Source organism: Talpa occidentalis, unplaced genomic scaffold (genome assembly GCF_014898055.3).
Source record: "Talpa occidentalis isolate TD23 unplaced genomic scaffold, MPIMG_talOcc4v2.1 talOcc4.18, whole genome shotgun sequence".
Classification (NCBI taxonomy): Eukaryota; Metazoa; Chordata; class Mammalia; order Eulipotyphla; family Talpidae; genus Talpa; species Talpa occidentalis.
The window spans coordinates 4,096,476-4,168,564 of record NW_023601851.1 but is presented as its reverse complement, the minus strand read 5'-3'; positions in this window follow the sequence as shown (position 1 = coordinate 4,168,564).

The window sequence follows — 72,089 nt, the reverse complement described above, 5'->3', positions numbered from 1 at the left end:
CATGAAGCTGCTGCCATCTGTAAATAGCTCCCACTCTGGATGGCAGAGGCTGGTCAGTTAGATCTGGTCGGCTGGCATACACTGTGTCTATGGTTTCTAAACATTGTGGATTAAAGTGTCATCCTCAGGTCCATCTGCATTGCTTGGAAGCAGTGTGGCGGGATTCAGGGAGTTAGAAACCTGCAGATTCACATTAGGATTGTCCAGCAGAGCTGCTTGATACTTTCCCATTCGCCCGGCAGTCAACCAAAGTCCACCCTTCTGCTCCAGCAATGTCAAGACCTGATGTGGCACACACACGGTGATGGGCTGACCCAATGTAAACTTCTCGCCTCTTGTAGGAGGTCACAAGTGGCAGCTACAGCACACAAACATGAGGCCATCCCTTAGTGGTGGTCCAATTGTTTTGACAGATATGCAACGGGCGCATTTTGTTTGTCCCAACAATTGGGTAGTACTCCAAGGCCAACACCCTGTCTCTCATGTACATAAAGTCTGAATGGCTTCCTAAGATCTGGAAGCTCTAATGCTGGTGCTGAGATCAAACTTTAATTTTATTTCATCAAAGGCCTTTTGACATTCTGAGGTCCAAGACAAAGGTTCAGAGTCCAGGCCTTTGAGAGCATCATACAAGGGTTTTGCTATTAATCCAAAGTTAGGAATCCAAAACCTGCAAAACCCAGCCATACCCAAAAATCCATGCAACTGTCCCGCGGTTGCTGGGGACTTTAAGGGCTGAAATTACTTGTTTCCTTTCTGTCATCAAGCTCCGTCTGCCTTTCCTAATTTCCTCAAACCCCAAATATGTCACCGTTTGTTTACAGATCTGTGCCTTTTGGAGGTGATACCTTATAGCCACATTCTGCCAGGTGGTTCCAGTACCACTATGGTATTTTCCAGACAAGATTTGTAGTCTGGACTTGCAATCAATAAATCATCTATGTATTGCAACAAGACACCCTGGTTTAATTGAACCTTCCTGAGATCCCTGGCCAGAATTTCCCCAAAAATAGTTGGGGAGTTCTTAAACCCCTGTGGAAGCACAGTCCAGCAATACTGGAGAGTGCTCTTGGACTTAGGGTCTTGCCACTCGAAGGCAAAAAGCGGTTGATCCTGGACATCTATTGGGATACAGAAAAAGGCATCCTTCAGGTCTAATACTGAAAACCACCCAAAGTCACCAGGTATGCAGTTAATAAGGTGTAGGTATTAGGCACGGTGGGATGTAAATCCCGAACAATGTCATTAATGGCCCTTAAATCTTGGACAAAATGGTACTCGCCTGTATGGGGTTTCTTCACTGGCAGAATTGGAGTGTTATACGGTGAGCGACAGGGCCGAATGAGTCCAGATGGAAGGAACCTTTTCAATACTGGCTCCATTCCCCTCAAGGCCTCCTCCTTTAAGGGGTATTGCTTCCTCCTCGGGGTTCTGCTCCCTCTATCACTTCTGTTTTTACAGGCTCTGCATTTTTTCACACGTCCTGGGGTCCATCAGCCCATACCCATTTACTTACTCTTTCAAGAATTTCTGGAGGTAAAATTTCACCTTTCGGTGGAAATCTTGAGTAAGTAACATCTGGAACCGCAGAGCGTGCTCTGGAGGCACCTGTAGGTGAAGCCTCTGATGTTTTGGTGAGAATATAATTTGTGTGTTGAGCTTACTTAAAAGGTCACGACCAAGTAGAGGGATTGGACACTCGTCCATGTATAGGAAGCTATGCTGGAGCTGTGTGGTGCCTAGCCGGCACTCCAAAGGTTGCAGGAAGGTTTTGTTGTGGCCTTCCTGTAATCCCGGCGACTGCTGCAGTCTCTTTGCTCATTTTAGTTAATTTTGAATTCAAAACTGAGTATGTCGCTCCAGTGTCCACCAAGAAATCAATGAGACAATCCCCAACAGCGAGTGTTACCCGGGGCTCTGAGGGGTTATTCTAATGGGCTTCTCTAGATCTAGTGGAGCCCCCGGGCACCCCTATTCTGCATCTGAACTTTCTCCATGAACTATCATTTGTCTCCTCTCCTCTGCACTTGGCTCTAGATTTCTTCTACTCTGTCTGTATTCCCTCCTATCTTCACCTGAGGCTCTACCCTGTGCTGTCATTTGTCTCCTTTCCTCTGTGCTGGGCTCTCGATTCCTCTCTGTCTGTATTCCCTGTCATCATCTGAGCCTCTTCTCTGTGCTAACATTGTCTTCTTTCCTCTCTCCTTGGTTCCTGGTTCTGTTACTCCTTCTATATTCCCTCCTGTAACCCCTATGTGAATCATCATAACTTGGTTCTCTGTCTTCTATCCTGCCTTCTATAATTATTGTGTCTGCCACTTCCCTGTAACCTGGGACAACTGTACTTCCAATGTCCCTCTTCCCTACAGAAAGCACACTGATTTCTTCCTAGGGGTTTGCATCTCTGTCCATTATTGTTTCCCTGAAACCCTGTTCTGTGTTCTCTTTGTAAGAAAACAGTCGCAGGTTTCGGTCTCCTGTCCTCTCTATTATTATAAACCCTAAATGCCAGGTCCACTACCTGGACGGACTCATCTCTGTGACGCCGTCCACCTTAGCTAACTTTTCTTTATGTCTGGGGCACTATGGGTAATGAAAACCATAGTGATCAGACAAGCATTTTCTGGGGCATCTGGTGGTATATCTGTGTGGTTAGTGTAAGTTTGAATAATCCTCTCAAGGAACTCTGATGGATCCTCATTAGCTCCTTGCTCGAGTTGCAATATTTTGTTAAAAGTTTTTTTTGTTTGGGGATCCCCTGTTCAGTCCTACCAATAAACATTTTTGTACAGCTCCAACAATTGCTGTTCCTCCATTGTTAGGGTCCCACCAGGATCTCTCTCTGGGACAACCACCTCTGGCTCTGGGGACTGCCTATCCTGTTGGTGGAGACGGTCAGCCTCCTCCCTGGCTTCCTGAATACCATCCTCTGCTTATCCAGTGTTAATATAAGTATGCAGCATGGACTGTATATCTGCCCAGTTAGGGCGGTGGGAGAAAAAGATAGAGGCAAACAAGTTCACCATCCTCTTGGGAGCCTGCCGGTACGAGAGAACAGAGCTCCTCCAATTTAGGAGGTCCGAGTACTGAATGGTGAGTGTGACCAAAAGTACCCAGCAGGTCTCCCATGTTCATTTAAGCCACCCATTGGCATCTGGTGAAGGGGAAACTGCCCTGCCTCAGGTTGATCCTTCCTGCCAAAATGGGTGCCGAGTCTAGTGTGGGAGGAGACACCATTTTAGTGTCTCCTAGAGGGCAGTGGAGGCTGTGCAGCCTCAGGGGTCTGCACGGGAGGGGCTTTGTCATGATGTGGAAGAGGATTTTGTCCTGATGTATTTTAAGTATTTAAAATATGATTGCTCCTCCTCTTCTAACTCTGCTCGCTGGCTGTCCTCATGGAAAGGGGAAGGTCTATCCTTTTCTGCACCATTAGCCTAGCCTTCGCCTCCACCATATCTAATTTATGGAGGGTGGCCTGTATCTGGTCCTGCATACCTTTAAAAGCTGACTCAAAAGTCCAATTTTTTGTTGCACTTGATACAGCATGCTTTGATAAGCTGACTCAAAAACGTTACGATTTTCATCCCTTATACTCTTTAATAGTTAAATCAAAAGCCTGAATTTGTTGTGGATGGCTATGTTAAGAGCCTGAATGTGTTGTTGCACATTCTCAGTATGTGAAGTAGAACTTCTACCTCTCACAGAAACAAGAATGTAGCAAATGGCGCTTACACATATTACCAAAATAACCACCCAGAAGCACAGTCTGTAAAGGGATGCTTGTAACCCACCCATGTATGTATACAATAGTAAAATCATGTGCCATACACCAGGCTTCATCAAATTATTTATATTCATGAAACTGGTGGTGATATTTAATGGAAGAAGGTTACTCAAATTCAAGACCAGAAGGAAACTGAAAGAACTCAGGCTAGGGATGAAAGTGTATAGGCTCATGGTTGAGCCATATTTGAGTCAAAACGCACCCACAAGGGCTGTACGCACAGGGAAAAACAGACTTTTCAGGACTAGAGACAAAATATTATACTGCTAGTCCTGCAGAACTAGTGCACTTATGGTGACCAACGCAAGGAATGTTACTTTGACTGGTCAACCGCGGGTGTAACTTGGAAACCACGCTGGGCGCCAAACTGTTGTAGAGCAACCCCGATACAAAACGAGGTGCCTGACTGTGGGTCCTCCCCGTATGCTTAAAAGGACTTATCAATGCTCTACTGCAGGCACACGTGAAAGGTTAATAAAAGGTTTATTTACAAGGGGAAGGGAAATGAGGAATGTACAGCTCAGGGAGAAAAGTGGGAGACAAAATTTTTAAATGAGTCCTACCCGATCCACCGATCAGGAATCCCAAATGGCGCTCTCAGAGTTCGCTGCCAGCCAGGAGGGGTGAAGCCAGGAGGCGAGCGATCGCGAGCCAGAGAGAGACCAAGGCCCACGTGTTTGGTTTTTATATCCAACCTGGCTGCCCAACTCCACCCTCAGGTCCCAACCACCCTCCCTTGTTGGTGATGGGATTTGTCTTTCCCAATGTCCTGATGGCTTTAGTCTGGAGTGGGGTGGGGTCCACAAAGCCTGTATGGGATTAGCTCAGGACATCACTTCCCCCTAACAGTTTCAGCAGTCACAACCCTCACTCCACTTGGTGACGAAAAAGCAGACCACCCCAGCCGCCAGTGAGGGCAGTCCTGTCCATAAATGGACAGCATCTCTAACCGTCCAATCAGTTTGAAACTAACCACACGCGCCAAAATGCCTTTGTAATACCCAGTGAGTAATTGCCAGCTTCTTTTCAAAATTTGCGCCACTCGCACCCTATAAGATGCCCCAGCTTCCTCTGTTGGCTCTCGACCTCTGCCGTTGCATCGGTGCATGTCAGGGCCTGGTCTCGAGCCCGTGATAAACTCCCTTTTGCATTTGCATCAACTGTCTTTGGATTCTTGGAGGCTATGCTCGCCAAGTCTGCTGATCTTGGGCACAAAATTTGGGGCTCATCCGGGATCGTCTAACACAGACCCCAACCACCAAACAGCTTAAGGAAGCCATTAACGTGCACAGGTGAGTGGTGAGGTTTAGTCTGCAGACCTGTAGTATTGAGTACCTGTATTTGTATTTTTTTGTGCTCAGTACCTATGGAATTGTTTGCAAACCTGTAGAAGTACTGAGTACCTGTATTTGTATTTTTTGTACTCAGTACCTGTGGAATTGTTTGCAAACCTGTAATTTTGGTAGCCAGACGCTTAAGTGGACGCGCTGGTAGGCGTCTTTGGCGTGGACCAGGGAGACGTCCCCGGACCACCTGAATAGCTATCCCCTGCGGGGCAGCACTGGATAGCATTTGTATGGGCCCATTTGAAAAATTTGTTTTTTTGATTCGTTTAGTGTGTTTGTTATTCTTAAAACTTTGGTGTTTGTCTTTACCCAGGGACCTCTAATTGGTTATCCGTACCCCTTTTGGGAAAAGTTCAAAAAAAAAAAAAAAGCTAATTTTTTTGTTCCTGCTGTTTGTTTCTTTGTTGCATTTGTGTGTTCGTAACCATGGGTCAGGCAATGCCTACTCCACTGTCTTTGGACACAGTCAAGGAAAAAAGTAAAATACTGGGACTAAAAAGTCACCACAGCTGGCTGGTAAGAAACGCTGCCTCTGATCTCAACAAGCAGCTGCCTGGACATTTTCTCCAGTGTTGAGATCACTGGTATATCTCTGCTGCCTTCCAGCTATGGGAAAATTAGTCTGTCCCTTTGTCCACCTTAAAAAAAAAAAAAAAAAAAAAAAACAGGGCCTCCCCGGTGGCACAGCGGTTGAGCGCTGGGTTGCGAAGCTACCCGCGGCCTCTGCGGCACCAGTTCAATGCCTGGCTGCTCCCCGGCCTCCGGGGGAGGGTCCCACATGGCGCACAGACCTCTCCTGCCGCCCGCTGCTCCCCTCAGCAGTTGTATTTTCGGTCCTTCTGCCTGCTCTGCTCCCCGCTCTGGCTCTGGTGAATTCTCTCACCCTCCCGTGCTTTCTGACTGTACCCAGTGCATGCATAAACAAAACAAACAAAACAAATAAATAAAAAAACATGCCTCTATAAAAAAAAAAGATTTAAAAAAAAAACAAAAAAAACTGGAGTTTACTAAATTGTAGTTTCTCAGTGTTTTTGAAAATATTGGTAAAAATAACTATTTCTTAAAATTAGTGCATGTGGCCAAAAATTTCAAATGAAAATTAAAAAATCTCTTTGTTCTTGCTTTTTGCCTCCGGAGAATTAATTATAAATGGTGCCTATAAAAAAAATCCTAAATTTTAAAATTGCAATCTAAATTGTAGTAAACAAAAACTAAATTCAAAATTAATGGTTTAGAGCATATATGCCTTAGGTTTAAGTGTTAAAAAAAAATTGGTGCTTTGCTTTGTTTAAATATGTTTACTTGTGCTGTACAAAAAAAAAATATAATTAACCTGGCCTATGCTAACAAACAAACTTACTTCTAGGCTTTTATCTAAACTTCTCTTGATAAAATCTTGTTCCAGAAAGACTGATCTACTTGTCTTTCCCCTTGGAAAAAAAATATTATCTCCCAGTAAAGGACTAGATAGACTTCTTTGCAAAATTCAAGATAACGTCTAAAGCCATATGGACAAGTTACTAAACAAAATGTATATAGTATTAGGTGTCTATTTTTTTCCTTTTCTTTCTTGCTTTTGTCAATCTATCTGTAACAGGGTGGTCCCCAGGAAAGGTGGAAATTCCAGGTTCCCTGCCCCACCCAAAGGAGGAGGAAAAAGCAAAAAAAAAAAAAAATCCAGAAGGAGACCTGGAAGGAGCGACATGGAGCCTAGAGACACGTGAAGAAACTGCACTTGCCTTTTGGTCATGGACTGGGTAACACAGATGTGGGTGACACCCGTGGGGAGGAGACAATGGCAACTTTTATCTTGATTTTAATTTTGCTCTTTTCTTTCTGGGCTTGTCTGGTTGTTTCTAACCCTTTCCTGTGGGTCCTCACTGGAAGAGGCCTTAAACTTGTGGCGGCAGGCTTGGGGCCTGGCGTGGCCAATCCCATTTGGACAGAGTTTTACCCACGAGGGGACGGAGTTTTACCCACTTTGGGTGCTTAATTTAAAAACTAAGTTCTTTGTCTTTCCTTGTATTGTCTCCTAAATGTATTAAAGTTCCTTCCCATTGAAGTCTTGTATGTTTTGTGTTAATGCAGCTGATGGCAAAACTATTTTAGAACAGGCAGGTTTGGGGGTCTGGGCTGCTCCTCTCCCTGCCCTGTAACATATCTAGTGCTTGCCTAAGGAAAAAAAAACTTGGTATATGAATTGTTACAGTGGCAACTCTAAAGTTGACTTAAAATTCCAGTTCTAAAAAAAAAACTAAAACTAAACTAAGCTTTTGCTAAGTTTAGTAATAAAAATTTACTAACCATTTACTAAACTTTCAGGTTTACATTTTGTTCCTTATTGTAAGGAGACTAAAGTTTAATGTCATCTCAACTAAAAATTTTAATTAAAAATGTGTCTAAAATTGTGCATTCTAAAAAATAATAAACAGCTATTATGGTGTCTTACAATGTAGAGATTAGAAACTAAGATGTAATAATTCTGAATACAAGTAAAGTGAAGGTAGTGCCTTATACTGCTGTATGTGTTTTAACTTCTTTTCCCAGGAGTCCTGTATCTCTGTATTTTGGCCTTGACTCTATAAACTGTATAATGTTATAATTGTTTTTAATAGTCTGGACTCTGGTTAACATTAGTATAAAAATTTTAGCTTCTTAAGTAAATCTAAAAATTTCAGTTTGTATTTTATAAAATCCCTTGCCTTTTTGGTAATGCATTGCTGGATTTTGGCAATTGTCTATTTTATCCCATGTGCCCCTGGCAAAGAGGTTGTTATATGCAAAGTGTGTATGTGGGAAATAGTAGCATTTTAGACACAGGACAGGTAAACAAGGTAAAGTAAAATAATTTATATCAAACACCTGTTTTATAGTTAATGACAGGAATGGTAAAAAACTAGTTAGCTTCTTCACAAGAGAGGCGGCTGATAACTTTTGTGTTTCCTGTATTTTTCTCTCCAGTATTATATGTAGACACTATATAAAAAAAAATTATAATGTTTAATTATTCAGAATTGGGAGAATATTATTCACTGTTTTGGTGTCACTTAATAATCCAAGTGGTCTCTAGTCTCTATTTTATAGAGATTGTATAAAACCTATAAAAATGTGTAATTAAAATATGTATCTTTTAACCATCCTTGTTTGACATCAGGTGCAGGCTCCAGAGACTAAATCAAGGGCCTAAAATCCTTTAAACATGTTTATTAGACATAGCCTTCAAGGCCTACAGTAATATGGAGGGGACTTGCTAAAAAAAAAAAAAAAAAGAAAGGGAGAGAGGCAAGAAAAGGGCCAGTAGATGGCAGTTGCCATCACAGTATTCTGCCACCTCAGACTCACCCAAGGCCCCATGCGCCCTAGGGCATTCGGGACCTCAACCTCTCAATGGGCTGCCAGCTTGCATCCACTGCCAGCAACCAGGATACCTCAGCTGCAAGAAGCTGTCCCGGGGCCATGCCTTCAGTGCCATCATACAAGGCTCTGAAAAAGGGGACTGTCCCACTCTCCAGAGAGGGAGGGGGCCAGCCCAAACCCCGGGCCAGGATGGGGGGACAGGTTTGACGGTCAGCTGCCTCTGATGAAGAACCCGGTGCAGGAGAAGACCTTCTCTGAAGAAGCCCAGAGGTGAGACAAGCTCCCCTGTTTACTGTTTATATGGATAAGCCTCAGATGACCCTAGAAGTGGCAGACAAAAGATCATCTTTTGGTAAATAAGGGCCACTTGCTCTGCCTTACTCCAATTCTTTGGATTGACCTACTGGTCGATTGTCCCCCTCACTAGTAAAGGTGGCCAGACTGAGCCAAGACACTTTACAGTACTGCTACCTTGCTCGCTACGAGGCTACTTGTTCGTACATTCTCAGTGGTTAAATAAAATAAAAAAAATAGCTTTGTGTTTCTTTGCATTGACAAAGTTTGGCACCAGAAATGTTTATGAAAGTATTTCTTTAAGACCGTTTATAAAAACATAAAAATATAATTGTAAAGAATTTTTGTTTGCATGATCATGGTTGGCCAGGTCTCGTTGTGCATTGATGTTGAGCATCGGTTCAAAGGAACTGTTCATTGCAGATTTTGATTGGTACCGGTGAGTCTATGATTTTGCAACTTGTCTGTTCACATTTAAAAAAATATCATGTAAATTTCCATTTTTCTGTAAAAATAGGTGCAATAATAATCAAAGCTTTGATGTCCTGAGTCTTCGTCTGGGAGAATTACCTTATTATGTTTAAACTTAACATTTTATGTACTAACATTTCGAGAGGCCACATTTTAATAACTGCAGTAAAATTAAAAGTAGTAAGACATCTTACAGACACATCACCCAAAGCAGTGATAGTGAAGACAGAAGATAAACAGCTGGGACTACATCAAATTAAAGAGCTTCTGCACAGCAAAAGAGACAATAACAAAAACAAAGAGAAACCCCACCAACTGGGAGAACATTTTTGCACCCAACACTAATGATAAAGGACTGATCACAAAAATCTGCAAAGAGCTGATGAGACTCAACAACAACAAAAAAATAATCCAGTCAAAAAATGGGCAGAAAGCTAAAAAGAAACTTCTCTGAAGAGGAAATGCAAATGGCCAACAGGCATATGAAAAAAATGTTCAACATCACTTGTAATCAGGGAAATGCAAATCAAAACTACCATGAGATACCATCTCACACCAGTGAGAATGGCACATATTAAAAAAACTAGCAACATCAAATGTGGCGAGCGAGGGTGTGGGAGAAAAAGGAACTCTTCTGCACTGTTGGTGGGAGTGCAAACTGGTCCAACCACTATGGAGAGCTGTGTGGAGATTTCTGGACCTACTAAACATAGAGCTTCCATATGATCCAGCAATTCCACTCCTAGTATTACCCAAAGGACACAGAAACATCAATTCCAAAGAGCACCTGCACCCCTATGTTTTATAGCAGCACTGTTTACAATAGCCTAAGCTTTGAAACAACCCAAATGCCCAAAAATAGATGACTGGATCAAGAAGATGTGGTACATATATACCATGGAATATTACTCAGCATTCAAAAAGATAAACACATGCCATTTGCAGCAACATGGATGGCGCTGGAAGGGATCATGCTCAGCGAAATAAGCCAAAAGAAAAAGAAAAATACCGGAATGGTCTCACTCATAGCAGGAATCTAGAAAACTTAAATAAAGGACCAGGAAAATGAATATAAGAAAAGTGAAAATCAAAATCAACAAAAAACTATGAACCAGAGACACTTTTTGGGGGCGGGGGGCGGGAGTGGAAGGATTGGGGCAGAATGGGGCATTTGCAATTGTTAAATGGGGGAATATAAAAATAAAATAATATTTAAAAAAGATTATTAATCACATCTAAAAAAATTCATTCACAGAACTAGCTAGATTGGTATTCAAACAAAGAACTGAGCATTGTAGCCTAGCAGGCTGACTCAAAATTACACAGCACAAGGGACATATATATTTCATATTAAAGAAAAAAAATCATAAGCAAGGTGTTGACTCAAGTGAGTTATAATTTTAAAATAAACTATTGCAGGAATGGCAGTTCCCATCCTAAGTACCTATTTTTAAACTTTAAGCATGTCTGACTATAAACTAAGATTAATTTATTTTAACTATTTACACCCCCAAAAAAAAATATGTGAATGTAAAGTTCCTGGCTTTGTCTGGTGAAACCCATAGGCCAAGAGAAGGCATGATCTGCAACATTTGTAAAACTAACAGAAAAACACTGTAGGGGAAGGTCTCAAAGCCACAGAGTAAGGTAATACTAGGTTGTAATCTAATTAGCAAATGATAATAGAAACCAATGGAAAACAGGCCACATGCCCAAGAACTACAATTCCCTTGGGAAATAAATGATTGATTGCCTGGAGACAGGAAACAGATAGGGGAAAGTGTTGTTCTTGCTTTTGACCTGAAACATAGATCACTGCTTCCAACCCAAGTAAAAGCATTTGTGAAAAAGCAAATACTTTACATTCCAGCAGTCCATCATTTTCAGGGAAGACTTTCAAAGCCCTCAGCAGAATGCCAGTGACTCCTGTCATAAAATTCCTAACTTACCTAAGAACATTGCTAGCTGCAGAATTACATGAGTAAAGTGATGTTTTTACTCAATTTGACAATAAAATGAGTCATTTCTTAGGCGCCATATTATTGTCATTCTGCGCTTCTGAAGAGGTACAAGGCCCCAAAATGAAAGAGTAGCTATGGTTACCCATCCTCCTATTAATTATGCAAGGCGCCATTGTAATATTGGCGTACTTCATGACTTCTGACCCAGAGGTGATCTGCTCCCAGGTCAGACTCAGCTCTGTTACACAAGAAGTAAAAAGACAGCTTGCATCAGATGGTGAACAATGTGAACATTTTTTCATAGTTCAAAGGATTTCACTGTAAGACTATGGAATGGTGACATTGGACAGTCCTCTAGTGTATAATTTTCAAGCCACAGTTTGGATTAAGTGAACCAGCAATCATTCCTGAAGTGTTTGTGAGAGAATGAGCTGGGAGCATCTAGTCAGCCCAAAGCAAGACCTGGGGGCACACAGTGTTTAGAAAAGGGAAGGATCACTTTCTTGGTGGTACAGATGAAAGTGAGTCAAACAGCAAGAAAGAAACAAAAGAATGCTTCTTCTTTGTCCACAACACGTAGGTGTTTGCATGTGAGCAATGGACAAGAGCATCTAACTCACTTAAGAAGGACCCTAGACTCTATAGCAAAACTGAAAGAAGTAGAATATTCCCTCTACTCATAAAAGCAGAATTAAAATTTATGCATGATTTACTCAAGGATAAAATAGCTCCTCAAAGTAGATGTTTCTAAAAAATTGCTCCCTCCTCTTAAATTTCCCTCCAATTACTTTCCATTACATCTAGGTAACAATTCTCATAAATAAATATTGACTACATTTGGAGCTGGGTAAAAAATCTAAGATCAGGTTTGAATATGGGTGAGAGCCAAGTATCCAGAGCCATAAAAATACTCACTCTCTCTGATCCTCTGATTCCACATCAGCAATTCTGTCCTAGGAAAACAAATCAATTAAATGCACACACCAAATAGTTCCTTTACGTCCATTTCTCATATATGCAATGCATACTCTTGGAAATAGTCTAAATGTCCCCAATTAAGAAAATGTTCAAATAAATTATGTTAGTATCATTTAGTAGAGTATCAGGCAGTCATTAAAATGATATTTGTCAAGAGTTTTTAATTAAATGGGAAATAACATATAATGAAATGCTGAGGCAAATAAAGCAAGATAGGAAAAAAAATATACATTATGATTTCAACTTTGGAAAGTCAGACAAGGGCTAGATAGAAGTATTAAGTATGTTTACAGTGGATGCTTCTGAGATGTTATTATGAGTAGTATGACATTATGAGTGTTATATTCATTAGGAATTTTCTTATTTTTTGAAAAAATATCCATAGGAAGAGCAGCATCAACAAACTAATGACATGATGGAGAAAAAGAGGCAAAGATATTCAGGAGGATGCAGTTTTTTTCAAGTGGGAGAAAGAGGTCAAGCCTCCTCCTGATAACAGAGATTCTCAAAACTCAGAGACAACAGAGTACAAAACTCCTATGACGTAAATGCTGGATCACACATCGGAAATGTCAGAATGGCAGCCCCACCAGCCATTTAATACCTCTATGACTTCATACATGAAATTTCTGATGTCTCCTAGATGATATCACTGATGAACCTCTCAAAGATAAGTGGCTTGTAAGGGAAAGTTAAAGAAAGGAATCAAAGAACCAAGTGCTAAAATGAGAGCTAGTAGGCATAGTTACTATTTCAAACTTTACATGTTCTTTCTTCGCACTTACGGGACTGATGAGAAAGCTAGGGAGATCTGAGCAAGTTAGCCTTTTGAAGGAATTAGCCTTTTACACACATTTGGTGGCAGAATTTCCATTCCTCATGCACAGGGGAGGAGCCATGGCCTGACCACCAGGGAGAACTACCACTGCCAAATGCCAAGGAGGGACATGATTGAGGGACAGGGGAGGAACCACTGGACAAGCACACCCTTTGCCCCTCAAGTCTCACTGGGGAAAGTTATGTGAGTTATCAACAAAGCACATATTAATGAGAAACTTGTTGTTGATCAATTTTTCCCTTTCATTTTGTTTTCTACTCTCCACATAGTAGTTATACAGAAATCCCACTCATTTTGTGTGCCATATTATGCTGTGAATAACCAAGCTATATGTTCGTGTAATAATTAAACAAGTCTTTATAAGTGTTGTAATGATCTCCTCCTCCTTAAGTTTTTTTTAAAAATATTTATTTATTTATGCATACAAGAACTGGGGTACAGCCAGAGGTGTGGGGCGGTGATAGGATTCACCAGAGACAGGGCGGGGAGCAGAACAGGCAGATTGATGGAAATACACTGCTGAGGGGAACAGCGGGAGAGTCAGGAGAGGTCTGCCTTGCCATGTGGGTTGCTCCCTGGCTGGGGATCGAACTGATGCTGCAGAGGCTGAGAACAGCTTCATAGGTTGCATCTTAACCCCTTGTGCCACCAGGAAGGCCCATCTCCCATAAGTTTCTAAGAGAGCAATAGTATATTTATTACTAAATACATGCTATGAGTAAATGAAATAATTCAATTTTAAGAGACAGTAGCACCAAGTTGGTGAGAAGGAATGGGGATGGGGTCCAGTAGATCATGATGGAGGATTGTTGGGGTGCAGGTGGTGCACAGAGTGTGAAATTATACATTTATGGAGGTTTGAACCTATAACTCCTAGAGCAGATACAAGAGATGAAATCAACTTTACCTCAATAAACATAATTTGGGGGGAAAAGACAGAAATTGAAAATAATATGTGTTTGAAATGTAATAGCAAAGATAAAAAGTAAAGATGTAGATAAGGCAGAAGTATAAGGATTGTAGGACTATGAATGAAGTAGAAGTACCAGCATCTCAGCAGTTCTTTAATATGCCCTGTGCTGTGCTGCATTTATTTGAGGAAACTCATCTGAAAAGCTATAATCATAGTTCTACCAACTAGAGAAAACTGTTAACGAGGATAATCTCATTGAAATGACATACCAGGGATAAGGACGGTAAGAAGCTGATAAATAATCTTCAACATCTTGAAGATAGCTGAACTCAATTCAGGATCTTGTTAAATTTGGAGACGAGAGGGTGTCAAGGAATTTTGTAGATCATGATAAATGGACCAGGTTGCAGAGACTTTGAAAGGACACATTTCATTCCTTACATTTACCCTCTTCCGTGTAGTGTTATTTAGTTCTGTGGTTTTATGCCTCACACCTGGGAGGATTTCCATATCAAAAAGACCAGTAACAATAAGTGCTGCGAGGAGGTGGAGAAAAAGGAATCTTCTTAAACTGTTGGTGGGTCTGTGAACTGGTCCAGCCACTATCAAAAAGAGTAGGAATTTTCTCTAAGACTAAAAATTGATTTGTCATACAAATTCCCAGCATTCCCACATGTAGGTATCTTCCCAAAGGAACAAAAAACACTAACTCAAAAGGACACCTGTACCCCTGTGTGTATTGTAACACTATTTACAATAGCAATAGCTAAGATATGGAAACTACCTAAGTACCTAGCAACAGATGAGTAAATCACAAGGATGTGGTATATATACACAATGAATACTCAGCAATTAATAAAAATAAAGTCATGTAATTTGTGGCAAATTGGATGGAGCTGGACAGGATTATGCTAAACAAAATAAGCCATAAGGAGAAAGATAAACACTGGGCGTGTCACTAATATGTGGAGTGTGGAGAATCCAAACAAACCAACCTTTGAAAGTTGACCACAGCACTGATGAATCCAGAACAGGGGGTGGGGGTTGGGGTTAGAACAAGGTGAGTTCACTTTAAAATTCTTTTATTTTCCATTTTTAGTGATATTGACATAAACTGACTTTGTATAAATGGAAGGTACATGACAGAATATTTTGTTTATATATATATATTGTTTAATATATTATTATATATATGTATAAAATGATCACCATAATATATTTAATTAGCATCCATCACCTCATATAGTTACAACTGTTGTTTCTTGTCATGGGAACTTTTAAGATGTACTCTCATGCAATGTAGTTATCATGTTGTATTTTATCCTCAGAATTTATCTTAGGAGTGAAAGTTTATCTCTTTACCACAATCACTTTCATACAGGAGAAATTTGGCATGATTAAAACCAAGGAAAAAAGACCTAGATAGGGAAATTCAAATACGGAAGATGCAAGAAAATAAAATGAAAGACAAAAGCCCCTTTGTGAGTGAAATAAAGTGGCATGAGGGGAATGGTACAAGGAGTTGAGTCCTAGAAAGAGAGATGGCCTGCACTTTCTCTGAGATAGAAAGGAAGAAAGAATAGTAGGAACACAGGAGAAGTAAAAAAAGAGGGAAGATACTGTAGTTCTTCCAAATAGATGCCTGTTAACAAACCACAGCCTTAGAGACATTACTGAAAGTGTAAGCCATTTTTTTTTCATTTGGTATGATTTCAGTCTTCATGGATTTCTTTTTTTTTAATATTTTTTTAAATTTTCCCCATACAATTGTGACCCCCTTATTTTGACCCCAATCCCTCCCCTCCCCACCCCTCAACCCCCACAGAGTGTCTCTGGTTCATAGTTGTTTGTTGATTTTGATTTTCACTTTCTTATAGTTATTCATTTTCCTGGTCCCTTATTTAAGTTTTCTAGATTTCTGCTATGAGTGAGACCATTTTTCTTTTATTCTGGCTTATTTCGCTGAGCATGATCCCTTCCAGCGCCATCCATGTTGCTGCAAATTGCATGTGTTTATCTTTTTTGAATGCTGAGTAATCTTCCATGGTGTATATGGACCACATCTTCTTGATCCAGTCATCTAGTTTTTGGCATTTGGGCTGTTTCCAAAGCTTAGCTATTGTAAACAGTGCTGCTATAAACATAGGGGTGCAGGTGCTCTTTGGAATTGATGTTTCTGTGTCCTTTGAGTAAATACCTAGAGTGGAATTGCTGGATCATATGGAAGCTCTATGTTTAGTAGGTAAAGAAATCTCACACAACTCTCCATAGGTTGGACCAGTTTGCACTCAAGAGCTATAAAAAAGATCTCATAGATACATGTTATAAACAAAGCCTGTAGTTGAATAACTCAATTATTATTTATAAATAACAAGTTAGAATTTGATTGATTGATTATTTTACTTTTGTTCATTACAAAATAGTATTTACTTGGCCTCCCTGGTGGTGCCACAGTTGAGCGCTGGACTGTGAAGCTGCCCGCAGCCTCTGCAACGCCAGTTTGATCCGGCCACCGGGCGAGGGTCCCACATGGTGTGCAGACCCTCTGCCGCCGCTGCTCCCCTTAGCAGTGTACTTCATCAGTCTGCCTGTTCTGCTGTGCTCTCAGCTCTGGCTCTGGTGAATTCTGTCACCCTCCTGTGCTTCGACTGTACCCAGTGCTTGTATTAAAAAAAAAAAAATCTTAACTAACAAAACAAATCACAAAAACCAACAAAATTGTATTTACTTAACTAATTACTGCCATTCTTTACTGGTAGGTAGCATTTACATCAAAATGGGATTTGATGAAGCCCTCATAGTGCCCATCATTCTTTGATTCTTCAGGTTAGCTTAAAAGACTTAAGGAAACGTTCATGGGGCAAAATTCAGATGTAACATCTAGGATGTTTTGTTTGGGACCAATATGGATTGCCTCTGTCATCCAGGGCAAGGACTGTGGAGATGTTGAAGCTGTACTTGGAGGTGGTGCTTTGTGGCCCTTGGAAGGGAGGTTCATTATCCAGGGAGACACCCAGCAGAGATAACCCTAAGACAGTACGAGTCTAGAAAATTAGAACTCAATGTGTTCCTGTTTTCATGCCATCCAACATACTATGCCTGGTCAATCCAATCTGGTTTTTGAAGTCTCCAAAGTAATTGGTGTGTCCAAGAAACAATATGTTCAAGGCTACCTTGGTTCATGACAAGAAACATGATAATGCTCTTAAAAAGCCGTTCTATCCCTCAGAAAAACAGCATCCATTTCAGTAGCTACAGCTGGCCTCTGTCTTTGTAACTCTCCTTGGAATTCAGCAAGACGCCATATTGTAGCTGCAAACTATTACAACAACACACTGACTTCCAGATTTACAACTGTGTGCTTGTCATTTCCAGATGTAGTTTTACTAAGACAGTCGTGCAGGAAACATTGTGAGAAGCAGCAGATTTCCAGTAAAACATGCCTATAAACACTACAGTTTCTGGCTAAAAGGGGAAGGGGAGAGGTTTACACCCACATGCTTTAGAAAAATAGAGTCTATTCTTTGTTCATATTTACCCTGAGGGTTTACATGTGATCTACAGGTTTTGTTTTTGTCCCTTCCTGACACTGAAACAAACTCTCCAGACCCCTGTGTTCAGTAAATATTCTTAGCGCTAAGTGGTTATTTTCTGCCTATTGATCTGCTAACAATTTAGATTTTTCTAATAGTAATTCAGCATCTTAACTACAGAAGCAATTATTGTGACTATTTTGGATTGCTCTCCATAATCTGAAAGCCTCTGAGCAGCACCTGGACAGGTTAATTTGAAAGCACAAACCAAGGCTTCCTGTGGAAGTCACAGATCCATGAGCTCATGAATATTTCTCTCCATCCCATTGAACATGCTGCCCGACTTTCCCCTGAGCACAAGTCTACATGATCCAAAAGGCATGTTTTGGCAGGAAACAAATTAACACAGATGGGTGTGGGTGGCAGTTTCTTAATGCCCAAAATGGGTCCACCCTATTTTCAGAATGGCTGTGTCTATATAATACCAAGTCAAGGAAGAAATTGGTTGTGTCAGACATATCTCTCAGCAAAGGTGCGAGGTGGATGAAACATTCCTCACTCCGTGTCTGATACTCATATCTTTCCCTTACACCAATCTTTTCCGACAGGGACCCACCATAGTGCTGCTGGCAAATGTTTCCCCCTTAATTGTATCATTACCATTGATTCTACTCAGTGCCCTAGAATGATCTATACCCATTCTTTCCTTGTCAATACATGCCTGCCTTGAGCCATCTAGCCATCCTCCTACCCACCCATTTCTGTATATTCCTATTGATGAGATGAATAACTGCTTCAGCACTGATGTCATAGGAGTATATCACACAGAATGACTGAGCCTGAAGAGATGACGTATACATTCACTAATTCACTGTCTTACTTTTGTAATTTTCAAAGCTTTTTTCCCCCTGCAACAACATACTTTCATAGAATAACCTTCAAACTCATGTCACATACAAGAAATTGGGAATTGGAAAGCGGAATGGGAAAAAACAGCAGTTCTGATTTTTTCTACCAGAGGATCTTCACTGATTTGCAAAATATGTTTTAGGATTCAGGGATTTAGAGTGATAAAGGATATGTTATAAATGAAAAAAAGGAAAGAAAACCATTACCTTAACCTAAAGAAATAATCAGTTAAAGACTGTGCCATAGGAGTGATCAAGGTAGGTCGCAATACTTTCTAAAAGTTTCTTAATATCATATGTATGATGCATGTAGCTCCCGGTAGGTGATGAGCACATTCTTGTGCGGTAAACCTGGGCTCCTGAAGCACCATCCAGGTGCCATGCCTCTTGGCAATCCTGAAATGATTGGGCCTGTGAAGCCAGAGACTGTGGGAAGAGCATAGAAAATTGGTGAGCAGGAGGGTTCTTTCCACAGGGCATAACAGATTCTAGGTTCCAAGCAACAAGTTGGGCAGCTTTCTCCCTAACTTTGCTGAGGGTAAAGGAATATTCTCATGAGCCAGACTGGCATCCTCTAGCTGTTCCTGTGCATAAACAGAATAACTGCGGAATGCCGGACAGCAGTGTTTCCCCACGTGAGGCTACTCCAGGTCCACATGCCTAGTAATGGAGCAAGACATTCCTTGAAGACGTTTCTGACCCCTGATGGAAACACAGTATCCATTTCCCAAAGATGTTTTTTTTTAATTAGTTAAAACCATGATATGCGTGTGATACTTTTCTCTGGATTTAAAATAATATGGTGAATGAGAGATTTCTGGAAAGTTCACCTTTCTTATTTTTCAAGAATGAGCCTCATTTCTCATGTCATGACTCCTGACTTCTTGGTCAGTGACTTCAAAGCAATGGGCCAGCAATGCGAACAAAGGATGGGCAAATGGCCACATCAGGCTGAGAACTGGGATTCTTATCTTTAAGGCTTTGCTGAAGAAAGAGAATATCCATCAGGCAGAACTAGTTAAATAAGAAGCATCATTATTAGAATTTTCATTTCATTTCATAAGCCTCTAAAGTAAAATGATGCAAATATATTGACTAGATTTGGCAGATATTATGGAGAATTACTGCCCTGTGGATTGCAAAGTGATTGACAGTGACATATAATATCCAACATAATAGACTCAGAGCATTATCATTTGTTAAGGGTACAATTTCTTTTCCCCAAAATTAAGGGAAAGAGGCATTGATTTAGCAGCCTGTATGCAAACAGCTTCTTTTCTCTTTCTCTTTTCCCTTGAACCAGATTTTCATTCTGGGGTTCTATTTTCATTAATTGAGATGATTACTTCATACTTTATTACTTACAAAATAATGCATGTTTCCAGAAAGGTCAGCATAAATCAGTTGAGGTGAGTAATACTATGTCAAAGCAACAAGGAGAAGATAAACCTAACAAACTAGTATAATATTGCAGGGGCTTTAACCAAAATTGCCTGCAAAATGTAAAAGTGAATGTCTCATTAAGGGAGTCGTTCATGGGCAGAACAAAGAGGAGGAAGAAAAGGAAATCGAGGCATAAGGAGAGGGGGAACGAGAGGGTGGGGAAGGCAGAAACAAAGGGTGCTGTGTTTTAAATATGGAGAGAGAGAAAACAATATGATCTGTAACCTTTATTTTCATGTGTGTGCTATTACATCACACAGGAGAGGTATAATAAAGTGTACAAGAGAGTGGTTAGGTCACCCTAATGAATACAAATAAAATATTTCTTTCTCCTAAAGAGGTGGGGTATTTTGTTAACTAGCATTTGGAGAGTGTTATTATTTTTATGTCTAAGATTTTATGGATCCTATTTTCCTGGGAGTCTGTAGGAGAGTGACAAATGTTGCAGAAACTCGCCTCCTCTTTGGTATTTGTAAAACAAAGCAATTCACAGAAGAGAAAACCCAATCAGTTCAACTTCATCTTTATCTGTGATGCTTACATGTCAGCGTATTTTGCAAATCCTGCCAACACTACTGTGGTTAAAAGAGGACCGATGATCAGGAAGATAGGAGGTTATAGGACAGTACTTGGCAGTATGGAATGTTGGAATCTTTTGTATGCTGTAAGTATGAATGAAGTAATAGGTCCTAAAAAAATCAGCTCTTAAAAAGAAGCTCTTCAAATAAGGTAATATCTATAAATGTAGTACTACAGAAAAAGTTAAAATTAGAGTAAAAATCTCTGAAGTATTGCAAAGAATGAGTATAGATAATTCTATGCTTTCTAGAAAGAAAACAAATAGGAATTAATATTCCAAGAACAAAATTGAAAACATTTGACTCTATATAATGATACAAAAATAAAAAGAGTATTTTATACTTCCTTAAATTTATCAAAATACACAAAATTTCAATAAATCACTTCATATTTATACATGCAATTCATCTAATATCTATATAAAATCACCATTTACTATGCATACATATTTATAAGTAATACATATAATTTTTTTAATCATTGGTATAAAAATACATATCCATATACATGTGTGCATGGAATTACATTTTTAATTATTTATGCATACAAGAGCTAGGGTACAGGCTAGAGGTGTGGGGAATGAAAGGATTCACCAGAGACAGAGTGGGGAGCAGAATAGGCAGATCTACTAAAATACACTGTTGAGGGGAGCAGCAGGCAAGATAGGAGAGGTCTGCTGCACCATGTGGGTCAGCTCCCTGGCTGGGAATTGAACTCGAGTGCAGTGGCTGTGGATTGCTTCATAGTGCTGAGACTTAACCCTTTGTGCCACCAGGGAGCCCCAGATTTATCATTTTTACTCACAACAGCATTTGCTATATTCTGTATAAAGCACCTAAAAGTCTTGAATAACATCAAACCTCGAAAAGTTGTCCTTCAGGAGAAACTTGCATTGCTTTATATGGAATCACGACATTCTAAATCTCTAATGTCTGTCCAATCTTTGGTAAAGAGAAATCAAGTTCATTTTCTACTTAAAAAGAGTCCTGTTGGAGGAAAATGGGAATGATCTTGTTAGCTTCATCAAAATATTGAGTCAGAGGGCAGACTGCTCGCCATGGTTCCGGTTGCCTGGTGTTCACCTTGTAAATATAACATTACATTTCATTGGGATGGAATTATTTCAATTCGCCATGGCACCACTTTTCTGAAGCTATCTGTGGACCATGTAGGTCAAGGGGAAGGAAAATTAAGGGTCATCCTAAGTTTATACCATATAGTGTTTTCATTTTCTATCCAGCTAAGTACATCCAGGCACCCTGTTGGGCAAACTCTTTTTTCCCTTGTCTGTTATTTTCAGAAAAAAGTCCTGCCTATGACAGTCTCAGAATCTTACCAGCCTGAACACAGATGGTAAAGATTACAGCACGCTGATCAGTGTCCTTTCGAAGCTGCCTTTCTTCTCAATGTTCTTCTTTTTTGACAAGTCGACTGGCTTTTTCTCAATTAATTTCATTACCAAAACTTCTTTTGCCTTTTACTTTTCCTCTGATAAGTGTTACCTAGAATCATCAACACAGTTCAGTTGTGCCCTAAGCAGTTCTCAGACCCAACCATTACAAATAATTTTTCCCACCTTTGACACATTGGTAACAAAAGCCTGGAGGTAGTGGACAGTGTTTAAATGCTCTTTACTTTGGCAGCAGGTATCTAAGCTAATGAATTTCAACTGGTTGCTTGAGATGAGCAAGGAATGGGGACTTGGGAGGAAGAGGTCATAGATAGCAAATCACAATCATTTGGGGCCCAGCATAAATCACAAACAAGGGGCATTTATGAGCTGGGTGTAAATAGTCAGCACAGTGCTACAAAGTGAACCTATACTTTGATCATAAATAATGACAAAAGTTATAACAGTATGAACTGGGGTGCCCAAATTAAATAGTAGATACAACTGTACTGTTCATGGATCCAAAAATGACATTTAAGGTCTTAAATGTAAGAGATATGGTTGAACACTTCGGAATAAAGATTAGAATATAAATATTGTCTTTATCACTGAGCTAAAGTAATAACACTATTAACCTGGCAAGCTCACATATGCACTGGAGTTTTACAATCATCAGACTGTAACAGTGAGTATCATTTTACATCATAAAACTTGGAAGAGATATAAGGGTTCTCCAATTTTCATTAGAGAGAAGTTATTTGGCAGCTTCTTTCCTAATGGAAAGTTAGAACTTTCAAGTTAAGAATCTGCTCTGTACGAAACTTTAAATAGTGATAAGATCACTATAATAATATTACTATAGAACATGGTGAAATATAGCACTAACCCATTATCTGCACTGTTTTATTTGCTGAAATAAATTAAAACTCAACCATTGATTTGAGATAAAAATTACAATTTTTATATGCACTTAAAATTTGGTATAATATTAGAAGGAGGTACTGTTAGATGTTTGATCTTAAATGAGGAGGTGATAAAAATGTCATGTAAATTTGCTTATATTTTACAATTTCATTAAAGGGGATTAACTTTTCAGAGAAAATATGAGAAAAAAACTAATTAAAATTGAGAGCTTCAATAAATTTGCCTTAGCAGTGTCACATAACATTTTGTGAGTGTAACAGAATTTTGGTAGCAAAGTGAATCATTCTAGGAAGTCTTAAAACAAATACAGAAAAATCCATTATTATACAAGTCAGAGCAATTGCTCTGATTTATCAATCACCCTGGGAAGCAGTAGAAGAGAAACAAAAAGTTGGCTCCATCACAGATGCTAAACACCAGAGGTGCCTGTGTTAACAGAGGAAAGTGGAGCATTCTTTAATTTCCCTTGACCATTTTGTCTAAGACCATAAATCAGATTTTTTTTCTTTAAGTGCTTCTTAAAAACAGAACTGAAGACTAACAGCTCTGATAAAAGATATTTGAGTCGTAAAGTTAAGGGATTTTAGGTTTAAACAGGATCTTAGAAATAAGATCACCTTGTCAAACACATTCATTTTAACTGTGAAAGTGATTTGTTCAGCCAAGGACACAAAGCTAGTTGGTGGAATTTAAATTGGAGACCAGCTACATTAGTTGTCTCATAGGCTTCCTGCTAAAAGTTGCTTTTGTATGTATGCATGATATGTTTGTTACCTGACTAGCCTCATTTATTTTTCTCCCTCTCCCTCCCTCCTTCTCTCTCTCTCTTTTTCTTCCTCACCTCCCCACCCCGACATTTCATTTTATTATTTTTTTTTTTTCAAATCTGGGGACTTATGGTTGTAGCAAGCATAGACCCACTCTGACATCAGAAGTTACCCTGTCCATGACATTCTTCCAGTTCTGGTGCTAGATTCAGGGATAGACATATGGTCCAATTTGGGACAAGAAGATACTGAGAGCTGTTTGCTAGCAACTGAAGTGAAAGCATAGAAAGAAACTTCCCAACTCTTGCAAATGTACAGACAGAAGGTACAATTTTTCCTGTTGCAAATGAAAAGGACCAACAACAGATCTGTGGAGCAGATCTCTAGCTGCTGGCTGCTATTTGGTCACCATAAGGAATCAGCCTAAAGACAAGGCCAATCCCCAAAAGCAGACAGCCTTGAGAGAATGCTAAAGAAATTGACTTGGAATCTTGACCAAACTGCAGCCCAAACCTCCCTTACAACTAGTGTTTCCATCATGCAAGTGCTAATACATCTTATGGGTGAGGCCTATCTGTGTTGAATGTTGATTTCTGCCACCCAGTACATGAACACTTGCAGGATTCATCCGCTCAATGTTTCCTGAGTGTAATTCTTTCTTGATCCCAAATATCAGCTCCTACTTGATATGCTAGTAGAATGTTTAGTGAAAAAACTAGCATTTAAATGAAAAGACATCCCATTGAACGGAAGAAAATGTGTATACATCATACATCTGACAAAAGGGCTAATATCCAAGATCTACAAAGAACTCAGAGAAAGCAACAAAAAGAAAACAAAGAACCCAATCACAAATGGGTCAGAAGAGCTAAATAAACACTTTGTCCGAAGAAGATATACAGATGGTCATCAAACAGATGTAAAAATGTTCATGTTGCTTATCAGGGAAGTGAAAATCGAAACCACAATGAGATACTAATTCACTCCTGTGAGAATAGCCCATTATAAAAATAATAATGATAATAAAGTAATAAATAGGAATGTAGACTGGTCCAGTTCCTATGGAGGATCTTAAAAATATTAAAAATAGTTCTACCATAAGATGTAGCAATTCCACTTCTTTATATTCAAAGAATGCAAAAACTCTAATTTGAAGGGATAGATGTATTCCTATGTTCATGGCAGCACAATTTACAATAGCCAAGTTACAGAAATAACCTAAGTGTCCAACAAATATTAGTGCATAACAAGGATGTTTTACATCCGAAAATCAATCAACGTTATCCAACACATCAACAAAAAGAAATATAAAAACCATATGATAATATCAATAGATGCTGAGAAAGCTTTCGACAAAGTGCAATACCCATTCATGATAAAAGCCCTTGAAATTCTTGGGATACAAGGAACATACCTCAACATCATAAAGGCCATCTATGACAAGCCAACAGCCAGTATCATTCTCAATGGTGAAAAGCTGAAAGCAATTCCATTAAGATCTGGAACAAGACAAGGATGTCCACTCTCACCACTGCTTTCAATATAATACTGGAAGTCATAGCCAGAGCAATAAGACAAGAGAAGACATCCAAGGAATCCAAATAGGAAAAGAAGAAGTCAAACTATCACTATTTGCAGATGATATGATAATATACATAGAGAACCCCAAAACTCCACAGAAAAACTAATTCAACTTATCAATCAATTCAGTAAAGTGGCAGGATACAAAATCAACACGCAAAAGTCAGTAGCCTTCCTATACACAAACAATAAATCTGAAGAAGAAGAAATAAAAAAAAATCCCTTTTATTATCGAAACAAAAAAATCAAATATTTGGGAATACATCTAACAAAAGAGGTAAAGGACCTTTACAAATAAAATTATAAAACACTGTTAAAAGAAATAGAAGAAGACACAAAGCAATGGAAAGACATCCCCTGCTCATGGATTGGAAAAATAAACATTATTAAAATGGCCATCCTACCAAAAGCAATAAACCGATTCAATGTTATTCCAATCAAAATTTCAATGTCATTCTTCAAAGAAATAGAGCAATTATTGATGAAATTCATATGGGATCACCAAAAACCACGAATAGCCAAAGCTCCACTGAAAAAAAAGAAGGAAATGGAGGCATCACACTCCCAGACTTCAAACTATACTACAAAGCCATAATCATCAAAACTGCATGGTATTGGAACAAGAACAGACATACAGACCAATGGAATCAAATAGAAAATCCAGAAATAAACCCACAGATTTATGGTCAACTAATCTTTGACAAGGAGCAAAGACTATGCATTGGAACAAAGAAAGTTTGTTCAATAAATGGTGCTGGGAAAACTGGGTTGCTACATGCAAAGAATGAAGCTTGACCACTACCTCACACCATACACAAAATCAACTCAAAATGGATTAAAGCACTAGACATAAGACCTGAAACCGTAAAATATATAGAAGGAAATATAGGTGAAACACTACATGATTTGCATATCAAGACATCTTTACAGACACATCACCCAAAGCAGTGATAGTGAAGGCAAAGATAAACAGCTGGGGCTACATCAAATTAAAGAGCTTCTGCACAGCAAAAGAGACAATAACAAAAACAAAGTGAAACCCCACCGACTGGGAGAAAATTTTGCACCGAACACTAATGATAAAGGACTGATCACAAAATCTGCAAAGAGCTGATGAGACTCAACAACAACAAAGAAAATAACCCAGTCAAAAAATGGGCAGAAGAGCTAAAAAGAAACTTCTCTGAAGAGGAAATGAAAATGGCCAACAGACATATGAAAAAATGTTCAACATCACTTGTAATCAGGGAAATGCAAATCAAAACTACCATGAGATACCATCTTACACCAGTGAGAATGGCACATATTAAAAAAAAAACTAGCAAGAACAAATGTTGGCGAGGTTGTGGAGAAAAAAGAACTCTCCTGCACTGTTGGTGAGAATGCAAACTGGTCCAACCACTATGGAGAGCTGTGTGGACATTTCTGGACCTACTAAACATAGAGCTTCCATATGATCCAGCAATTCCACTCCTAGGTATTTATCCAATGACACAGAAACATCAATTCCAAAGAACACCTGCACCCCTATGTTTTATAGCAGCATTATTTACAATAGCTAAGCTTTGGAAACAGCCAAATGCCTAAAAATAGATGACTGGATCAAGAAGATGTGGTACATATATACCATGGAATATTACTCAGCATTCAAAAAAGATAAACACATGCAATTTGCAGCAACATGGATGCGCTGGAAGGGATCATGCTCAGCAAAATAAGCCAAAAAGAAAAAGAAAAATACTGGATGGTCTCACTCATAGCAGGAATCTAGAAAAGTTAAATAAGGGATCAGGAAAATGAATAACTATAAGAACGTGAAAATCAAAATCAACGAAAAACTATGAACCAGAGACACTTTTTGGGGGTGGGGGCCGGAGGGGAGGGGATTGGGGTTCAGAAAGGGGCATGTGCAGTTGTATGGGGGAATATAAAAATAAAATTTATTATTAAAAAAAGTCAATAAAATTAACTTTTTCTCAAATATTAGTGCATAAATATGTGCTATAGCTACAGAATGGACTACTACTCAGTGATTAAAAAAATATGAAATTCTGTTGTTTGCAGCAATATGGATAAAATAGAGTGGATTATGGTAAGGGAAATAATTTAGAAGAAAGTGATAAATACTATATTCATTCACATGTGGATTACAGAGAAATAAAACAAAGCAACAGAAGAAAGTAAAAAAAATTACTAGCATTATGACCACAGAATTGAGGTACTGAGGGGTAAGGCGGGCATGGATACAAAGGCATGGGGGTTCGTTGATCTCTGATGAAGAATTGTGGGTGCTTTGGTGGTAGTGTGGTGCAGTAACATAGGTCTGAAGAGGTGTAAACTTATTTTCCTAAATCTTATTCAGTGTTTTGGACAAATGATACCTCAATAAAAAAAAAAAAAAAAAGTTCTCAGAAATCTTGACTGCTTGCAGTAATTTCAAAGATACACTTGGAAAAGATATATTTTTCTCTTTTCAGCTGTATTAACCAACCCCAATTTGTTTGAGGAGAAGGATGACAGTAATTTGAGTTTACATCTTTGAAGAAAAGCTTAAAAGGCCATTAAGAAAACACTATATATCTAAAGAGATTTGTTTGTGGTGTAATTGTCTGTTTTCTACTACAAATCAGAACTAAAACATAGATTAAGTACATGGAATTCATAGATATTGGACCTATGTACTACAGCAAAAAGACAGCATAAAGCTCTTTCACATGGTTTGCAATCAGTTATGTCATTTTTTCTTGTCTCTCTGTCTCTTGACTACTTTTTCAGGTTGCCTGTAGCAGGTTGGTCACTCCACTGTTCGCAGAAACTGCATTACCCTGACCTACATCAGCTATCCTTACCCTGGGCTGTCAACATCAACTGGTGAGTTTTTAACTGATGCCCCAGACCATAATCCCAGACCAGTTTCAGTTACATCAGCATAACTGAGGGTGGGACTCAAGCATGAGTAGTAATTACAATGTGCCCAGGGGGATTCAATGTGCAGTAAATACAAGAACCATTGACCCAGATCCTTGGGCATCTCAGTTGAAGACTTAGGTCACTGTTTTCAGGCTTATTAACAGCCTTGCTCTTCTTGCCAATGCACATTCACATACCAAATTTGGTTTATCAACATCTGTATAGCATGTACAAATTTTGATACATCTGAATATTAACATGCATGACAAGTTTTTTTTTTTCCCTTTGTCAAGAAGTAAGGTAAGGATTCAAGCTAATTTTCTGTTTGTCTCTTCTCACTTAAAATTTTTACCCGTGACCTCGCTTATTTAGACCTTTGCTGATCTGCCTTGTAATTATTTCCCATAATCACTAATAAGTTCTGCATATTAAAATTCTAGACCGATGTCTTGGAGCAACATGGCGGCGAGGAGACGCTGCGAGTAAGATCTCCCATTAAAAAAAAGTTAATAGGGAGGAAAAAGCGGCAGGTCCCAGTGAGAACTGGGACACGGAAGATAAACGGACGACTCCAGCAAACTACCCGCAAGAAGAAAAGTGGCCATAAAAGAGGACCAGAAGGGAGGGAAGCGCAGAACCCTGACCCCTCTCCCCGCCCACAAAGTCGGCACTCTCCGACCGGCAGAGAGGAGGGAAACAACATCCAAAACGGCCAACAAGAACACCAGACGCAGCAAGCGGGACTGTGAGTGGAAAGGAACTATTTCAGCCACCACACCCCGTGAACGGGAGCTGAGGCGAACCTGCAGGATCCACCGCGGAGGTGAGCTCCAGGCGCCATTAAAGAGAGCCCCGCCCTCCAGGAGGAGACCAGCACCAGCACACAGCCCCGGCTGCCCGGTAAAGCCTGCGCAGAAACGCGGCTGAAAAAGCAGACGCGGATCCGGATCGGATCGCAGCTGCCCAGGTCCCCACGCCTGCGACCTAGGTCCTGGAACTGAGGGCTTTGAACTGAGACCAGGGGCACGAATTAAGGGCGTGGGTTCCCCAGACGGTGGGGCACAAGGCCGACCACAGCACCCCAAAGCCGTTGAGGTGTACCCTACCATCCCCGCTCTGCTCCCTGTCCAACGGGGTGGAAAATCAGCTCCCCAAGGGCTCTAGGAGAGATCTCTGGCGCCACCTAGCGACTTGAAGCCAGCAGAAGCTCCTGAAAGGAGCTAGTGGCCAGCTGGGGGTGAGCCCACACTGGGCCCTTCCGAACAAGTAAGTCTGAGCCCACAGGGAGAGCGAGCACCCACAGCGGGGCAGACCAGGCCACGGCAGAAGAGTGTGCCTGAGAGCAGACGCGCAGGGAGTGTGTCCCAACATCACCATTTTAGAACAGGGACATTTCTTCAGTAAGACTACCTGCAGAAGGTTCTCAGGAGCCATAGGTGAGCGGGGGAAGTTCGCCCACGCCAGACCCCCTCTGCCTGCAGTCCAAGCCCAGAGGGGAGCAGGAACCCACCGCCGGGGCAGACCAGGTGCACCAGGGGAGTTGTCCCACAGGCATTTTAGAACAGGGACCTTTCTCCAGTAAGACTGCTTGAAACTGACAGATGACTCCTGGAGGAACCAGAGGGGAACAGAGAAGCCCACCCAAGATGCCGGCCAGTTCCAACAACACAGTGTCCCAACGCATACGGCAAATAGAAAACAGACAGTAGGGAGGAGAAGAACCCACACGCAACCTAGCAACTCTCCAGAGAAAAAAGCACACCACAAAAAAGAAAACCAGCCCCCAGATTGCAATGACAATAACTTGGAAGAATTTCTGAGCCTTCCAGAAAGAGAATTTAAAATTGCCGTGATTAAAAACTGACAGAAGTCATAAAGGAAAACAATGATGATAAGGGAAAATAATCAAACGATCAGAAGAATGCAATGAGTCCCTAAGAGGGAAAACAATGGTCAGAAGAAAGAAATTGAGTCCCTAAAGAGGGAAGTAAAAGAAATGAAGGAGATCAAAGAATTAAATGGAAGAACTAAAGAATTCTGGGAAAACAATGAAAGCAGAATAGATGAAATGGAAGAACGAATAAGTAATCTTGAAGAACACAGAAATAAAAAGAACCAAAACAGAAAGGAAAGAGAAGTACGAAGGAAAAAGAACGAAGAAAGACTTCGGGAACTATCTGACTCCATGAGGAAAGGAAATATAAAGAGTTATAGGAATACCAGAAGGAGAGGAGAGAGATGTAGGAACAGAGAAAATATTCAAAGAGATAATTGAAGAGAACTTCCCAAATGTGAAGAAGGAGCTGAAAATTGATATACAAGAAGCAAGAAGAACACCAAACTTCCACGACAAAAGGAAAAATACAGCAAGACACATAATAGTAAAGCTCCCAAGAATCCAGGACAAGGAAAAAATAATGAAGCTGGCAAGAGGGAAGAAACAGATAACATTAAAGGAAACCAAACAGGCTGACATCAGACTTTCCGAAGAAACACTACGGGCAAGGAGAGTGTGGAGGGACATAGTCAACAGACTCCAAGAAAACAGATGCCAACCAAGAATACTCTCTATCCCGCAAAGCTCTCCTTCCTCTTTGAAGAAAGAATATGGACCTTCCCAGACAAACAGAAACTCCGGAATTAATTGCAACTAACCCCCACTCCCTCCAAAAATACTACAAGGAGTCCTAAAGCCAGAACCTCAGAGGGACGAATAACAATGAAAGAAGGCCAAAAAAAAGTTATTAAAAGAATAAATAAATAAATCAAAGGAAAGACAAACACAATGGCAAATACAGATGTTAACATATCAAATATTACCTCTAAATGTAAATGGACTACTCTTCAATAAAAGACAAACAGAGTTGCAGCCTGGATTAAGAAACAAAACCCAACCTTTTGCTGTCTCCAGGAAACACATTTAGCTACAAAGATAAAAATAGGCTCAAAGTTAAAGGATGGAAAAACAATCCTACAAGCAAATGGACCAAAAAAGAAAGCAGGAACAGCTATACTTATATCAGATAAAACAGATTTCAAACTCAAAAAGATAAAAAGAGACCCCAATGGTCACTACATTATGATCAAGGGGACAATACTTCAAGAAGAAATAACACTCATTAACATATACTCACCAAACGAAGGAGCACCAAATATATCAGACAACTGTTGTCCTCTCTGAAAACAGACATCAGAGAAAACACATACGTAGTGGGAGACTTCAACACACCACTATCAACAATGGATAGATCAACAAGACAAAAAATAAGTAAAGAAACCAAAGCTCTAAATAAGGACCTAGAGCAATTGGGCTTAACAGACATCTATAGAACACTAAACCCAAAAAAACGGAGTACACATTTTTCTCAAGCCACACGGATCATTCTCCAGGATCGATCACAAACTGGGGCACAAGACAAACATCAACAGATACACCAAGATTGAAATCATATCAACCATCTTTTCTGACCATGAAGGCATCAAACTAGAAATAAACCATAAAAAGAAGGCAAGGAACTTTCCTACCTCATGGAGATTAAAAACCACACTACTGGAAGACCATTGGACTAATGAGGAGATCAAAGAAGCAATTAAAAAATTTTTGAATTGAACGACAAGGAGGACACCAATATCCTAAATGTATGGGATGCAGCAAAAGCAGCAATAAGAGGAAAATATATAGGAATAGAAGCTCATATCAAGAAACAAGAAAGAACGCAAAGAAACAACCTAATCTCGAAGCTCAAAGATCTAGAAAAGAAACAACAAAAACCCCAAAACCAGTAGAAGAAAAGAAATAATAAAAACCAAAGCAGATAAATGAAATTGAAACTAAAAAAACAATCCAAAAGATCAATGAAACCAAGAGCTGGTTCTTTGAAAAAATCAATAAAATAGACAAACCCCTAGCCAGGCTCACAAAGGAAAAAGGGAGAAAGCACAATAAACAGGATCATCAATGAAAGAGGAGAAATCACAACGGACACAGCAGAAATCAAAAGAATAATCAGTAAACTACTATGAACAGTTATATGGAAACAAGTTTAACAATCTAGAGGAGATGGACAAATTCCTACAACTCTACAATCACCCAAAGCTAGATAAAGAAGAAATAGAACACCTAAACAGACCAATTACAATTAGCTAAATTGAAATGGTAATCAAAAACCTCCCCAAAACAAAAGCCCAGGACCTGATGGATTTACAAATGAATTCTACCAAACATTCAGAGACGAATTAGTGCCTATCGTTCAAAACTCTTCCAAAAAATTGAGAAAGAAGGGACAATACCAAACACGTTTTATGAAGCCAACATTACACTATACCAAAACCGAACAAGGACAACACAAAAAAGGAAAACTACAGGCCAATCTCCCTAATGAACACTGATGCAAAAATCCTCAATAAAATTTTAGCTATCAGAATCCAACAATGTATCCATAAGATAATTCACCATGACCAAGTAGGATTCATTCCAGGGACACAAGGATGGTTTAACATCCGAAAATCAATCAACATTATCCAACACATCAAACAAAGAAATATAAAAACCATATGATAATATCAATAGATGCTGAGAAAGCTTTCGACAAAGTGCAACACCCATTCATGATAAAAGCCCTTGAAATTCTTGGGATACAAGGAACATACCTCAACATCATAAAGGCCATCTATGACAAGCCAACAGCCAGTATCATTCTCAATGGTGAAAAGCTGAAAGCAATTCCATTAAGATCTGGAACAAGACAAGGATGACCACTCTCACCACTGTTTTCAATATAATATTGGAAGTCCTAGCCAGGGCAATAAGACAAGAGAAAGACATCCAAGGAATCCAAATAGGAAAAGAAAAAATCAAACTATCACTATTTGCAGACGATATGAATATTATACATAGAGAACCCCAAAAACTCCACAGAAAAGCTAATTCAACTCATCAATCAGTTTTAGTAAAGTTGCAGGATACAAAATCAACACGCAAAAGTCAGTAGCCTTCTTATACACAAACAATAAATCTGAAGAAGAAGAAATCAAAAAAAAACATCCCTTTTTTTATTGAAACAAAAAAAAATCAAATATTTGGGAATAAATCTAACAAAGAGGTAAAGGACCTATACAAAGACAACTATAAAACACTCTTAAAATAAATAGAAGAAGACACAAAGAAATGGAAAGACACCCCTGCTCATGGATTGGAAGAATAAAAATTATTTAAATGGCCATCCTACCAAAAGCAATATACAGATTCAATGCTATTCCAATAAAAATCTCAATGCCATTCTTCAAAGAAATAGAACAATTAGTGATGAAATTCAGATGGAATCACCAAAACCGGAATGACAAAGCTCTCCTGAAAAAAGAAAAGAGAAGAGAATGGAGGCATCACACGCCCAGATTTCAAACTATACTACAAAGCCATAATCATCAAAACTGCATGTTATTGAAACAAGCACAGACACATGGACCAATGGAATAGAATAGAAAATCCAGAAATGAACCCACAGATTTATGGTCAACTAATCTTTGACAAAGGAGCAAAGACTATGCATTGGAGCAAAGAAAGTTTCTTCAATAAATGGTGCTGGGAAAACTGGGTTGCTACATGCAAAGAATGAAGCTTGACCACTACCCTCACACCATGCACAAAAACCAACTCAAAATGGATTAAAGAACTAGACATAAGACCTGAAACCATAAAAATCAAAGAAGGAAATATAGGCGAAACACTACCTGATATTTACCTCAAAGACATCTTTACAGACACATCACCCAAAGCAGTGATAGTGAAGGCAAAGATAAACAGCTGGGACTACATCAAATAAAGAGCTTTTGCACAGCAAAAGAGACATTAACAAAAACAAAGAGAATCCCCACCAACTGGGAGAACATTTTTGCACCCAACACTAATGATAAAGGACTGATCACAAAATCTGCAAAGAGCTGATGAGACTCAACAACAACAAAGAAAATAATCCAGTCAAAAAATGGGCAGAAGAGCTAAAAAAACTTCTCTGAAGAGGAAATGCAAATGGCCAACAGGCATATGAAAAAATGTTCAACATCACTTGTAATCAGGGAAATGCAAATCAAAACTACATGAGATACCATCTTACACCAGTGAGAATGGCACTTATTAAAAAAAACTAGCAACAACAAATGTTGGCGAGGGTGTGGAGAAAGGAACTCTCCTGCACTGTTGGTGGGAGTGCAAACTGGTCCAACCACTGTGGAAAGCTGTGTGGAGATTTCTGGACCTACTAAACATAGAGCTTCCATATGATCCAGCAATTCCACTCCTAGGTATTTACCCAAAGGACACAGAAACATCAATTCCAAAGAACACCTGCACCCCTATGTTTATAGCAGCACTGTTTACAATAGCTAAGCTTTGGAAACAACCCAAATGCCCAAAATAGATGACTGGATCAAGAAGATGTGGTACATATATACTATGGAATATTACTCAGCATTCAAAAAGATAAACACATGCAATTTGCAGCAACATGGATGGCGCTGGAAGGGATCATGCTCAGTGAAATAAGCCAAAAAGAAAAAGAAAAATACCGGATGGTCTCACTCATAGCAGGAATCTAGAAAACTTAAAATAAGGACCAGGAAAATGAATAACTATAAGAAAGTGAAAATCAAAATCAACAAAAAACTATGAAACAGAGACACTTTTAGGGGGCGGGGGCGGGAGGGGAGGGATTGGGGTCAGAATGGGGGGGCTGCAATTGTATGGGGGATATAACATAAAATTTATAAAAAAAAAATAAAAATAAAATTCTAGACCATTCAACATTGCCATCATAGTGAAATACATCTCTATATGTCAATAAAGCCAGCTGAGTAAACATTAAAGCATAATTGAATTTTCAGCAATGACATTTTAATTAAGAAATGTTCTTGGGCTTTTAAGAGTTCAATATATTTCTTTGTATGACTTTGCCCCCATCGAAGTCACTTGAAAATACAATTGCTGCTACTGAAATAATGTGTCATTGTTTTTACCCTCTTTTATTATGTAAAACTACCATCTGAGGTCAAGGTAATCTGTAATCTTTTGTTGGTCAATACTTAGTGCAAATGGCTAGCACAAAAATGGAGGCCAGGATGTATGCCAAAATATCATTAACTCTTAGCACATCTCCATGGTTTAACTGCATTTACAATTACAATTTTTTCTCATATAACTGTACAGAAATGATCCCTGATTGAACTCTTTCCAAAGTGATATTGCTCTGTCATGAGAACAGTTAGGTCCACACTATAATTTGTGCCAATCAGTGACCATAAACATTGCATTTGTATTCCTTCATTTTGCACCCGTGGGGATATTCTTCTTGTGAAACCAGATGCCGTCTGTGTCCATCACAGCAAATTAAAATTGTGCCTTACCTATGATGCATTGGCCCTTCTTCAACACAATCTTGCTGATTGTTTCTATTTTATTGAGATAAAGCTATGTTCATTTATTATAAAGGATCTGACACAGTGGATTTTACTGGCTTGTGCAAAATTCCATCAAAGTAAACTATGTGTTCTGCAATTTATGTCTGACTGCAGCCCAGAGAGCAAATGAAATAGCATGAGTCTAAGGGGCCTCATGGACCAGCATACATTAATCCATTAAAATAGTTTCAGGCTATAGACTTGCTCACAACCATTTACTGGCCATCAAAGCTAAAGGCTATGCAATTACTAAAAATATCTTGTTTCATCTGGGGAAGCAATTCGGGAAAAGCAGGATCATCAATGAATCCATTAAGATAAAAGGTCACCTGGTTATCTGAGGTCAGCCAAACTGACCCTTGGGACTGTTCTTCCGGTGTAGCCTAGACCGATAAGAAAGCTGGAAACCAAGTTCTGAAGGTCTCGGGATACTTTGATGTTCCTCAAAGTCTTGCTCCTACTGTCTGATTTGTAAATGCTCAAGGTATATTATATAACCATTATTCTTAGTGGATATAAAGCTGATAACACTAGTTTAAAAAGACATGAAAATCCTCATTGTCAAGTCCGTTCCTCTAGAAGCTGAGATGGGCTGAAGGAAGAGGCATTTGAGAATGAAAAGAGCAGAGATATCGCAGATGTGGCTAAGGCAGAGACACTCACCTGAGGGAATGGATGAACAGGTAGTTCGACCTTCAGCCAATATATACTGGGAATTATGGATCCATGGACAGTAATCACTAAAGCTGAAGAAACTTTTAAAAAGAATGATACCTTCAATGACTTCAATATTTTTCTTCTGTATATTTCATCTTCTGGTTTTATATTACACAGGAGTGTGCCCAGTGATGTCAGTTTTAGAATGGCACCTTACACTCTTACACCTGTTAAACCTAAGGCAGTGTATGTGATCATCATTTTTTATAATGTCTAAGAGAATCACCATAAAACAAGTAAAAGAAACCTCTTTAGATTACCAATGCTGTTAGGGAAAAAAAGCCAGTTTACAATAGACAATGCTTATCATCTTTTCCTTCTCGTTTTCATGTAGGAATAGGAATTTATTTTTCTAAAAGCTTGACTTTACTATGAATTTCATCCCACATGATCGAGGCAATAGCTTAAGTGGATGTTTCATGATGGCATGCCATTTTCTCACTAATTCTTGAATAACGATTTCTGGTACCTTTAGTATACTAGAGAACCAATCCCAGATTTCTTATCTTTCCCTTTTGTTTTGTTTTCTATTGCCCACTCCTAATTCCAACAATTTCTAAGAATTATGGGCTGTGACTGCAAATTCCTGACTCCAAATAAACTTAATCCAGAAGGTAGCAGTTCATAGGAATAATGAATAGGAAAGAGGCAAACAGTTCTAAAAATGGGTAGAAACCAAAAGTGGCCAGAAATTCTGAGATGACCCCATCAGTTCAAAAAAGCTGGTTATAAATGCCCTGGCCACTGCTCTGGATGAAGCCCTGCCACTACCAGTGCAAGATACTGACCACCATCATTAGTACCACTGCCATATAACCACTGGTCATAGGAGTGGCTTTCTGTCCCTGCACCTGTATATCAGACATTTAAAATTCAAATTTCAGGGTAGGAGCATTGGAGTGGCTGAGATTAGATTTTGCTTTTGCCAGGAATCTGGAATATTGGAGGCACAAGAGAATATTCCCCAAATTCTAGGATGTTTCACATTCTAGCAGGAAAAAAAAATGATGCCAAATGTCCATTGCATGACCTGTGACACAATATCCTGGTAGATAAATAAATCTACACAGATAAATAGGTTTATGTGTACAAACATATATACTGACATATAAAGGAAGAAAAATCTTTCAGGCTTTCAGAAAGGAGCCCAGGAAGAGATATATTCTCCTCTTATTTATCTGGCGTAAATCTTTTATGTACCTTCTCTCTTTTATATGTTTACTATGACATATAGTCCTAAAAGCATTGTCAAGTCCACAGGAAAAGAGAATATATCTCATAAATCTAGCATAGTCCCCAACTCGAAACAGAAGATGTGTACAGTATATGTCCCTGATAGGTAAGTATTGATTTATTGATGCTTTCTGTCAATATCTCCTTGAGCGCCAATTGATTCATGCATAAAGAGAATGACTGGTACATTAGAAGGAACCAGAAGTTGTGAAGAAAGCTGTGAATATCAAGCCTTAGGCAAATTCAGAGAGTGTGGTATTGAATCCAGTAGGTATGAAAAAGTCTCATGGATTGTGTTCTTTGATACCAAAGAAAAACATAAATGGAAATCATAACCTTTAAAGACTGAAAATTGTACCTACATGTTTCATTTATTTAAAAGTGTATCCACTATCTCAATAATGTCTTCTCATAATAATGCTATATTTAACTGTCTTAACGAGAGGTAGTGGATTTTTTTTGTTCCCTGGGAGTATAAGTAAAGGGAAAAGATGCTATTTTATCCCAGGCTAAAATCAGATTCAGCTGTAGTTAGACATGTTTAAGTTTAAACTATAAATCTAGACATCCAAAGTAACTAAAATAATCACATAAAATATCTTATTTTGGCATACATCCTGGCCTCCATTTTTGTGCTAGCCATTTGCACTAAGTATTGACCAACAAAAGATTACAGATTACCTTGACCTCAGATGGTAAGTTTTACATAAATAAAGAGGGTAAAAACAATGACACATTATTTCAGTAGCAGCAATTGTATTTTTCAAGTGACTTCGATGGGGGCAAAGTCATACAAAGAAATATATTGAACTCTTAAAAGCCCAAGAACATTTCTTAATTAAATGTCATTGCTGAAAAAATAAAGGATATAATGAACAGCCAGAGAAACTAAACATGAAAATATTAATAATAAAAATATTAATAAGAAAAAATACTGATCATGGGTTTAATTCAAAGGTCTTGGAAAGAAGTTATATCAAACTGACATTATAGTCTTGATCCACATATACTTGGGACAAATGTGTCCTTCTGGACTGAAACTATTTTGAGGCATTTTAAAGAATGTTAGCCTCAGAGGTGGATCTCCAGTGGGAAAGAAACAGATATATGATGAGGTGACAATGAAAATGTGGATTCTCTTGGACAATGATGAAGAAATAATGTGAAAAAATAAGTACATTAAGTACATGACATTTTAAGGGTCAGGAATGCTGATATTTTTATATCATAATTTTATTTCCTATGATTGGTGCATCCTGATTACTTTTAAAAAAATTAAGAGATGACTTCCAGAAATATGGGAGTTTAAGCTTAATTCATTTAAAGAGACTCTGGAGAAACTGACAGGGGTAATAGATTAAAGACATTCTTTTCTTGTTCATCTCAATTCCAAAGATGAACAGCGTAACTATCTATTATAAAACAGCATTCATAAAGTTCTGTCTGATTCCAAGTACAGCTGTACTTCCATACATATGTTTGTGCAGGCTAAATGCACTGTGATATGGGGATATGTTGCATTTAGATTGTTTTCCTGTGTTCCTGTGTAAACAAGGCAATGTATGATATCTCTAAAGGACAGTAAAATTCCTGCAGTATTAAGGCCTGGGAGAAGAGTGAGTGTTACATAGCTGGTAGCTACAGTGAGTATGTGTAAGATGAATATATGTAAATGACAAAAGCCACCAGGCTTTCACTGACCACCTAGATTTCTAAGGCACAGTGTTTGTAGAGGGTAGAGTGTATGGTCCACGACCTTGTCCCACCCCTAGCATTCTCAGTCCAGCTACAGAATATTACCCTAATGGTGCTAACAAATGTTAACCTTCAGCGAATCAGTGAATTAAAACCAGGCATCCATTCCTAGAACATCTGGCTTAAAGAGAACGCCATAATTAAGACAAGATGGAGGAAAATCACTGATAATTAATCCATCTGTTAATTATTAAAAACAATGTTAATACTACTATCTGCTGTTATCTCCAGGCTAATGAGTGCTTGCTCCAGTATCCCAAATTGCATCTTTTCTCTGACTGCCTCAGGTTTGTGAACATTCGGGTTTCCCAGCATCCATCACTCCTTCCTAAAGGTATTTCATTTACCTCTTGGCTGAGTCTCTAGTCTTCACTATCTCTGTGAGTAAGGCGTCTTCACTCTAGGTGTCAGCTTCATGGTACTGACCAACTTCATTTAAAAAAAAAGAAGAGGGGTCTTTCAACAGCAGGAGCACCGTGGGGATAATAGTGGGAAAGCAACTAGCTTATAAATGGCAGAGCCAGAGATGAATCTAGAACTTCAGAACTATAGCATTTTCCCTTATTCCAATCCCTTATTCATCTAATCCCTTATTCATCCTTTCTCACTCTTGTTTTATTGCCCTCCACTTCCCTGACCTAAAATAAGCCTCTTTCTGTATCAATCATCTCCTAATATCATTACATTAATGTTCCATTACTGTTCATAAAGGGATCTTTCCACATTCCACCTGGCCAAGGAAGCTGCAGACAGAGGTCACCAGGAGGCAAGGTCACAAGTGATCAGAACGACCAGCTCATCATCAATGGACTGGCTGTCCAGGACCTAACTAAGACAGAGGGATCTAGAGAGAGGATTAGTGATCACTGAGGGGCCCCACTGCCATTAAAATGTGTATTTAGTTTACAGGAAAATAATAGTGAACATTCAGCCCGTAGAATGTTCACGAATATAAGAAATCTATAAAGAAAGAATCTCCTCAGAAACATAAAGATCACCAGTTGTTCCAAGAGATATGAGGACCTGGTTTTCCCTGGCACCATCTTATGTTTTGGGAAAACTTTTCCTCATCATTCAGGTCTTCACTTTTCACTCATGAAATAGCTGGTAGCTACAGTGAGTATGTGTGAGATGAATAAATGTAAATGACAAAAGACACCATTTCACCATTTTCTTCTTTTTATGAGTAAGTGTTTTTCTTTGTTGCAAAAGAAACAGGTGATCTCTATGGAGCCTCATTTGTCATGATCCCTGAGTTGAGCTGACTTCTTTAATTACTAGCCATAGATTTGGACATTGGTCCATTCCAAGAAAGCATAGGAGAGTCTCAAAGGTCACCAGCATATGGTGGCCTTGCTGCCACAGGTGGTTTCTGGAATTACATTTTACAGTATTATGGGATGGGGCTGTGCCTCTGACTGGTACCCCTGGAGCTTTTGACTCTCAGAGTTCTCCACGTTGAGCTCCAGCAATTCACCATTATAGTTCAAGTTTTCGTTCCTTCCAGGCACTGGTTCCAAAGGTTATCTCTGATCAGGCCAGTGTCTGCTCCTGGAAGCTTGGTCCCTTGCATTGGCCCATTAATCTTTCTAATCTTGGGGGTGGGAGAGGTGACAGTTTGCACTGTGCCCTCCTATCTCTTTTGGCTTCCAGAAGAATTGTTGATTTTTCACTCTGTCCAACAATTGCATGTAAGGATAGAGTGGTGGCTTCCACGTTCTTTCTTTTTTTTTTAATTTTCTCCTTTTTTCCCCCCAAAGATTTAGTTAGTTATTATACAAGCACTGGGTACAGTCAGAAGTGTGGGAGGGTGAGAGGATTCACCAGAGCCAGAGCAGGGAACAGAACAGGCAGACCGACTAAATACACTGCTGAGGGGAGCAGCGGGTGCTGCAGAGAGGTCTGTAGCACCGTGTGGGACCCTTGCTGGCGGCAGGGGATCGAACTGGCGCTGCAGAGGCTGTGGGCAGCTTCGCAGCCCAGCGCTCAACATCTGCACCAACAGGGGAGGCCCAACTTATACGTTCTTTATGCGTCAACCGGAAACCGGAGGTCCACAGTTGCTCTCTGTGTGCGATTATATCAATAATATAATGGTAAAATGGATAGTGGCTTCATCGTTTTACCCCATTTCTGCCATCCTCTCTCCCATAAATTAACACTTACAGTGATAGCATATCTCTTTACTGAAATTATCCTTGAGGTACAAATGAACATGATCTTTAAACATAGTTCTATAACCATTACATTCCTTCCTGTTCCTTTTTCAGAAGAACATACCAGAATTTTAACTATTTTTTTAAAATCTGCCATGCTCAGCATACCTTAAAACAAAGCATTTCATGAAGAATTCAACTAGTGGGATAATGTATAATAATAATTACTCTATGTATAGCAAATGAAGATTTTCCTAAACATACTTTATAAGCTATTCTAGCTTGTGTTGTTCACTGTAACTTGAGACATAGTTATTACATAGTGGGATATTTCGTTGAAATTAAACATTCGTTTTACTATAATGACCTCAAAATTCCCAGAATGGAACTAATTCTTCACAAGTTCATTACCTGATGCTGTATTTACATAAGGATATCACTCACATTCAAATATTTATAGAACACTTTAAATTAGTGTTTATAACTTTAGAACATTGAAATAGAGAAATTTTTGATAAACATACTCATGTGTGCCATTGGAAAAATCCTGAAAATCCCAAACAGGGCATTATAGCTTCATAGTTAAAACATTCTAGTGCATTTGTTAGGTTTACTCTCATTAAGGTTGAAGCTTCCCCTGAGAGTTTTCTTTCCTTCATTTCCCTCCCCAGAATAGTTCTATCCCAAAACCAGGGTGTTGCAGAAAGCAATTTTGGCCTCAGTAGTGTGAAAACTCAGGATGTAACAAGTTACCAGGACAGAGGGCCTCAGTTCCATTCTCTGTAGATTGTGGAGAATGGTTTATATGATTTTTATGTACTTCTGGAGAGTCTATTGACTCCTGAATTCTCTCTGGCCAAGCAACTCTATTTGTTGGCCACTCTTCTTCAAACACTTTTTTTTATTTTATGATTTTTTTAAATTTTATATATTTTTACATCATTTTTCATTTTTGCACAATGTATGCATTTCATCTTGGTTTAGTCTCCATAGTATTCCCACCCTCCTTGTTTTGTTCCTACCCCCAAGTTGTGTGTCTCTGGTTTATAGTTGCTTGTGATTTTGATTTTTACCTTATTATAATTAGTCTTTTTCCTTGTCCCTTATTTAGGTTTTCTAAATTCCTGCTCTGAGTGAGACCATATGGTATTTTCTTTTTTCTTTCTGGCTTATTTCACTGAGCATGATCCCGTCCAGCTCCATCCATGTTGCTGCAAATGGCATGAGTTTATCTTTTTTTTTTTTTTGATTGCTGAGTAATATTCCATGGTGTATATGTACCACATCTTCTTGATCCAGTCATCTATTTTGGGGCATTTGGGTTGTTTCCATGGCTTAGCTATTGTAAATGGTGCTGCTATAAACATAGGGGTGCAGGTGCCCTTTTGAATTAATGATTCTGTGTCCTTTGGGTAAATACCTAGGAGTAGAATTGTTGGATCATATGAATGCTCCATCTTTATCAGGTTAAGGAAACTCCACAAAGTTTTTCATAGTGGTTGGACCAGTTTGCACTCCCACCAACAGTGCAGGAGAGTTCCTTTTTCTCCACATCCTCACAACATTTGTTGTTGCTAGTTTTTTTTTTAATATGTGCCATTATCACTGGTGTAAGATGGTATCTCATGGTAGTTTTGATTTGCATTCCCTGATTACAAGTGATGTTTAACATTTTTCCATATGGCTGTTGGCCACTTGCATTTCTTCTTTGGAGAAGTTTCTTTTTAGCTCTTCTGCCAATTTTTAGCTCTTTTGCCCATTTTGGGTTATTTACTTTGTTTTTGTTGTGTCTCATCAGCTCTTTGTAGATTTTTGTGATCAGTCCTTTATCATTAGTGTTGTGTGCAAAAATTTTCTCCCAATCAGTGGGGTGTCTCTGTTTTGGTTACTGTATCTTTTGCTGTACAGAAGGTCTTTAATTTGATGTAGTCCCAGCTGTTTATCTTTGCCTTCACTGTCACTGTTTAGGGTGATGTGTCTTTAAAGATGTTACTGAGGTGTATGTCATATAGTGTTTTGCCTATATTTCCTTCTATATATTTTATGGTTTCAGGTCTTATGTCTAGTTCTTTAATCCATTTTGAGTTGTTATTTGTGGGCATGAGGTAGTAGTCAAGCTTCATTCTTTTGCACGTAGCAACCCAGTTTTCCTAGCACCATTTATTGAACAAACTTTCTTTGCTCCATTACATGTCCTTTGCTCCTTTGTCAGAGATTAGTTGACCGTAAGTCTGTGGGTTTATTTCTGGATTTTCTATTTGGTTCCATTGATCCGTTTGTCTGTTCTTATTCCAGTACCATGCAATTTTGATTATTATGGCTTTGTAGTATAGTTTGAAGTCTGAGTGTATGATAACCTCCATTCCCTTTTTTTTTTTTTTTTCAGGAGTGCTTTGGCTATTTGGGGTTTTTGGTGGCTACATATGAATTTCATCAGTATTTCTTCTATTTCTTTGAAAAATGTCATTGAATTTTTTTTTTTTTGCCAAAGGGAAACTTTATTGCAAATAATTTCTGAAATCATCGTAAGATAGTGAATGGGGACAATGTTATAATAGCAAATCCAGAATAAGAGCCTAAGTCAGCCCAGATTTCTCTTATGTAAGCCCATAGTGAAGTAACAGGGGAAGAGGTGACATGCATCTACTTTTTTTCCCATTTGTTAGAATTTATTTATTTATTTATTATTTGAATTTTATTTTTATATCCCCCATATAATTACAAACCCTTATTTTGACCCAAGCCCTCCTTTCCCTGCCCCCACCACCATAGAGTGTCTCTGGTTCATAGTTGTTTGTCGATTTTGATATTTTCTTTCTTATAGTTATTCTTTTTCCTGGTCCCTTATTTATGTTTTCTAGATTCCTGCTATGTGTGAGACCATCCAGTATTTTCTTTTTTCTTTCTGGCTTATTTCGCTGAGCATGATCCCTTCCAGCGCCATCCATGTTGCTGCAAATTGCATGTGTTTATCTTTTTGAATGCTGAGTAATATTCCATGGTGTATATGTACCACATCTTCTTGATCCAGTCATCAATTTTTGGGCATTTGGGTTGTTTCCAAAGCTTAGCTATTGTAAATAGTGCTGCTATAAACATAGGGGTGCAGGTGCTCTTTGGAATTGATGTTTCTGTGTCCTTTGGGTACCAAATACTTGGGAATAAACCTAACAAAAGAGGTAAAGGACCTATACAAAGAAAACTATAAACATATTAAAAGAAATGGAAGAAGACACAACAAAATGGAAAAACATCCCTGCTCATGGATTGGAATAATTAACATTATCAAATGGCCATCCTACCAAAAGCAATTTACAGATTCAATGCTATTCCAATAAAAATTTCAATTTTTTCAAAATTTTTATTGGGAATTTTTTTCAAATTTTTTATTGGAAAATGTTTTCAAAATTTTTTATTGGAAATTTTTTTTCAAAAATTTTATTGGAAATTTTTTTTTCAAATTTTGATTGGAAAATTATTTCAAATTTTGATTGGAATAGCATTGAATCTGTAAATTGCTTTTGGTAGGATGGACATTTTGATAATGTTAATTCTTCCAATCCATGAACAGGGGATGTCTTTCCATTTATTTGTGTCTTCTTCTATTTCTTTTAACAGTGTTTTATAGTTTTCTTTGTATAGGTCCTTTACCTCTTTTGTTAGGTTTATTTCCAAGTATTTGATTTTTTTTTTGTTTCAATAATAAAAGGGATGGTTTCTTGATGTCTTCTTCTTCAGATTTATTGTTTGTGCATAGAAAGGCTACTGATTTTTGTGTGTTGATTTTGTATAATGCCACTTTATTAAACTGATTGATTAGTTTGATTAGTTTTCTTGTGGAGTTTTTGGGGTTTTCTATGTATATTATCATATCATCTGTGAATAGTGATAGCTTAACTTCTTCCTTCTCTATTTGGATTCCTTGTATGTCTTTCTCTTGTCTTATTGCTCTGGCTAGGACTTCCAGTATTATATTGAAAAGCAGTGGTGAGAATGGACCTCCTTGTCTTGTTCCAGATCTTAATGGAATGCTTTTAACTTTTCACCATTGAGAATGATATTGGCTATGGTCTCGTCATATTTGGCCTTTATGATGTTGAGGTATTTTCCTTGTATCTCAAGAATTTCAAGGGCCTTTATAATAAATGGGTGTTGTAGGTGTTGTACTTTGTTGAAAGCTTTCTTCATCTGTTAATATTATCATATGGTTTTTATATTTCTTTTTGTTGATGTGTTGGATTACATTGATTGGTTTTCAGATGTTGAACCACCTTGTGTCCCTGGAATAAATCCTACATGGTGAATTATTTTATGGATGCATTGTTGGATTCTGATAGCTAAAATTTTATTGAGGATTTTTGCATCAATGTGCATTAGAGAGATTGGCCTGTAATTTTCTTTTTTTGTGTTGTCCTTGTTTGGTTTTGGTATTAGTGTAATGTTGGCTTCATAGAACATATTTGGTATTATCCCTTCCTTCTCAAATTTTTTGAAAGATTTTATGAAGGATAGGTACTAGTTTGTTTCTGAATCTTTGGTAGAATTCATTTGTAAATCCATATGGCCCTGGGCTTTTGTGTTGGGGGAGGGTTTTGATTACCATTTCAATTTCACTGCTTTTAATTGGTCATTTAGGTCTTCTATTGTTCTTTATCTAGCTTTGGGTGATTGTAAAGTTGTAGGAATTTGTCCATCTCTTCTAGATCGTTGAACTTGTTTGCATATAACTGTTCAGAATAGTTTCTGATTATTCTTTTGATTTCTGCTGTGCCTGTTGTGATTTCTCCTTTCAATTGTGATCCTATTTATTTGTGTTTTATCCTGTTTTTCCTTTGTGAGCCTGGCTAGGGGTTTGTCTATTTTTTTTTTTGAAGAACCAACTTTTGATTTCATTGATATTTTGGATTTTTTTTTAGTTTCTATTTCATTTATTTCTGCTTTGATTTTTATTATTTTCTTTCTTCTACTGATTTTAGGGTTTTTTGTTGTTCTTTTTCTAGTTCTTTGAGATGTGTGATTAGGTTGTTTCTCTGCATTCTTTCTTGTTTCTTGATGTGAGCCTGTATTGCTATATATTTTCCTCTTATTACTGATTTTGCTGTGTCCCATACATTTAGGAAATTGGTGTCCTCCTTGTCATTCAACTCAAAGTATTTTTTAATTTCTTCTTTGATGTCCTCATAGTCCAGTGGTCTTCCAGTAGTGTGGGTTTCTATCTCCATGAGTTAGGAGAGTTCCTTGCCTTCTTGTTATGGTTTATTTCTAGTTTGATGCCTTCATGGTCAGAGAAGATGGTTGGTATAATTTCAGTCTTGGTGTATCTGTGTCCGAGCCCGCGGACTGGTCAACGAGGTTCTCGAGGGAGAGCAGCGACCTGAAGAACAGGGGTACACCACGGAGGGAGACATGTGCACTCTTTGTTCAGCTATCGCAGGTCTCGTTTACTTTCGGTTTCGGCAGGGCTTTATTGCTGGGGACCAGAAGCAGAAGAAGCAGGCCAAAGCAGTCATGCGCACTGGGCCAAAAGAGGCTAATCCCGGAAGGGCACATGCCCTTATTTGGTGTGCCGGAGGTCGTCATGCGCACTGGGCCGAAAGGAGCACAGCCAATCACGGAAGGGGAAGTATCCTGATGCCACGAGGTAAGGCGCCAACAGATCCCCCTTTTCTCTTTATTAGTGAGGAGGAATGTGCCTGTCTTAGGTTGTGAATTGCAGGGACGAGCCTTACCCGTCATCACCCGACGGTCCTAGGTGGAAAGGGAGTGCGGGCTGTCTTAGGTTGGTCTTGTCCCGCATTCCATCTTATCTGTCATTGGCTATCCATTCCAGCATCCTCAAGGGGCCCAGCCAGGAAGCTGGATAATGACTGAAGTTAAAAGGCTGCCAAAGGTCAGGATGGTGGGACTCCCATAGCATGTAGGCTGTGCTACCTACTGGCCAGGCACAGACGGCGACCGGAGATCCGTATATGCGCCCCCGCTTTCCAGCATTTCCAGGCGGTGATAGTGCACCTGGATAGGTCTCGCCTGAAGGGACTGTATTTGTTGCCTTACAAACCCAACAATTTTGTTTAAAACACAAGAACCTATAGCAAGTAACAATAAAAGAGATAACAGGGGGATCCAACAGGGGAAGCAAATACAGCAAAAGTCCATTAAGGCCAGTCCATAAGGGTTGGTTGCAAGTTCCTGGAAATGGAGATGGCCAAATCGGAGGCACCTGTGGCCAGGGCAGAGGTAATGCCTTGCAGCTGCAGGGCGAATCCAAGGCAGAAGACGCGGATGCGAGAGAGGTGGGTGGTCCGAGGCCGGCTAAGACATGGGCGACAGGGTACTGTAGAAGAACCAGGAGAATCCAGATGGCCACAGGCATCCTGAAAAGGAAACAAAAAGAGACGCCTCAGAGGGACTCAGCCACCCTGGGCGGAAGGGGTTGACGGGGCGCCTCGGCGGCGTCCGGAGGTTTTGTAGTGGCGCTGGGTGGCGCAGGTACAGCGCGAACCAAGCGCTCTGGGAGCCAGCGAGGAGAGTCAGCATCGTGGGGTAGACACAAACCACTCCACGAGCCCAAATTAAAACAGGGTCTGGACCATTCCAAGAGCCGGTAAGTGGGTCCTTCCATTTGACCAACGCAAACTGAGTGGAGGTGGAGGAGTGCCAAAAGCGGTCGGCTGCACTTTTACCAGCATCATCCAGGTGGAGGAAATTTAAAATAAACAAGGCATGACACAGGATATTGTGGAGCGCCCACCGGGAGGGGTACCAGGAAGATTGGCGGATTTTGTGAATAACGGTTTTGAGTGTCTGGTGGGCTCTCTCAACGATGCCCTGTCCCTGGGGATTATATGGTATGTCAGTGGTATGAGTAATGGAAAGGGTGGCACAGAATTCAGAAAATGCCTTGGAAGCATAGCCCGGTCCATTATCAGTCTTAAGGGTCTTAGGCACGCCTAAAACAGAGAAGGCATAAAGGAGATGGGAGATAACATGTTTGGTGGCCTCCCCAGCATGGGGAGAAGCCACTAAAAATCCACTGAAGGTATCAATGGAAACATGGACATACTTGAGATTACCAAACCCAGAAACATGGGTGACATCCATTTGCCAGAGGTCTCGAGGGGCCAAACCACGAGGGTTGACACCCAAGTGAGGGACAGGAAGGGAAGTAGCACACGTTGGGCAGGAGCGAACAATGTGCCTGGCTTGGTCTCGGGTGAGACGGAACAACACACGCAGTGACCGGGCATCGAGATGATGGAGGTCATGGGCTTGTTGGGCCTGGGTGACCGAAAGAACGTGAATTGTCTGAGTGGCCGCATGGGCCAAGTTGTTTCTGTGTGTCAAGGGTCCTGGAAGACCCGAATGGGCCCGAAGATGACCGAGGAAGAAAGGGCAGTGTGGTCTCGTATGGCCTCCTGGCAGCATTGAAAAAGGGTCGCAGCCATGGAGGATGTTTTGATAAATGGGGCGGTTTCAAGTAGGGGACCGACTGGGCGATGTAAGCACTATCCGTATATAAATTAAGAGGTTGATGGGCAAAGGAAGAAAGAACAGTGATCACCGCCTCAAGCTCTACAAGCTGGGCCGAGGAATGAGGGGTTTTGTCTTTCAAAAACCTTACAATTATCAATAAACTCAGCCTTCCAAAGGAGGTGATTGCCTCCAGAAAGGGTGGCCTTTGCCAGGGAGTACCAATCCGACGGAGTGAGAGAGGATTGGGCTAAGGTTTCCAAAACAGTGAGGGTGAAGGGCACCATGGCTCCATAAAGGGACACCGCCTCTTTCAGTTCTTTAACGTTGCGGAAATTATGAGGCTCATGATGACGTTGAACAACGCCCTGGGTGTTGGTGGTTTCAACCACCGGAAAGAGATGTAATGGAGCAGATGTAAAGGAGGAGGGAGGGACAGAGAGGGCGGCTGAGTGGGAGGAGGCAAAGAAAAAGGTGGCAAGGCAACAAGGGAGGACGAAGGAGGGCAACATGGCGGCAAGGCGGGAACAGAAGAAGGACAAAATGGCGGCGGATTAACTTGTGGGGGCGGAGCAGAAGGGCTGTCAGCAGACACGGGAAGGCCGCACACAATTTATCAAAATGGTTAACATGAGTATTAATTTGGTTTCCCAAGGTCTCAAGTGTTTGCATTAAAACAGGCTTTTTTATGGGGTCCTTGGCAATAGAGGCGGGGGGAGGCCAGTAGCGACCCTCTTGTTCTGCCAACTCGTCCCAGTCTACCTCGGAAGCCAGAGGGACCTACAGCGGGGTCGCGGCAGAGAAGGGTAGAGGCTTTTGCATGGGGGAAGTGTATTTGGACGGGGCTCCTTTACGGGGGTGCCGGCAGGTTGGGGGGCATCATCTGGCACTGGGGGTGCATTATTTTGGGGATTAGTCTCATCATCACTATGAAAGGAGAGTAGGTCTTCGCAACAAGCCTCGGAGGAGAAGCCTCAGCAATACTGGAGGGAGCGCTTTTAAGAATATTTTCAGTATGGGAAATAGTGTGTTGTAAGCCAGGATCATTTCCTCGCTTGGCTATAAGATCATTAATGAGGTTCCAATAGGAAAAGGCCGTCACAGGGACTTTTTCAGGTCCAAAGACACGGTAGAAATCGTTTAAAGCGTCGCCGACCCTTTTCCAACGTTTTTCATCAATGGTTCCCTCTTTAGGGAACCACGGGTATGTTTCTTGGACGAAATCAAAAAATGAAGAGATCCTTATACTTAACCCTAACTCCGCGTGTCCTAAGAGCTTCTTTAAGTTGGGAAACATAAAGCTGGTGCTCACTAAATGCCTGTCCCTTTTTTAAACAATTCAGACGCCAAAACTTACCTAGTGACTGTCCCGCCGGATGGGTCGGGGCCTGAGTAACTCGCACCGCGCGCCGCGTCTGGGTCTACTGTAAATCTCTCGTACCTCGAGCGCCATGTTGGGCGCCACCTGTCCGAGCCCGCGGACTGGTCAACGAGGTTCTCGAGGGGAGAGCAGCGACCTGAAGAACAGGGGTACACCACGGAGGGAGACACGTGCACTCTTCGTTCAGCTATCGCAGGTCTCATTTACTTTCGGTTTCGGCAGGGCTTTATAGCTGGGGACCGGAAGCGGAAGAAGCAGGCCAAAGCCGTCATGCGCACTGGGCCAAAAGAGGCTAATCCCGGAAGGGCACATGCCCTTATTTGGTGCGCCGGAGGTCGTCATGCGCACTGGGCCGAAAGGAGCACAGCCAATCACGGAAGGGGGAAGTATCCTGATGCCACGAGGTAAGGCGCCAACATATCTGTTGATTTTTGTCTTGTGTCCCAGTATGTGATGGATCCTGGAGAATGATCCACGTGTGCTTGAGAAAAATATGTACTCAGATTATTTTGGGGTTTAATGTTCTATAGATGTCAGTTAATCCATGAGATCCAGATCCTTATTTAGAGCTTTAGTGTCCTTACTTATTTTTTGTGTCATTGATCTATCCATAGTAGTATATTGAAGTCTCCTACTACATATGTATTTTCTCTGATGCCTGTTTTCAGAGATGATAATAATTGTCTGATATAATTTGGTGCTCCTTCATTTGGTGAGTATATGTTAATGAGTATTACTTCTACTTGAAGTATTGTCCCCTTGATCATAATGTAGCGACTGTTTGGGTCTTTTTTTACTCATTTGAGTTTGAAATCTGTTTTATCTGATACAAGTGTAGTTGTTCCTGCCTTCTTTTTTGGTCTGTTTGCTTATAGGATTGATTTCCATCCTTTTACTTTCAATCTATTTTTATCTTTTATAGTTAAATATGTTTCCTGGAGACAGCAAAAGCTTGGGTTTTGTTTCTTAATCCAGCCTGTGACTCTATCTTTTTATTGAAGTTTAGGCAATTTATATTTAGAGTTAATTTTGATATGTTAGCACCTGTATTTGTCATTTTGTTTGTCTTTTCTCTGGTTTTATTTTTATGTATTTATTTATTTTTTTTTTTTTGTTTTGGTTTGTCTTGTTCCGTTCTTATTTATCCCTCTGTTGGTTCTGGCTTTAGGACTCTTTGTAGTATTTTTTGGAGAGGGGGTTTATTCGTAATGAAATTTGGAGTTTCTGTTTGTCTGGGAAGGTCCTTATTCTTTGTTTATAGAGGAAGGAAAGCTTTGTGGGATAGAGTATTCTTGGTTGCCATTTGCTGTCTTGGAGTTTGTTGACTATGTCCCTTCACACTCTCCTTGCCCGTAGCTCTTGGGAGCTTTACTATTATGTGTCTTGCTATATTTTTCCTTTCATCATGGAAGTTTGGTGTTGTTCTTGCTCCTTGTATTTCTATTTTCTTCTCCTTCATGTTTGGGAAGTTCTCTTCAATTATTTCCTTGAATATTTTCTCTGTTCCTATGTTTCTCTCCTCTCCTGGGATTCCTAACACTCTTACATTTCCTTTCCTCATGGAGTCAGATAGTTCCTGAAGTCTTTCTTCATTCTTTTTCCTTCGTACTTCTCTTTCCCTTTCTGTTTTGGTTCTTTTTATTTCTGTGTATTTGAGAGTATTAATTCGTTCTTCCATTTCATCTATTCTGCTTTCATTGCTTTCCCCAGTGTTCTTTAGCTCCTCCGTTAATCCTTTGAACTCCTGCATTTCTTTCACTTCCCTCTTTTGGGACTCAATTTCATTCTTCTGGTCATTGATTATTTTTCCCATATCATTGATTATTATTCCCATGTCATTTTCAACTTCTTTCAGTTTTTTAATCATGGCAACTTTAAATTCTCTATTGGGAAGACTCATAAGTTCCTTTAAGTCATTGTTGTTGCAGTCTGGTGTTTGATTGTCTTTTTGTGGAGTGTCTTTTCCCTGGGGACATGCTTGGTGTCTTGTAATTTGTCTTCTCCTGCTGCTTGGTTTCTAATTTGTCCTATGCGTTAAGACACTGTGTCGCTGGTATTGGCCAGCATCTCTTTGGTGTGCTCTTTCTGAGATGTTGGAAACTGGTGGTCCAATCAAGTCCAGTACTGCTATGCCAGAAGTCCAGTAGGGCAGTGGTACTATGGGTATGTTGAAGGTTGCTGTCCCAGAAAATCTCCTCCTTCTATATTTAATTCCAGAGGTGGGTCTTGAGGCCCCACAGACTGCCCTGGCAGTGGCTGGATCACCCACTGGGATCCAAATCACTGGATCCCTCTCTGGGCTCCGACTTTTTGCTAGGTGGGGCCTGGCTTGTGGGGGCCTTCAGCTCACCTCTGGCTGTGGGTACAGCCCTTTCCCAGTTCCACACAGTCTAGGTGGGTTCTGGCCATAGAGATCCCTGTTCTAAAATTGCGAATCAGGAGGGCACTTCCCTGCACCAGCGGTCTGCTCCAGAGGTGGCTGGATTCCCCTCTAGGCTCCATCTGATGGCCAGATGGGGCCCAGCTTGCAGGGACTTTTCAGCTCACCCTGGCTGTGGGGACAGCCCTTTCCCAGTTCCACCTTCAAACACTTTTATTTGTTTTTTTAGAAAAATGATATGAGTAAATTTGTCTCATGACTCCATAAACCCACTCCTGGATTTTTACCTTAGACAATTGAAACCTTATGTTCACATAATAATGTGTAAGGGTGCGTATAGCGGTTCTGTTCACAATCACCAGAAATTGGTCAAAATAACAACAAAAGCCCATTCGCTGGTGAATAAACTAGCTGAATTCTGTACAATGGAAAACTATGTAGTAAACTAGTACTAAACCCACCAACTTAGGTGAATCTCAAAAGCATGATGCTGAGTGAAAGAAACCCAGCTTAAAATATTACACACGTTATGATTCCTTTTATATTAGACACTTTCAAGAAGAAAACCACAGTGATGGAGTATAGAGCAGTGGAGGCCAGGGCCTGGGGAATGGGGGGCTTTCACTGCAAAGGGGCAGCCCAGGGATCTCTCTGGTATAGAATGTTCTGTGTTGATTGTGGTGAGTGTTGCAGGAATTTTATGCACATGGGAATTTATAGATATTATATATATACCAAAAAAGTCCATGTTAACATATTCAATTAAAAAATTAAATCAAGGAGGGCATAAATACATAAATAATGATGAAATTTTGAACCATGATTTATTATTGATTCAGAAATAATCTCACAAGAAGAAAATGCAATGATTAAGATCTCAGTTTTAGAGTCAAACATTAGAAACTTTTTGTTATGAAAAGATATGCTAGGGCCTCCCTGGTGGCGCAGCGGTTGAGCGCTGGGTTGCGAAGCTGCCCGCGGCCTCTGCGGCTCCGGTTCAATCCCGGCTGCTCCCCGGCCACCGGAGGAGGGTCCCACATGGCGCGCAGACCTCTCCTGCCGCCTGCTGCTCCCCTCAGCAGTGTACTTCGGTCCTTCTGCCTGCTCTGTTCCCCACTCTGGCTCTGGTGAATTCTCTCACCCTCCCGCGCTTCTGACTGTACCCAGTGCATGTATAAACAAAAAACAAACAAACAAAACCAGCAAACAAATAAAGCATGCCTCTAAAAAAAAAAAAAAAAAAAAGAAAAGATATGCTAAATAGGGAGAAACATCAAACAATGCTGACGTGTATTTTTACATCTATCAAGTGTAGGTGGTAATAATACCCACCTCAAGAAGTTGTTGTGAGTTCCATGCTGACATGCACCAGGTAATTATTAATAGTAATACTGTTGATATTATTGTGGAAATGGTTATACACATTAATCTCTATAGTGCTTTCTGATAAAGAAAATCTAGCTGCTAACACCACTGCCCCAAAACACATGTGTATGCACACACACAAACATACACACACAGATATACAACCACTTCCATCAACCCCATTACTGTTGCTATATATAGCATTCTACAGTTATGTTAGATTCATAAATCCCCAGAAAAATAAAATGTTAACTTCTGCTAAACAACATATTGAGAACTTATGTCTTAAATGCTGCAAAGAGTCTTAATCTATTTTTAAGGGAAAAAAAGCAGTTGGTGAAGCAGTTTCACTTCCCAAAAAAGACATTAGGGTCTTTGTCCTTGACTTGCCTTTTTCCCTTTGCAATCATACCCTTAACACTCTCATCTAATCTGTCAGTTTCAGTGATTGCATCTAGGCAGCGGATGACTCTGGAATCTATATTTACCATCTTGGTCTCTCTCCTGGGTTTCAAGATTGGATTTCTAACTCCTGTTGGAGTTAGATTATCCGAATTGTGATTTCTAAGCCATTATCTGAGCCTGAGCTCATTCCTTCTCCCTTGCAAAGCTTCCCCTTTTTCTAATTTCCCAATTCTGTTAATGGTGCCACCAATTTCTCCGGGAACTCTCCTCAAATGCTTGGGGTCATTGTCTCTTTCTTTTGCCTTGGACCATGAATCAAATCTTTGTCCTATTATCTCTAATTTGAATTTTAGCGACTGTCTTTTTATAGGTCTCCTCACCAGCGCACTCTATAGTTAACTGTTATATTAATCCTAAATACAGCCCTGAATAAGTTCCCCTTCTGCTACAGGCACAAAAAAACCTTCACCAGTTACCTAAATAAATAATTATAAACAACTTAGCCTAATGTAATTTTCATTTTGATTCCTCCCTCTATTTAGCCAAACTGATCATACTATGTGACCATTTTGTACTTTCTCGGTTTTGTGCCTTTGTTAATACAATTTGTTGTATAGTATAATATTTTTGTTAATATAGTGTGTTTATCTGCTCCTCCAAGTCTCCCCACATTTCTTTCATTCTGGCTTAACAGCCTTACTGGGCTCCTCAGATCAAGTAAGAGTGGTTTAGACTTCTTTCAGCTGACATAGCAGGCTTGCTATTATGCTTTCATGAAATGTATTAGTTTCTGCCATTCATTAAAGTATTTAAGGCAATATATCATATCCAGTGAAAGTAAAATATATGCTGAATCAAAGTGCTGAAGTGACCAGACTTACACCTTGTAGGAGTAGGAACACAATAGGTATTTCTACTGAAGAATAATGACTGTGCATTATTTTATCTTGATAACTCACATCATTGTCTCAGCTTTTCTCTACCCCCTGGCCCTGCAGCTTCTCTGTGATTTCCTTCCCAGCTACCAGGGTCAGAGGGATCCAGGTTCACGTGATTGGCAGGTAAACAGCATTCCCTGATACCTCTTCTTTGAAATGGCGGTCAAAGTTGGCCTAATATAGGCTTCAGTTTAAACCAATCAGATGATCTTTTATATCCTGTGATGATCACTCGCTCACTCAGAGGGTGGATTCATGGGGCTGATGACTCCCATGTTTTCTTACACAGTTATTGCACCTGCAACGTTGTGTTTGCCCTTGGAAAGAGTGTGGCTGCTGTCAGTTGAAGGGGAGCCAACGGGGAGCTAATGACTAAAGTGTTTTAGGCTCAACTGGGCTAGTTAGGACTGATATTTCCTGGGTCCTGGACTACATGGCCCAGTGTCTGGAATTTAGGTCTACTTGGGGAGCAGTGAGGAAATTTATCATATAGATCCTGTTACAAGAACAGGCTTAAAATGGAAAAAAAAAGGAAAAATCAACATGTCCTACTTAAATCTGGAGGTTTCCAGAATTTTGTAAGTCAAATTATTTTTGCTGCATTTATCCGGGTATGACAACAGATTTGATGTTTCTAAAAGAGGATTTGAAATAAGTTAGAAGGAGAAAGACAAATATTGGATGGTTTCACTCATATGTGGAATAGAGAGAAATGCAGCAAAGGAACTGACAAAACTAAATCAAAACAAACTCTAGAAATAAGACTGAGAATTGAGGCTCCCCAAGGGTGAGGAGGCGGGACCAAACTGGGACAGGTGTCCATGGCACATGGTCAAAGACTGTGGGTGCTTAGGTGGTGGGTACGGTATGCTGACATAATCTGAGGAAGTGTGAACTTCATCCGCTAAATCAGTGTTGTAGACCAATATGACCTCAATAAAATAAATAAATACAATAAGGAAAATTTTTAAAATTTAGAAAAAATAAATACTAATCCAAGATGCTTAACTTTCTTTTCAAAGCTCCTTATTTACAGAGGGAGCCAAATTCTTAGATTTTAAGATTCTTACCTCACATCCTAAATAGAAGCCTAGCAAATTTCAGAAAATAAGGAATTTGTGGTTATGTATATTTGGGTTGACAGTCCAGGATTATTCCTTTGCTGAACCACAGATACTCAGACGTTTATAAACGCACCCTAAAACACTTGGTTGGGTACAAGTCTCAAGGCTCAATTCAGTGTTCCTAACTCTAGTCGTCCCACCACACATCAATAAAGGTATCAGCTAGGGCCTCCCCGGTGGCGCAGCGGTTGAGCGCTGGGTTGCGAAGCTGCCCACACCCTCTGTGGCATGGGTTCGATCCCCGGCTGTTCCCGGCCACCGGAGGAGGGTCCCACATGGCGCGCAGACCTCTCCTGCGGCCCGCTGCTCCCCTCAGCAGTGTACTTCAGTCCTTCTGCCTGCTCTGCTCCCCGCTCTGTCTCTGGTGAATTCTCTCACCCTCCTGCGCTTCTGACGGTACCCAGTGCTTGTATAAATAAATAAATAAATCTTTAAAAAATAATAATAAAATAAAGGTATCAGCTATAATACTCTTAAGTCATGTTGAATTTGCATGGTATGAATTATGCACGTTAAATCCCTTTCTAACAAGAATCTGTGTAAACTCACCACTCCCAAAGCTTTTAAATGTGAGCAGCATCATGAGCCAATTCTGCCAGGGAGTGCTGAGGGGAGGAGCCACGGAGGCACAGTGGTGAGTCAGAAGGTGGATGGAGTGTGGTGAAGAGCCAACATCCCCCACCCACGGCTCCTTTCTCCTAGCTCACTCCTTTCCATCATCTGCACCCTAAGGCTCCCTTGTCTGTGGGAGTCATCTCACCCTAACTGGGGGAAGCAGATACATCTCTCAACTATTTTATGTTCCATTTCTTTTTTAATGAGTACCACACACATGAATGTGGTGCTAGAATGAGTAATTAAGTCTGGTGGGAAGCAAAGGTCGGGTGGAGGTAGAGTAAACAGATCTGGCACAGAAACAGCTCTGTCTGGTTTCAGCACAGTTTCCTTCTGAGAGCCCTGCATGTGCTGCCTCCTCTGCCCTGGTCCGTTGTATCAGGCACCAACCGGCTAATCCTGCAGATGGTCTGTCCTGTTCCAAGTCTTACTAATCAGGCCTGCTGCCTGGAGGTCATGATTTAAGCCCACCCCACAGGGCAATGAAAAAGGGGCAGCTCTGGTAATAATGTAGAATATCCCTATGGCTCATGTAGCTTTCAGACCTTCCCCTTATTCCCACACTCACCTTAACACCCTCTCTAGTAAACTCAGCTGAAGTCAGATTTCTAGGGTTTGTTTTAGTTTATTTTTCTCAGTTCTTATTTTGTTTCTCCATACTCCAGTTCGGAATGAAATCATCCCATATTAGTCTTTCTCCTTCTGCTTGTTTCACTTAGCATGATCTCCTCCATTTTCATCCATGTTGTGGCAAAAGGCAAGATTTCATCTATTTTTTCATAGCTGAGTAGTATTCCATAGTGCATATGTACCACCTATTCTTTTTTAATATTTTATTTTATATAATTCTTACATCATTTTTTTTAATTTTTGCATGATGTATGCATTTTCATTTTGGTTCTAACTCCCATACAATTGCACCCCCCTTATTTTGACCCTAGTCCTTCCTCTCCCTGCCCCTTCTCCCCCCCATCTGAGGCAGTAAGAACCTTTTCCCCTAAATTATCAATGTATACAGTGTTATAAACCAATGTTACCAAATGAAAATATAAAATTTAAAATGAGTCAAAGAACGCAGAAATGTAATGGGAAATTGACATCTCTAAAAATGAATGAAATGGGGGAAAATGTAAAAATAAAAGCTTTCCCCTTTCTTCTCTTTAATACTTCACTGTAATGACCCTTTATTCAACACCTGGCCTAAATATGACACACAGGGAGCACCTGAATTTGAACTTGCATCATCCTAACAGATGTTATTCTTGGAGTCAAGCCATCGATTAAACTTAATTCCTTTCAACAAGCCTTTATTGAGCAACTACACCATGCTGAGTACCGATTCAATCATTAAATGTGGGTTGTCTAAAGGAAGACTTTCATTTTTCTCAGTGGGGAATTCCATAAAATCTGCAAAATGTTTCCAGTATTAAGAATGAACATAAAGGAAGTATGGCTAAGGGGTTTCTTTTCACAGGAAAAATATTAAAAGAGCACTTGCATCTGTAGGCCCCTTCACACAGAGCTTAGTGGCTTTTGGGAAGCCAAACCATCTCATTTAGACCATAAAGTGCACCAAGACTTCTAAAACACACCTCTTCAGGGGCACCAATATTTTACTTTCTTGAGTAAATGCTTAAGTGTTTGAAACATAAATGGGTATGTTGGAAGAGATCACCTAAACTTCAGAAATGTAGCTGGTAGGGATGGGAGACAGAAATAAGGGCAGGAATGCTTCATCTTCCTAAACACAAAGGTTTTGACCAAAATTTTGTCTTGACAACTATTTGCCAGATAATCTATTGACATGGATTTTATTAAGATGGTGATTTAAAAGATTTTAGAGTAGCGGTGGGAAAATAATACCATGCTTATTGTGAAATAGGTCGGTGTGTCTTGCAGGCAGCAGAGGAAGGCAAATTTGTTCTTTCAAAACTCAAAGTAAGCCAGCAAAGAATGTTTTTGACTAGTGTGTACAGTAACTAGGGTGAGAGATGTCGGCTTAGGAACTAGATCAGTTCGTATGAACACCATGGGCTCACATTTCCTATCTGTATGAACCATTTCTTTTATTTCCCAGTGCCTGTTTTCTCATCTATGAAATGGGAATAATAATAAGCACCTGACAGAACACTTAAGTGATTTAAGGAAGGTGATGCACATAAGGGATTTAAAACAATGTTTGCACATGATGAGTGCTCAGTGAAAGTTAACTACAGCCTTTTTAGGCAAATGTTTTAAGAAACCTGTTTCAGTATCAGGCACCTAGCCATTTGGGAATCAAGTACCATTTGCCAGACTTTATATTACTTAGTTCAATTTCTCTGTAAATTACAGGTCAAGCCATAGACCTACATTCTGTAAAACATATTACCCAAGGAGCTATTGTGACATTTTTACAAGAGTCCTCTCGTCACTCTTGAATTCCTAATTGCATTCCTTATTTTCTTTCTTCTTCCTCCATTTTGTTCTCCATCTCTTTCTCCCACCCTCCTTTTTTGTTTTGCTTTCTAAGCTGGTACTTTGGTTTAAATCATCTAGACAAGACATCTCCACAGAAGCATCAGATTTGTTTAAAGGTAATCCTGATCTGTTAATTTTATTTTTTTTGTTTTTAATTGTATTATATTTATTGAGTTAACATTGGTTTCCAACACCTGAAGAGGTCCAGTCCTCTTCAGACACGTTACCACACCACACCCGCCACTAAAGTACCCGTAATCCTCAAGGACCATACCCTGGGCCCCTCCTCTCGTTCCCTGTCCACCCCCATCCTCTTCCTCTGGTAGGTTCTGTTCTCTAGTCAGATTTCTTTCTTTTTTTTAATAGAAGTCATTTTATTTATTTATTTTCAAAGATTTATTTATTTATTTATTTATTATTTATTTATTTATTTATTTATACAAGCACTGGGTACAGTCAGAAGCCAGGAGGGAGAGAGAATTCACCAGAGCCAGAGCGGGGAGCAGAGCAGGCAGAAGGACCAAAGTACACTGCTGAGGGGAGCAGCGGGCGGCAGGAGAGGTCTGTGCGCCATGCGGGACCCTCCTCCGGAGGCCGGGGAGCAGCCGGGGATCGAACCAGGGCTGCAGAAGCTGCTGGCAGCTTCGCAACCCAGCGCTCAGCCGCTGCGCCATCAGGGAGGCCCTAAAATGCAACATATTTGTCTTGATAGAAACAAATTGGACCTGAGTTGGTGTAGTGGTTCCAGAGTTATGTCCAAATTATAGTTGTCAAAAGGGAGGAATAAAGGACTATAAGATTATTCCTTTACACAGCAATGTTTCTAAAGTTGCATAGTTCAGATTGGCTTATAGCCTATTAATTAGAATCTGATCACATGGTCACCCAACTTTAGGGAAACCTGAGAAATTAACCTTTTTGTCTGGTGACAGGTCTATATACCTTTCTTAATCCTGAAGAAGGAACAACAGCTTTTGAGAGGTTAACTAGTAGTTTCTATCACAAGTTATATTTCCATCAATAATTGATGGATATGTTAAAAACATAGGATGATTTATAAATATAAGAATGACTAAATGGATATAAACACTCAAGAATCAACTAATCTTTCCGTCTCTTGTCTCTGTCTCTCTAGATGTATAAACTTCATATTTTCTTTTCAAGATTTCCAATGCATATTGTGCGAAACATGACTGCTGGCAATGCTGATTTATGACATCTAAGTTTGTTAACTGAAATACCTAATTCTGTTTTCTACATTCCATTTCAAAATTTCCCGAAGGTACTTTTATTAGTTCGGCTTGGGTCAGCCAACAGTTTTGAACCACTTAACTGTAACCAGTGGAGCAGAGTCAAATATATATAAAACGAGGCATTCCCTTGTTCACTATTGATGGAGAGGACAGAAATTTCCAGAATAAAGAAGAGATTAAATAAAACAAATTGACAATGTGTTTTGGACTTATATGACTTACATATGTAGTAATTATTAAATCATTTCTCAAAGATCTCTTGGTAGACAGACTCTCAGAACTATTTTCATCTCTAAAAGCAAGTATTGTTTGTTATTTTCTTTCTAACTTGTAAGTCACAATGGTAGTTGACATTTCAATTTCACTCTGGTGATTTATGATTTTTAAATGATGTATTATTCTGAAATGCTTTTTTTTTGTGTGTAGAAGAACTGGGGTGTAGACCAGAGGTGCTGGAGATGAAAGCATTCACCAGAGACAGAGTGGGGAGCTGAGCATTGGATTTACTGAAATACACTACTAAGAGGACCATCAGGCCAGGCAGGAAAGGTCTGCAGCATCATATGTGGATTAGCTCCCCGGACGGGGGTCCAGCTCAGGCTGTAGCTGTGGCAGCACAGAGACTTAACCCTAGCCCACCAGAGAGGCCCAATTCTGAAGAGTTTTGCATTGGACCATATGAATATGAAGCATCTGGTCTTCACTCTGATGTGTAAACAACCATCTGAAGCTACATGACATAAACAAATTTGGCAATCTCTAATTAGTTCTGATTAGTAAAATAGTTGATTTTATCAAAGGTTGATTTATTTGGTGCATGATTTACTTTCTTGGAACAGCAAGTGCAGTCCTACTAAAATAATCTTAGCACATTTTGTAATATCAAACCTATCCATAAGACTTCTCAAACCTATATTTCTTGTATTCTGTTGAGCTTATAGCCAAGAGTTTTACTTACTAAATTTCTAGTTCAAAATGTAATTAGTCTCACACTCTAGACCATTTTCTGAAGACTTCATCAGTGTCAACATTATTTAAGTTAGTTCAAGCTACCTGTTGAGGTTATTTCGGAAGTTTATGCAAATCAGAATATAACCCACCTCCTTTGTAAACAAAACTGGAGATTTAATACTTATTTTGATACACTCTCTATGGCATAATAAAGGAAAGAACCTAGGAACAAGTATAAATACCAGAAATTAATTTTTATTTCTTACTGTGGTCCATTTTTCAGTATTCTACCATTCTTAGAAGAAGATATTGTGTTCTATAACTGCAAATAGATGGGGAAAACAGGACTTCAAAAACACTTCTAAATCACTGAAGTGTACAACTTCTGTCATTCAGCCATAAACAAATATTATATAATACTTAGACTAATGATATATACATGATTATTTTTTTACTTCTCACAATGTGCTGTCATTTCTAAAAGTGCTTTACCAGTGTTGCCACACTAACCTAATAGGAGATGGTATTCATCATCATCAGTGCAAGATGAAGGCAATGAGTTAATTACGTAAATGTGCCCAAATCACAAATAGAAAATAAATGATAGAGGCATAATAAATACCATGATATAAGTAATTTAAGACTTTGTGTTTTGAATTATATTGGTTTATCTGCAGCAATCCATAGTTTAGCATTTAGATTGTTTTTTTTTTAATCAGCTCCAAACTGTCAAAATATGTTAATATCATTATTCTCATATATCTCTAAAGTCATGATATTATTGGAAATTTTCTGACAATTCTGAATTTTGCCCCAGATTCTCCTTGTACTTATTTAATAGATTTATTTTATTAGGCCAATGTATTCAATATATGGTTATTAAGTGACTTTTATATCAAGAACTACTCTAGGTAGTGTGCCTATGGTGATCAACAAAACAAAACACTTTTTATGGCATTTGTACCTTGTCCTCATAGAGATTGTGTGACGTCAACAAATGAACAAAACATGGTAATTAAATATGTACTCTATTGCACTAGAAATACAATAGTGAACAGGACAAAGTTCTTGACTTCATGGCTTTTGTTATGAACATACAGGGAAGAACAGTACCCATTGAGAGTGTTGTGCGAGGACTGGAGACTGTTGGACAACAGAGAAAGGCAGGGACAGATCCACAGGCCATGGCCAAGTACATAGTTTATTATTCTAAGTGACATAGAAAACACTAGAATCACTTAAGTAGGGAAGCGAAGGTACATGACTTGATTTATGTTTTTAAAAGATCATTATATTCAGGCAGCTAGTAAGGAGGGGGTTGCTGTAGGAGAGTAGAATGTCCAGGCAAGAAATGCAAGGAGTGGATTCTTATAATACTGAATGTTCATTGTTATATGACAATTAACAGAGAGGAACTGAGAGGAACAAAATCCATAGAAACCTGCCAAATTATTTTTAAACAAAACATAAAACAGTATAAAAATAAAAACAAATAAAAGCATTTAAAAATTTGACTGACTTCCACATATGATTTTGTTAATAAAGAAATCAGGAAAAACTCACAGACTTTATAGATTCAGTCATTTATTATAATTCACTAATAATGAAATTATTTTATCATGTAAAACAAGTAAGCTGTGGAATCAACTTCAAAGAGTTATGTATAAGTTGATCATTCATTTACATGTGACAACCAACTTGAAAAATAGTAATCTTCACAATAACATTTGTCAGTTTTGCTAATAAAAAATATTCTATCACAAGTGTGATTTTTTTCAAAGCTTATATATGTGGAATTTCATAAAATAGGCAAAATAATTTCCCCTCTCTTGAAATGTTTGATCTGTTTCAAGACTTTAAGAAATGGCTTATACAAAATATGATGCTTACACAGAGAATCTGTGCTCTTTCATTTGCCTGCACCTCTGTATTTAAAATCAAAGAAGCAATTGCTCTTAATTAAAGACAAAGATGGATATGCTTTGGTGCGAAGTTGTTTTTATATCTGACTGAGCACACTTGTGCAGCTGATTTCTTCAATAGCAGGGCCAGGTGGGGAGATAGAGGTGACCTCTGTATAGCAGCATGCTCCTCCCAGATCGATAGGAAGCTGGCAATGCTGTCTTCCTCAGTGACCAGATGGGCCAAGTCCTGCTGAAGAGTCCACAGCCATTATTCTGTGCATCAGGCTGTGCAATTGAATTCAAGATAACAGACAAGAGGGAAAGGGCTGTCAGGCTTGACTGCGTCCTGTCAATGCAGGGGCCCTGGAACAGTGTAATTCAGAAAATTTTTGTCAATTTGGGTGAGCTAGGGTAGGATTCTGACAGGGCATTCTTTATTTGTCATGCAGTTTGAAGGTGCACTGGGACTCTGTTCTTTGGTGCCTGGGCAGTGACTGCTCTGGCTAAAACAGTACATCATGATACATGGCTCAATTTCATAGGCAAACCCCTTGGAGGATTTTGTTTCCTGGGCAGAAAAGAATAAAAAACAAAAAACAAAACAAAACAAACAAAATAAAGTAGAAATGAAGGATAGGGCTATTTTTCCAAACATATGTAATAGATTCTCCTTTCAGAATTCCTTTCTTGACTTTTAAGTTGTAAACTAATTTTTCTGTCAGTTTCAAATTTTAATTATCTACAGAATATATTCTTTCTACTTGTAATCAAATCAGTAACATAGGAAATGGAAAAACAAATGTGTCAGGAACAAGAAGGCAGAACTTAGAGTGTTGTTGTAGTTACATTGTGACTTAGATTGGGCAAATCAGGTTACAATAATTGTGTCATGTATCGATGAATATGAAATCATGAATCAGACTGTGCTAAATCATGTGAAAAGTGTTTGAATGAAAACATTAATTACATTTCATAGGTAAAACAGCAAAGAGACTAGAAAAGTCATGTTTTTGTTTTGTTTAATACCAGAGATGTCTTAGCAGTTTGACTACAAATTCCCCAGGAGCCATTTGTTTTGTCACAGTGTAGCTGCTGTACAGTTTCATTGAACATTTATGCTGTTGATCTATTACTTAGAAATAATGATAATATCAAAGTGGAATGTCCCAAGTTCTTACTAAAACTTTAAATAAGTATGGGACCAGTGTACTGAAAAGCAACATCCTATTCAAAAAATACTGAGCATTCAGGTGCCTATTGTATAGAAGCAAAACCCAGGAACTACACATTAACCAAGTGTATGCCACAGTCTCTCAGATAAAATAATGGAGTCAGATTTCTGAAAAGTAATAAATATCCTATGGAATATTAAAAAATATATATAAAATCAAACCAAAGCAAAAGTATACAAAACAAATAATAATATGGAGTTTTGGGTTTTTCATTGATACCCATATCTAAAATATTTCTGTACATTGTTACTATTGTGCTAAAATTAAAAATATATAAAACACAATCTTGGTCTTCAAGGAGCTTACATTCTAGTGAAGGTATTCACTTAAACATGTGAACCCTTAGAGAGATGAGCTGCCGTGACACTTCTTTAGTATTTCTGGAAATTATTTGAACTATGACACCATAAGAAAGTTTTTTTTAACATGTAATTTTTGATGACATATCATAAAAAAGCTTAATTTTCATTTTAGTTTGAAGGAAACATATGTTCATAATTGTGTTTGGTTATAATATTTACTGTTGCATTCTATAATGGTTGCAAAATAATAATGAACAATTCATAATTTGTAGTGTATTTTAAAGCATAATTATTAATGAAATACATTGATAATTCAGAAGTTACATAGGCACTGGCAATGATTGATATAGGATTTGCTAAAAGGATAAATTCAAGTTTGAAAATAATGCTTCCAGTTCAGCTACAATAATGTCTTTGTAAATTGATTTACTAATTAAAGTAAACATCACATCTGCTTATTTACAATATGTCAATATGATTTGAATAGCTTTTCTTGCTAGTTTGTTAAATTTGTTACTTATCAAAATAGGCTATTAAATTTTGTGAAAGTTTTTTTCTACATTTGTTGTAATAATGTTTTAGCTTATGATAGATTATATTTTTCTGTGTTGTTGGATTAGATTTGTCATATTTTAGCAAAAATGTTTGTGTCTATGTTTATGAGAATTATTGACTTATAGTTCTCTTACAATGTGCATGTCTAGTTTACATGTCAAGTTAATGGTGCCTTAATTTCTGGAAGTAGTAGATATTTGGCATTATTTCCTTTTTTTAAGATTTATTTATTTATGCTTACAAGAACTGGGGTACAGGCCAGAGGTTCAGGGGTAGGGGAGTGGTGAGAAGATTCACCAGAGACAGAGTGGGAAACAGAACAGGCAGACTGACTGAAATACACTGCTGAGGGGAGCAGCAGGTGAGTCAGGAGAGGTCTGCTGTGCCATGTGGGTTACCTCCCTGGCCTGGGATTGAACTCTTCCTGCAGTGGCTGTGGATAGCTTCGTAGTGCTGCATATCAACTTCTTGCTACATCAGGGAAGTCCTGGCATTATTTCCTTTTTCACATTGACAGATTTCAACAGAAAAGCCAGTTAGACTGCAGATATGCTTTATAAGAGTATTCTAAACTTTAGACAATATTTTATCAGACATAAAGGGAAATTCAGATTTTTGTTTCTTCTTGCAACAATTTTGACAATTTTTCTTTTTCATAAATTTGTAGTTTTTATCTAAGTAGTTGTATATATTTTATTAAGATATTCACACTATAATATTTGTAGGATGTATAGCTATTGTATCTATTAGCTATTTGATAATGACCATTTTTAGTTTATTTTATTAATCTAGCTAGAATACTATATTTTGTTGCCTTTTACTGAGAAAAAGTTTTAGGTTTCATATCTTTTTCCTCCATTGCTTCTCTGTTTTCCATTTTGTTAATTTTTGCTCTTGGCAAGTAGAAAAAAGGAAATCATTTAATCCTCTTATTCTAGAGTCTCATGGTGAAAGCTTAGGCTATTGATTTTAAACCTTTCTTCTTTTCAAACATAAACATTTAAAACTGTAATTAGCCTCTAGATAAAATTTTGTGTTGCATAAATATGATATTCTGTTATTTCATTTAGTGCAAAATATTTTGTAATATATCTTATAATTTCCTCTGTGTAATATATTTAGTATATTTAAATATTTCTTGGCAATCTAGATATATTTTTGTATCTTCTAACTTGCATTGATTTTGATTACAGAACATGCTCTATTATTTCAAAATTTTAAAATAGTAATCTGAAACAGCATTTCATATACCTTGGTAATTTGACTTATATACTTGAAGAGAACATGATATTACTATTTCTGCATGTAGTGTTCTTTAATGTTAAGTGAATCAAAATGATGATAGATTAGGTTGACTATATACTTACTGCTTAATAGTTAATTTTATCAACTGATGAGAGGCTTGAGATTTATAAGTGTGGTAGTAAATTTGTCAATTTGTCAATTTTCTCAATTTTTCTTTACACATTTTGTAGTTCCATTATGTGGTGTATAGATATTCAATACATTATGTTTTTAATAAATTAGTATTTTTATTATCAATTACTAGTTTTCTTTATCCTAAAAGTATTCCTTAACTTCTATTATGCCTTAATTGATATGTTTTTTTTTTTTGTTTTATTTGGATTTCTCAAGATTCAGGTGTGCAGAGAATCTACTTTTCCATTTTAAATATTGAAGTGCATTTTTACAGACAAAGTTGATTTTTTTACCATTTGAGAAAATTATGAAAGTCAGTCCCAGGCCTTTCAACTTTCTACAAGACCTTGCCAGCACCTGCACTGAAATGTGACAGCCAGAAATCATGCCAGGTTCAGAGCAGCCAAATATACCAAGACATTCCTGGAGACCCCAAAAGCTGCCTGCCCAGACTGGAGACTCTCCTGATCAGTGAGGGGGATGGAACTATGCCCAAAGAAACCCCTTCTGTAGCAGTTGGGCCCCAGAGTAAATATTGAAGGTAAGGAAAAATCCAATAAATTGTCACATGAGCCCTCAAGGAAGGACTAAACACAGAAAGAGAACAAATCTCCATGACTCAACTTTAAAGACATAGGAGATATGATTCAGAATTTTAAATTACTATGAAAAATAATTTCAAAGAAATGTAAGTAAACTCAGAAAAACAAACTAATGCCCTAATAAATAAAACCAGTGAACTAAATATAGAAAATTAAACTCTCAAAAGCTAACAATGGAGTTTTACAAAATGAAAAGTTAATTGTAGGAGATGAAAAGGTCAGGTGAGAATTTAGGAAGTCTGATAGTTAATATGGAATAATGAATCTATGTGTTTGAAGATGTAAATGTACAAAGTAAATGAGAGAATAAAAAAAAGTAAAAATAAAAATGAAGAAACACATTGATAATTACTTAACTCCATGAAGAAAGGAAATATAAGAATAATGGCAATACCAAACAGGGAAGAGAGGGAAAAAGGAACAGAAAATGAATTTAAAAAATAATGAAGGAGGGCCTCCCTGGTGGCGCAAGGGGTTAAGTTGCAGCCCAGGAAGCTAATCGCAGCCACTGCAGCACTGGTTCTGTCCCCAGCCAGGGAAATGCCCACATGTCACAGCCGACCTCTCCTGGCTCATCTGCTACTCCCATCAGCAGTGTATTTCAGTCAATCTGCCATTTCTGTTCCCCAATCTCTGTCTCTGCTGTATCCTCTCACCCCCCCCCCCTTCTGGCCTCTGCCCCAGTTCTTGTATGCATAAATAGATAAATCTTAAAAAAAAAAAAAGTGAAGGAAAACTTCCTGAACCTAGAAAGGGGCTATATCTACAAATCCAGGAAGCTAAAAGAGCCCCAAGTTACCTAAATAAAATGTGGCCTGAACCAACGCATATAATAGTGAGGCTTCCAAGAGTTTAAGACAAAGAATATTGAAGTTGGCAAGGAGAAAGAAGCAGATAAGCTATAAAAATATACTGGCCAGTCTAACATCAGACTTCTTTGAAGGTATACTACGGGCAAGAATGAATGGAATCACATATTTAAATACTTAAAGATAAAAATGGCCATCCAAGAATACTCTATCTAGCAAAGCTCTCCTTTGGATATGAGGGAGAAATAAAGACTTTCTCGGACATAGAGAAACTCAAGGTGTTTGCAAACTATAGACCACCACACCAACAAATATTGAAAGGAGCTTAGACATAAAGAACAAACACACAAAAAAAAATGAGGAAATAGATTGAATCACAATAATTAAAATAAAATGGCAGCAACAGATTTTCATTTATCAATAATCACTCTAAATGTAAATATATTGAACTGACCAACTACATTACAATTCATCAGGAAGTGTAATCCAAGCCTCTCTCTTGAGGAGATACACCTAAACTCCAAAGGCAGGCATAAGCTCTAGGTAAAGCATTTAAAAATGATATATATTAAAAAAAAAAGTTTGCAGGGGCAGCTATACTTATATCAGATAAAATAGATTTCCAGTTAAAGAAAGTAACAAGAGACAGGGAGGGGCACTATATAGTGATTAAAGAATGGCTACATCAGGACAACATAACATTCATCAATATATTCTCACAAAATGAAGGAGCAACAGATGCAAATGCTATCAATAAAACAGATATTAGAACAAAACACATTTGCAATAGGACACTCAACTCCACATTTTCACCAATGGACAGATAATTAGATGGAAAATAAAGAGGAATGCAATAGACTTAAGGAATTAGACCACATGGATCTAATGGATATTTACAGGGCATTGAACCCCCAAAAAGCAGAATAAACATTTTCTCAGGTGCACATGGGATATTTTCCAGAATAAATCACATTGTGTCAGTGAACAAATATCAACAATGTCACAAAGTTTGAAATTATAACTAGTACCCTCTTGGAGCATAAAGTTATCAAACTAGATATCACTATCAAAAAATAAAAAAAAGAATCATTTAATGCATGGGGGATGAACCACACATAACTGAAAGACTGCTGGGTTAATAAGGTCATTTATTTTTGTTCTTTTTTTTAAGATTTATTTATTTATTTATTTATACAAGCACTTGGTACAGTCAGAAGCAGGGAGGGTGAGAGAATTCACTAGAGCCAGAGCGGGGAACAGAATAGATAGACTGACAGAAATACACTGCTGAGGGGAGCAGCGGGCACAGCAGGAGAGGTCTGTCATGACATGTGGGACCCTCGCAGTCGGCAGGGGATCTAACTGGTGCTGCAGAGGCTGTGGGCAGCTTCACAGCCCAGCGCTCAACTTCTGCGCCACCAGGGAGGCCCTATTTTTGTTCTTTCTTAATTCTTGATATGGAATTCTATTGCTATATGTTTCTCTCTTAGTACTACACTTCTTGTGTCCCATAAATTTGGAAAGTTGTGTTCTAATTATCATTTGTCTTGAGATTATTTTTTCTCCTCAATGATCTCCTCAATTATTAACCTTTATTTTCTCCTCAATTATTAACCCGTGATAATTAAAACAGCCTGGCACTGAAACAAAAACAGACACATTCACCTATCAAATTGGATTGAAAGGCCAGAAATAAACCCACACTATTTGGACAGTTTAAAACAAAGGGGCCAAGAACACACACTGAAACATGTAAATGGTGTTGGGAAAACTGGGCAGTATCTTACAATAGAATGAAACTAGATCACTACCTCTAGTGTATACACACACACACACACAAAAAAAAAAATCAATTGAAAAATAATCAAAAGACTTGGATGTAAGACCTGAGACCATAAAGCACATAGAAGAAAACAGGCAAAACACTTCACAACTTAACCTTCAGTGCTATATTTAGGGATTCATCCCCAATAGCAAGAACATAAATAACTTGGATTATGTTAAACTTAAAGCACAGCAAATGAACCCATACTTAAAATGAAAAGACACTCTAAGGAAGAAAATATTTTTGCACCATACCTCTTAAAAGACACCAGTATCAAAGATCTACAAAGAACTCATCTAACTAAAAGAAAACAAATAATCTAATAAAAAATAGGCAGAAGAGTTAAAAAGACTTATGGTCAAGGAAGACCTAATGAGGAAGACCAGCAAGAAAAATGAGAAAATGAATATGTTCATTACTTATCATCAGGGAAATGCAAATTAAGGTCATTATAAGATAAAACTTTACACCTGTGAGAATGGCCCATCTAAAAGCCCAGAAACAACAAATGCTGGTGAGGACTTGGAGAAAAGGGAATCCTCCTACACTCCTGGTGGGATTGCATATTGGCCTAATCTTTACGTAAAGCAGTATGGGGGTATTTCAAAAGATTAAAACTAGATCTTCTATATTACCCAGTTATTCCATCCTTATGCACCTCCCTGAAAAAATAAAAATAAAATACTAATTTGGAAGGAGATATGCACTCAAATGCCTATATAATAGCCAAATTATGGACAAAGCCTAAGTGCCCCAAAACAGATGAGTGGATCAAGAAATTGTGTTTGCATACAATGGAATATTATTCAGCAATCAAAAATATTAAATCATGCTGTTTGTGACACTGTGGATAAAACTAGAAGGGATAATGCTAAGTGAATAAGTCAGAAGAAGAAAGGTAAATACTGCTATGTGTCAACAGTAAATGGATAATAGAGAAGCCAAATTAAGAGGAAGGTAAAGACAAAATTTAAAAAAAAAAAAAAACTAGCCCTTGAAAGATGACTGTAGGACTAAAGCATCCAGAGGGAGCAGGGTTGAGGAAAGGGTAAAAACAAAGAGGAAAATTATAAAACAGACTGTGGTGGGGGCCATGGATATTAGGTGTTGGGTCCACTATGGTGGTGATACCAAATGGGGATATCCTAATGTTACATTGATTAAAAAAATAATGACTACAATTTATTAAATAAAAATTAATACTAGATGTAGGACCCAAGAAAAATACCAAGGTAGTTTAAAAAGTAAAGTAAAATATATTTAAAAAAGAAAAAAAATGTAAGAATCCCCTTTGTTTCCCTTCTCCTGGATACCACAGTACTGCATTGCTCAATGTAATGTTATAAACTGTGTTTATAAGTCTATTTTCTTTTTTTTTTAAATTTATTTATTTATTTATGCAAGCACTGGGTACAGTCAGAAGTGCGGGAGGGTGAGAGAATTCACCAGAGGCAGAGCAGGGAACAGAACAGGCAGACTGATGAAATACACTGCTGAGGGCAGCAGCGGGTGGCAGGAGAGATCTGTTGCACCATGTGGGTCCCTTGCCGATGGCAGGGGATAGAACCCGCGCTGCAGAGGCCACAGGCAGCTTCACAGCCCAGCGCTCAACTGCTGCACCACCAGGGGAGGCCCTATGTCTATTTTCATGTAATCTTTTAATATAAACTATCTTTTTATTTTATTTTATTTTATGTTATTTTACAAGAACTGGGGTGTAGGCCAGAGGGGAGGAGGGTGAGAGGATTCACCGAGAGAGTGGTGAGTACAACAGGCAGATATACTGAAATACACTGCTGAGGGGAGTAG